Consider the following 70,578-nt stretch of genomic DNA (forward strand, 5'->3'; position numbering starts at 1 on the left):
AAAGCCTTTGTGTGGAGGCTCAGCGATGGGGAACTGCTCTTTGAGTGTGCAGGTGAGCGGGCCTGGGTGAGGTCCTGCCCCTTTGGAGGTCTTAGGGGGCTGGCCTGCAGCGGTTGTGCCTCCAATAGCCATTTATGGACTCCCGTTTTGCCAGCTCTATACTTGGCCTGAGGGCCCCAAAGAATAAAATGGTCTGTTGTGGGCATAGGGGAGGGAGGCACTGATTGGCTGAGGGAGGGAGTCAGGGAAAGGCCTGGGAGGAGGTGACACTAGTGAAGGAGAGTTGGGGCAGGAAGGAGGCTGTGAGTATTTCAGGCAGAGATGTGGAACGGACAGAATGGGGAAGACATAGGCCTGGGCTATACATGGTTGAGTGGGGGGCCAGCAGTGTCTCCCCTGGGGAGACATGGGGATGTTGGCTTCTGGAGCAGCTCTGAGTTTGGACCCATCCTTTTTTCTGAGTTTTTCTGAGTTTGGACCCATCCTTTTTTTTCCCAGCTGGTCCTTTCTGGGGGCCAGATACCTGGGTCCCGTGTCCCCAGCACCAGGTACGCTGATGCTCTCTTCTCTTCCTGCCCACGCTTCTCTGCAGGCCACAAAGACTCTGTGACCTGTGCTGCTTTCAGCCACGACTCTACCCTGGTGGCCACAGGGGACATGAGTGGCCTCTTAAAAGTGTGGCAGGTGGACACCAAGGAGGAGGTCTGGTCCTTTGAAGCAGGAGATCTGGAGGTGAGATCATCAGAGTGGGATTCAACTCTGAGGGCCGGGGGAGGGGTGAGACCCTGGGGGTCCGTGCCACCTTGAGCAGACCAAGCCAGCTCTGAGCCGGTACACCCCCAGAGTACAGCAAGAATGTCTAGGCCCATTCCCTGGGATGTCCCTGCTGACTCAGAAGCGGGGAAAACTTGGCAGACCTCATGGGGCAGACTCCTAGGTGAGATGGGGTGAGGGGCCTCCCTCTTGAGCCTTTGTCTCTGCCCAGTGGATGGAGTGGCACTCTCGGGCACCTGTCCTACTGGCGGGCACGGCTGACGGCAACACCTGGATGTGGAAGGTCCCGAATGGTGACTGCAAGACCTTCCAGGGCCCCAACTGCCCAGCCACCTGTGGCCGAGTCCTCCCTGATGGTGAGAGCAGCTTTCCTGAGTGCAGAGAGGTGGGGACCAGGGTTACGCGTCTCCCTGGCTCCCTCCTGGGCCACCGCCAGCAAACTCTGAGGCCTGCTCTTGGGAGCACTGACCTCCCAGGCCCCAGAGCAGACAGCTCCCCCTTTCCACCTGGGACTGGGTCTTCCCTGGGGCGCTGTGTGTTCCCTCACTTCCTTGCCCCCATCCCTTCCCTCCCCTGCTGATGTGTCTGAGTGTGCTATCTGTTCTTCTCTCCTCATCTCCATCTCTGGCCCTTTAGGGAAGCGAGCTGTGGTCGGCTATGAAGATGGTACCATCCGGGTTTGGGACCTGAAGCAGGGAAACTCTATCCATGTACTAAAAGGTATCTGGGGTGGGGAAGGTGTTAACCTAGGCCTTTGTGGGGCAGGGGCTGAGACCTGGGACAGGATGAAATCCGACTTACTCCTCTGCTTCATCCTAGGGACCGAGGGTCACCAAGGCCCTCTGACCTGTGTTGCCACCAACCAGGACGGCAGCCTGATCCTCACTGGCTCTGTGGACTGCCAGGCCAAGCTGGTCAGTGCCACCACCGGCAAGGTGAGTGGGACCTGGAGCCTGGCTCTGGGGCCTCCGCTTTCCGCGTCTCCTCCCCTTTGTCTCTTATTCTTCACCCAGCCTCCTTGCCCCACTGCCTTTCTTCTCTTAATAGAGGACCATGTTTCCAGGCTCTTCTCTGATCCTCTCCCCTGGCTCATAGGTGGTGGGCGTTTTCAGACCCGAGACCGTGGCCTCCCAGCCCAATCTGGGAGAAGGGGAGGAGAGCGAGTCCAACTCCGTGGAGTCCTTGGGCTTTTGCAGTGTGTGAGTGTGAGCGGGGCCTCAGCCTGACACGAGAGCAGGGGGCTTGGGGGAGGGGGCCTGGGCTGGGGGACCCCGAGTCCAGGTCCCTCCACGAGCTGTCGTGATACTCTCCTCTGCCCAGGATGCCTCTGGCAGCTGTTGGCTACCTGGATGGGACCTTGGCCATCTATGACCTGTCTACGCAGACCCTCAGGCACCAGTGTCAGCACCAGGTACAGGCAGCCTGGAGCCATGGCCACGGCCATGGGAATCCCAGGTCTCTGGGAGCGTCTGCCCCAGACCTGGCTCCTGTCTGGTCCTTCTCTATGGCCCATAGTCCCTCCCTCCTTCCTTGAGAGGTGGGAGCAGATGCCTGTCAGCTCTCCCGCCCCTGACCGCACGCCGCTTCTGCCGTACCCTGCTGCAGTCGGGCATCGTGCAGCTGCTGTGGGAGGCAGGCACCGCCGTGGTTTACACTTGCAGCCTGGATGGCATTGTGCGCCTCTGGGACGCTCGGACCGGCCGCCTGCTTACTGACTACCGGGGCCACACAGCCGAGATCCTGGACTTTGCTCTCAGCAAGTAAGTGAATTGGGCAAGGGCTGGGGTCTCTGTGTGTTTGGAAGGTGGGAATAGCCCATGGGGGTGTCACAGGGTCCTTAGGGTGTAGGGGGCAGCTGGGCCCCAAGGCCTGGGCCTGCCTGTGAGGCAGGAGAGCTGGCAGGCCTGCGGGAGTCATCTTCCGTTGACGGTGCGGCCTCACATCTCATCCCCTGGGCGCAGGGGCTGGGACCCCTTCCCCCATGCGGGCGGCTCTCCTCTGATCCCCTTGCCGGTTGCTGGCTTCAGGCGTGTTCACTGGGTGTGGGTCCGCCCAGCGCCAGGCACTAGGGGTCTGGAGTTGAGGATGAGCTGCAGGAGGTCCCCAGAGGGCCCCTGGGTGGTGGGCCTGGGGTGGCCCCGAGGTCTTCCAGTCCCTCCCAGCTGTGTCTTCTGTCCACAGAGATGCCTCCCTGGTGGTGACCACGTCAGGAGACCACAAAGCAAAAGTATTTTGTGTCCAGAGGCCTGACCGCTAACAGCTGCAGCCTCTGCTTTGTGTCTGGTGTGGAGGGGGCACAGAGATCCCCATCAGCAGAGGCGGTAGGGTAGGAGGGAAGAGGAGGGGACGGGCCTCGGACTCACTTTCCAACCACTTCAAACTGACTTGCCCCCTCTCTGTCCCTTTCTTAAGAGTCCCACCCCTCGGGCCCCTCCTTCCCGCCCTCTCCCTCGTAGTCCTCGCCCAGACCTGGCACGCCCTTCAGAGGGAGGTTCAGACCTCTTTCTCTTTCACTTCCTTTGCTGGTGTGAGCCATGGGGGTGTGTATTTGTATGTGGGGAGTAGGTCTTCGAAGTTCCCGCTCTTTCCCTTCCCAAGTCTCTGGGGGCGGAAAGGAGGAAGAGATATTAGTTAACAGATTTTAAAAATGTAAATAAAATATACTTCCCAGAGACGTGTCTGTGTGGATTTCGTGGTGGCCGGACACGAGGAGGAACCAGTGAGGGGCGTGTTGGGGTGAGGCTCCCTGCCACATCTGCTGGATCTCAAGGTGCCTCAGCTCACCCCCTCAGGCAGCAGCATCCTCACCTACAGCTAGCTGCCTGCCTGTCTGGAACTGGAATCTCCCTGGATCCTCTAGGTTCTTTCCGCAGCTGCTCGCCTGTCCCTCCCTTGCTAAGATGTGGAATGAGATAACCACAGCTGGGAGCCAGGGGAGCTTTATTCAGTCAGGGTGGGGTCGTATAGGGGCAGGGTCTCTGATCCAGAGGTGCGGGGATAAGTGGAGATGGGCTTGGTGGCCAAGATGGACGGATGCTTCTAGTAGGAACGAGCAGGGGCCCCTCCCCTAGTTCAAGTCGAGGTCCATGCTGCTTTGGTTGCTGGTGTGGTAGGCGGGGCTGGGTCCAGGACTGCCCTGGGGTCTTCCCCGCAGCACCTGGAGCCACTTCTGGGCGGCCGCCCTCCAGGGGGCCGTGTAGCGCTGATCACCCAGCCCCATGGCCACGGGCACGGCCGCCGCACTGGCGCTGCCCAGGGAGATGAGGGACAGCAGAGTTCCGGGCCCCAGCGGCGGGCGCTGCTCATAGGCCAGGACGGAGAGGAGCAGGGTGGCCACGTAGGGCCCCCAGCACAGCCCGAAGAGCAACGTGGCTCCAGCCTGTGCCCTGGCCTGCCGCCAGGTGAGGGCGCGGGCCAGGGCCGAGGGCGCGCCGCGGCACACGGCCCGCTCCAGCCGGCGGATGTCCTGCAGCTGACGGCGGGCGGTGGCCAGCACGTGGACCGAGAGAAGGGCGGCAGCGCCCACGGCGGGCAGCAGGACCCCATAGACTTCGAGGTAGAGGTAGGGGGCTGGGAAGACAGCCTGGGAGCTGCAGTTGGCCCCAGGGGCCCAGTGGTTCCAGCCCAGGGCAGGCAGGCTGGCAAAGAGCAGGGGGCCAGCCCAGGTGAGGAGCAGGGCCATCCTGGTGCTCCCGCGGGGCCGCAGAGGCCGCAGCACTGCCATGTAGCGCTCTCCGTGCACCAGCAGGAGGTTGGCAAGCAGGGAGAGGAAGGAGAAATTGGGAGCCAAGTAGAGGAAGAGGCAGGACCAGTAGCCTCGGCGGCTCTGGTTCCATAGGCCTGGCAGCACGGGCAGCGCCAGCCCGGTGAGCAGCCCGGCCAGCAGCAGGCTCAGGAAGAAGCAGCCAGCGGGTGGGCCGCGCAGGCGGTGGTCCCTGGCGATGCCCAGGGCCAGGAACAGGTTGGCAGCGACGATGAGGCTTGCCAGGGCCAGGGAGAGCCCCAGGGCCCCTGCGGGAATGGGGCTGGGCATCTCCCTGGTGCTGTTGGGTGTCATCTTGGGCCTGGGGACGGGGGAGACCTGGAGCAGCAGCGGGCGTGCCTAGACGGAAGATGGGGCTGCAGGTCACTGTCTGCTCGGCAAGGCTGCACATTAATCCAGAGGTCGCAGACCAACAGACTGTGGGCCATATCCTGTTTGCTGATACACATTTTCCCCCCAATGAATTGCCAATTAAAATTTACATAAAAATTCATATTTGGGGCTTAAAAAAAATCAGGTCCTGCCTGTATGATAGCAACCAGCTGGAGTTGAGTTGTGGCTGCCTTCAGACAGCTCCCACAGTCCCCACCCAGCCCCGTCGGCCCATTTCTGTTATCTGTCTGGTCCTCTCTGGGCAGCTGTGTTTATGCCTCTGTTTAGGCTGAAAAGTGGACCCACCCATCCCCAAAGCATTTTGACCATCCCTGCCTCCACCGGGTGAGGCATCTAACAAATTAGCTGACAGGATAGGATAGGGTCTGGCTGGTGTGTAGTGGTCCTCTGGCCAGCCAACAGTTGATGGCCTCCTTCGGGCTGGGGCCAGAGCCGGGACAAGGGACTCGGGGTGGGTGCTAAATGAAGGAGGGCGGTCCTTGTCTTCAGATGCTCGCAGGCTCGTGGGCACCCGTGCATTAAGAGGTGGTAGGTTGCTAAGGATTCGGGGTGCAGGTAGGGGCAGAAGTCACCCTGAGGCAGGGCTCACTGAGTTAGTGATGAGGCCAGGGCAATGGGTGGCAGCAAGGGGTTGCCTGGTCCCTTGCACCTCCCCTCCATCCGCCTTGTCACCAGTTACACCTCAGTGAGCAGCCTCCGGGCAGGACTTCCAGCCCATAAACTTGACGCGTCCCGACCTCTCTAGCAACAGGGCCTTTCCTGGGAACTGGAGGAGGGGAGGAGTTGCTGGGAGGGGGGAGGGTTGGCAGTGAATGTGCAGATGCCGGCGGCAGAGGGCTGAAGCGAGCCCAGAGAGGGAGGAGGAGCCGCTGGGCAGGGCCTGGCCTCTCTGTGGCTCTGACCTGTCCCAGTCCTCCCATGCCCTGTCCCCACTGCCACATCATAGGGATGGGGGACAGGGGAGGGGTCCTGGGCCCTGTGGGAACTCCTGCTTCTGTCAACGGGAGCAGCCGCTGTTGCTAGGATTAAAGTCAAGAGGGAAAGGATTCCTACCTGCCCCCTCCCCCGGGTCAGAGGATTAGAGGGCCCCACGGCCACCCTGAGCGCAGGAGATGTTGCCCCTTCTATCCCCAGCTCCCCTCAGGTCCCCCCAAGCTGCTGCACCCCTTTACCCTCAGCTTCTGTTTCTTCTTCCTCAACCTCCCCCAGTGCCGTCCGCTGGGAACATCTTTGCCTCTCCAGCGGCCCTCCAGTTTCTGTTCCCCTTCATCCCTGCACTGTCAACTTTATTAAACCCCAGGAGACCTCAGAGTCCGTAACTTCAATCCTGGACTCTGGAGTCATGGGCTGGAGCTCCCAGCTCTTCGCTGGAGTGAGTCTCCCACCCTACCTCCAACAGACCAGCGAGAAACGCAGGGTCGGCTGCCGGGGCGACTTCCCAGCAGTCTTATGGGTGTGCTGGCTGTGTGACCTGCACAACCCGGAGGCTCTGGTGGCTCAGGCTGCGTGCAATGGCCTCTGCAAGATCTGGGATCGAGGTCTCCAGGTGTGGCCCCGGGGGCCGGGTGTGGAAGGGGGAGAGGGGGTAGGTACTCACATGGCTGTGAGGGACAGGTGTTGCTCCCCCAGCCTGGGCTTTCCTGAGTGTCAGGGAGTTGTCGCAGCCAGCGCTGCAGGGCTTCTGGCGATGTCTGGTGTCCTGACCGGTGAGGGCATGGTACCTCCACTGTGCGAGGACAGCAGGGCCCCGGCTCTCCACTGCTCTCCCTGGCTCTGCCCTCGCCTGGGTTCCTGGAGGGATGGAGCTGAGGCTGGCGGGGATCAGCCTGGCCCCGCCTCTGGGGGGTGGGACCTGGCACACCCTGAGCTGCAGTACTGGGAGGCCTTCCTCCCCTTTCTCCAGTGCCCCCTCCTTACCCTCCTGTACCAGTGGCCCCCTCTCCAGCCACTGGCCATAGCTTGCCACCAAGGCAGGTCACCCAGCTTGGAGCCCTCTGGCCCGCTACTGCTTAGCTAATCTGAGAAATGCATTCCAGCTAGTGAACAATGATTTAGTCTACCTTCTCCACTTCCCAGCTCATATATTTACATTTTATGAGCCTTAAACCCCTGGAGTGGCCAAGCCAGCTGACAGTGCCAGTCCGCATAGTGGTGTGTGTCTGATGGTGGTGGTGGTGGGGGATGTTTGGAATATGAGAATCTTCACTGCCTGCCCTTCCTATCACCTGGTAGGGAATTTCAGCTTATAAAGCCAGGCTTGCCTTCCAGAATCTGGGGTCATTCCACACTTTTCTCAACTACTTTGTGAGTCAAGTTCTGGGCTATGAGGCACAAATAGCTCTGGGGTTGTGACTTGGGGCAAGCTACCTCTGGGCCTCAATTTTCTCACCTGTAAAATGGAAACAAGGAAAACCACCTGTCACTGTTGTTGTGGGGAATACCATGGGATAACATGTAACTGCATACATCCCAGTACCTGACACCTAATGGGGGAGGGTTCTCAACCAGTGATTCCCTTCCTCCCTCCTCCATGACGACTAAGAGGCATGAGCCAGTGCTGGAATCGAAAGCCTGGGTTTAAATCTCAGAATCCTTTTTGGATCCTATTTTTTGGCTGTTTAAACGAGTAAGTTATTAAAGTTCTCTTACATTAATTTCCTCATCTGCAAAATGGGGCTCATATTGTATTCACCTCTTGTGAGACTATATGAGAAAATGTGTGGGGGACTTTGGCAGTCTAGCAGTTAAGACTCTGCGCTTCCACTGCAGGGGACACAGGTTGGATCCCTCGCCGTTGGGATCCTGCATGCTGCCCGGTGCAGCCAAAAAAAAAAAGCGTGTGATAAGGACTTGGGTCAGTGCTCAGCACAGAAGCACACAATGAAAGGGATTTCTGGCCTTCTCTGCACATCCCTTCCCTCCAGCCACCTGTCCCCTCTGAGAATTCCATTGAGAAAGGCTGATAGAGAGCCTGTGCAAAGCAAGAGGGGAATGACACTTTCATTCCACAGGGAAACACAAGAAACTAGGCAGAGTGAGAGGAAGGGCAAGTTCAAGGCTAGGAAGACCCAATTTCCAGCTTGTGTCAAGTGAGGCTTTGGGGCGAGGGAGACAAGCAGTTACTCTCTCTTGACGCCTGAAGTGGGAGGGAACAGGCTAAAGCTGCAGCGAGAAAGCTGGAGTTTAGACGTTAGAAAACGCTCCTTGTAGATGGAGCAAGGGGTTTTCTGTGCTGTCTCGGTGAGACCTGGGCCTGAAGGGCTGGAGGCCTGAGAGGTCTAGCTCTGCCAACCCTGCACAGCAGTCAGGAGTCCTGGAGAGAAGGACCTCTGTTGGGACAAAAACTGGGAAGAGGAAAGCACCCAGCCTCAAACCCATCCTCAAGGGAGCTGGTGGGTGGGAGGATGCTGCATTCCAGTGGACGCTCTCGGCCCCATGCTATCTGGCGGTGCAGAAGTCAGAGGCTCTGGGAGAGTTCACCCTGGGGCCTTGACAGAAGTGGGAGTGGGGCGTCTCATGTTGGATTGCCAGGAATAAACAGACCTCCTTCTGTTCCCAGCCCTGGCCTCCTCCCTGCAGGATCCAAGATGTCTGTGTTTCTTCTTCGCTACTCTGTCTAAACACTGTGTGGGATGACGTGTAAAGGAGAACAAGTTCGGGAGCCAGAGCCGGGGAGCCTGGGTTCTGTCCTCAGCTCAGCCCTGTTTCCTCCTTATTGGATCACTTAGTTCCTCTCTGTTCCATCAGTCCCTGGGACTGACTCATCCCCAGCCTTCTCTCCTTCGCCCACAAGAGGGCTCTGGTGCAGACAGTTTTCAGATGCTCCATCCAGCGGATCTGTGGGCCCTAGAGTTCCCCACCTCAGTCCCCGTTGTCCTCTCAGGTAGAGCCTGTATCATGGTGTCCAGTCTGGACTGTGGCAGGAGATCCACCTGGGTCTCCTTCGTGCACCCCATTCTCCTGGAAATTTTCCTGTCTGCCCTGGGTGGCTCCCCATAGGCTCCGGCTGATGAGCCCTTGGGAGCCTCTGAAGGGCTCTGGGGACAGTCCTGTGACCAAGTCTGGCCAGGATCCTGGCTTCAGGAAGTCTTTAAAGTCAGCTATATGGGCAGAGGAAACTCTGGTCCTTCCTGTCAGGGCTACGACAGATTCTTCAAGCCTCCCTCGGAGTCACACAAACTGCAGTGCTTTTAGCAATCCCCAGAAGGGGGAAGCATTGAATTCAAAATGGCCCCCAGAGCCGACCCAGGCTTTGGTCTTAGGTCTCTGTAGCTGCTGGGACGAGGGTCCCTCAGGCCTACTGCGAATGAGACTGAAGGGAACTGAAATGGTAACTGTCAGGTATCAGCTCTGGGTAGAAGGGCTGACGCAGCAGCTGGCATTACTTCCTCTTCCTGGCTTCAGCTTCATGTCCTCTGGTTCCACACCTCCACTTCCTGTTACAGTCTTATTTGCTTTTCCATCAAGCTCCTGGTTCTTAGCTTGCCCAGGTCGCACTTTATCCAGACTTGGAGCTTCCCACTAACACCCTTCTCACCCCACGCGGCAGTTTGAGGGCCACCAAACAGTGAAAAATATCACCGTTTTTGGTGAGGACCTGAAAAACCCCAATGCAGAGCGACCTTGGTTTATGCTGGACTTGGCTTCTCAGCAGTCCTGCCACTCTGATCCTCTTAGAGTACAAGAATGTAACTAAGATTTATTAGACGGTGTTATCAATGATAATTATAGGCATTATAAATGCCTACAATGTGATAGGCACTTATCATCTGTTCTCTATGCCTTTTTAAGAGCCCTGTGAAATAGGTGGTGTCATGTCCAAAGATGAGGCCATCGGGGCTCAGGTTAAGAAATTTACCCAGTCACATAGCTACTAAGTGGTGCAACATGGATTCAAACCCAGGTCTGTCTTCAACACTGCTTCCACCTCTCCAGCTTATATCCCAGCTCATCTATACCTCCCAGGTATGGACCTTTAGGGTAAGGCAGCAAATTAGCAGCAATTGAGACTAGATCCCGTTTCTCGTTACCCACATCCTCTCAGCATGCTGACCCTCAGCTTGAGACCTCCCTCCTCCTACAATTCTATGGGCTTTGGCTGAAGTTACAGTGTGCCTTTGTCCACAAAGGGGACGGAGGGTCCTTGAGAAAGAGTTAACTGTGCCCTGGAAACAGATGAAGACAAAGGAGCATGTCTGGAGAGGGGTTTTCACCAGCATGGGTTTTTATGCTGACAAAGTCTTGGAATTAAGACAATTCCTTAGGGTTTATTAAAAAATATTTAATGCCTCTTTTTCTCCTAACTCCATATTTTCTAAGCAACTCTGGTTTTGCCATTTACAGCACTTTTCAGAAGTCTGATCCCCATTATTGGCAAAATACAGTGAGTTCCAACTTACTAAGGAGTTATGTTCTGAAGTCAGCAGGAGAGCAAAAACAACTTCTGGCCAAAATTACCCTTGCAAACCCCTTCAATAGCTCCTGGGGTACAGAACACTTCTATGTCACTGTCTCTCAATAGATCTAATTTAGCCCAGTTTTCCATCCACCAGAAGTAGGTGATGAGGCGCCACATCCCAGGAAAACACTGGGAAGACTCGATGTGGTGAACTCTCTCCACTGAAAGTCATGGTCAGCCCCACCAAGGGGACAGCACTCTCCCGGGCACATATTTGTTGAGGGGATGGGAACGTAACTGATCCTGAGTGAAACGAAGCCAGGATAACGAAATGACCTGTTGCTTTTAAATCTGATCATGACCCACAGTAAAAAGACATTTTTACAATCTAGTCAACATGTCTATAACTAAATCAGTACTTACCCTTAATAGGAGTGACGCATTCTGATTAGTATATATATACTACTCTATTTTTAAAAAACGTTGATGAAGTCACACGTGAAAAAAAATGCACGGAAGACACAACACACACACACACACACACACACAAATGAGTGTATGCAAAACTGGTGAAGTCTGAGCAAGGCTGGGACTGTGTCAGTGTCAACTTCCTGGCTGTGATATTGTACTACAGAATTTCTGTACTATTTCTTACAACTGCAGTGAATGTACAATTATCTCACAATAGTTTAGGAAATAAAAATGTCAGGACATTTCACAATTCATTAACAGTCTCAAACCAGTTTGAAACACACTGAACTTGATGGAGACAAAAGGGAAAGCAAAAAGGTAGAAACCATTAGGGTCACCCTTAGACCATTTCAGGTGCCCCTAAAGTTCTTTTCTTCACCAAGCCAACTTTCTGAACCAATTGTATTTTAGGGATCAGTGGGGACAGCAGGATACCTTGCTAGGCTCTGTCCTGTTTATTAGGTAAGCATCTCCCACAGTGAGTTTTGTGGAATGCCAGGCTATTGGGCTCTTGTGTGAGAAAGAAACTGCCCAGTTGTTTGCATTAGACCCACAATGACCTGCAGAACCACACACACCATGAAACACATTTGGGGAAACGTTATACATTATTCAAGATAAAAGACTTCACCAGAAAACACATTATAAAGTGCCTGTCACTGTCCTGCAAGCTTCTTGGCCACAGCCAAGACTTAGTAACCAAGCTTTACAGTGAGCATGTTTAAGTTTACCCAGAAATGCCAACTAAGAGCTTACCAGTGAGCCATTCTCTCCTCTACAGGGAGGCTGGCAGGGGGTGGGGTGGGGAGGGGCCTCCGGAACCTAAGCTTTTCCAGTGCAGGTTTGCAGGTTCAAGGGCAGTACTGGTGCACCCTTCATCCCTTCTCCTCTCTTGTTTGGACTCACAGTCCAGAAACCCAGTGAATTCTCATGTAAGATAGAAAGATTTTCTTTATTAATGACCCCAACCGTGTTTCTTTAGATACAGGAGTTCTGAACTCAAATACTTAGGAGAAAACAAGTTAAGATTGCATTATCCTGTAACTCATTACCAGTAACATACTGCAAAGCAAAACAGCTTGGAAAAGAGGGGGAGGGGAAGGGGAGTGAGGGAGGGAAGATAAAGAAAAGGAATTAAGTTGATCAAGTGGAATTCGTTTTTTTCCTTTTTTTTAAAATTCTTGGGAACCATGAAGTCCTTGCAAGCACAGCTCGTTTTTGCAGATTATTTTCCAAACGTGTACAAAATGGAACCAAAACGGAGAATCCCTTAAGAACCTGAAGAGGTGCAACATTAAAAGCTACGATTATCCAGTAGCAAGTGTTCCAGCCTTCAGCTGCCAGCCGCTTCCTCTTCCTGTTCCCAAGAGTTAGCGGGATGAAAACGTCTTCCCCCTTCAAAAGCAGAGAGTAAGTGTGAAGGCTGGTTTCTGTTCACCTTTCCGTCCACCTCATGCTCTGGGCTAGGAATGGGGTCCCGGAAGAGACAGCAAACACGAGGTGGTAAGGTTCCTCAGGCAGAGGTATGTAGGAATTCCAGGCACGGGCTAAGGTCCAGCTTTCACAGAAATGTCTCATCATCTCTTCCTCCCTATTGAATACTTTGGGGTACCAAGTAATACCTGTGCTAATAAGCCCACGAGGACAGTAAATGTACCAAGTTAGACAGGAGAATCACCTGCCCACAATTTCTGGATGGCCTAGACCTATTTGCATTTCAGACTGGGCTCAATCCTCTTCCGAGTAAAGCATTCAGGGTCCTCCTACACAGTTTATACCTATTCGGGCTAGCAGACAGCAGTTCCTTAAATCTTTCACCACGGGGGCAGGACGTCCAAAGAAGCAACCTCCAAACTTCCAAGGTTAAAGGTGCTTCGTGCTGTCACGTGGTGACTACACTCAGCCACGGAACACCTGCCTGACTTAAGGTTCCTGAACTGGGGCGTCCTGTTCCACCCAGTTTCTCCCCAGAATAGCCAACTGTGGGAACAGGCTGGTTCCCGAAGATAGGGGTGCGCATTTGGTAAAGCATCCTGGAAGCTAGAGCTGAGAACTACGGGAAACTGAGGCAAAAATACAGGCGCTAAAGCTTTCCTGCCCTGATCGTCTCATCCAACCCCAAATGAAACTAAAATATTTTGTTATCCATTCCCCGGTAAAAAGCTCACGTGTATCCAATTCAGGCAGAGCTCTGCGGGGTGCTGACGGTTGGCTTCTGATCATAGCAGACCCGCCACGCGCCTTCATGCTGCTCTGGGTTCTGAAACCTCACACAGCAGGGCAGGGGTCCCGGCTTCTTCTGCCCACCCTTGGGAACACGATCTGGTTTTCAGGGTGGATGCAGTTGTTTACCTCACCCTTCTCCTTTCTGGGGCCCACCTCTGCCATTGACGTCATAGGACAGAAAAAGGCAAAGCTGTTCCTCGTAAGTTCCAGGAAGGAGGTTTATGGACAGTTTGCTCATTTCACGGATTCATCTCTTCCCAGTCCCCCATCAGGATAGGGAATTGTCCCTGCCCTCTGTCCACTGCACTCGCTTTGCAATGACCCCCCACGACCGCCTGCTGGCTGTGTTAACAGGGCAGGGGAGAAGCCGTGCAGGGAGACACTGGGTGGTGGCTGCCTGGTGGGCCCTTCTCCTGAATGGACAAGGCAGTTACAGGGCTGACGGTGACACAGCAGCTCATGATGCCCAACCTTCCTGTTCGGTGGGCGACAGGCTGGCCAGGTCAGGTTGCCTTCTGCTGGCTCACCTCCTGGCCTCTACTGAACTGCCTGTCTCTTCACTGGGCCCTGAAAGCTGCCTCACACTCAAGGTCACCAAAGTGGTGTGGGTGAGAGAAGCAAGCAGGGAAAGGGGGACCTGTAAACTCCAGGACGGAGGCAAGGCTCTGCAGGGCAGCGAGAGCGTGCGTCCCCCAGGGCACACACCCTGCTGTCTCCCCCCTTGTGAGTTCTGCCTATTTTAGGGTATGCCACGAAGCTGGCATCTGTGGCTATGCCACGGTAGAAGGAATGATACTGCCACGGCACGTGGACACCTCTCTCTAAGCAGAGGATTGAGCTGTGGACTGAACACTCCGCTGGCTCTGGGCAGTGGGCGGAGCTATTATAGAGAAAGGCCTTTGGTACCAATTTCCTAACGAAGAGACAGGCAGCCTCTAAAGCCTAAAGAAGGCAGGGGCGACTTAACCTGTTCTGTATAAATGTCTGAGGTTAAAACCCTCTGCCCAGGCAAGCAAGCGTCAGACGCCTCTCTCACCCTGCTGAATGGCAGCAGGAACTAGCTGGGCAGAAGAGGCCAGGGGGAGGAGCCTGAAGCCCTAGGCACACCATACCTACTGAAGGCTCCCCCCAAGATTACGGGGTGCTGGCAAATGCACTGGCTGTGAGGGTTGTGGGTAGGCTTAGTTCACCTCAAGATTTTTAACTCAGTGGGCACAAAAGACAGCAGATCAGCACTTATTACCCTACCTGGAGAACAGGACTGCCTAAACTTCACCAGAGGGGGACCCAAGATCTGGCACCTGGCACAGACCCAAATCCCCAGGCCTCAGACCACGCTGGCCTCCTGCATGTAGAGCCTCACACCATTTAGGGCTCTCATCACCTCCATCCCTGATAAAGGTAACTTCCTCTCCATGCAAAATTCCTGCCGCGAAGTGGACCAGGAAAAAGAACACTTAGGGGTGGTTCCACACCTATTTACTCAACTAAATGTCCTTAAGCAAATTACTTCATTTCTCCAAGAAGACCCTGAGAAGGACAAGACTGGCCCCTCAACTCAGGCCCAAAGAGAACACAGCTGATGTCAGTAAAAAGGTCCCTCTGTATTTTATCCTAGCTGCCACTCTCCTCGCTTATAAAGATGTAGAAACAAGGAAACCCACTAAGAAGTGAAAACCTGTGTGTCCCATCTTTAGTCTGCTGGGCAGCTACAGGCCCAACCCTGCCTGCCTCACATGCAGCTACTGCCCAGACACACCTGGGCCACCGACACCACTACCTCCTTCTTGGTGAGCTTAGGAGAGGAAGGTGGTCCTTCTGCAGGACGGTGTGACTCACGTGATTGTTTTCATTTCTTTTTTCTCAGCATCTGGGCGTGCACGATTCAGCACCTTGAGGAAGTCAGATGTTTTTGCCCGCATACGTGTGTGAATATAGGCCTGGAGGCAAACACAATGGGTACTGAAGCAGAGTCATCTTCTAGAAAGACAGCTTTGCTCTAATTAGCAGAAATTATCAGGAAGGTCTGGGAATATCCACCCTAGGGTTGACACAGGGCCATGCAAGGAAGCATATATTCACCTCTCTGCTATGGGGAGGGGTGAGTGAGAGATGGAGAAAGGCCATGATTTCTTGAAGCCTCTAGAACCACCTACAAGAGGTCATAGCAAGAGCCTGGAATACAGAGATGACTTTCTACGGCATCAGCTCTGGTGGAGAGAACGACCCAGAGCACAGGACACTGAGGCGCTGCAGCTGCTCTCACTCACCTTTGAGCACTTGATGTGGTAGTGCAGGTAGTCCCGGAACGTGTGGATCAGGTTGATGGTGTTGTCTCGAGCACTGGCGTTGGTGTGGCGAGGGAACAGCACTGGGCGGCGGTGGGGGAGGGGGATAGGCAAGGCGTCAGGGTCTAATAACACCAATGCCAAAGGGCGGGACGACCAGCAGCCTACAGTCAGCTCCATCTCTCCCTCCTTAAGGACCGTCCACTCATTTCATTATGCCTGGGCTTTGTCAGGGTTTCCTGCCAGTGAGTGCAAATGGAGGCGATCATGGTCGAAAACCAGAGCTCCTCAGGGAAAGGGTTTGGCCCTGGCATTCATTCCAGGTCTGGATTCTCTGGCTGTGCACTGTGAAATCTACTCCTTCTGCCACACACCTATGAGCTCCTGCCTCTGCAGCTCAGCAGTCTCTCTGGAGGATGACACTACTGGCTACCTGGGTGGACTGTGGAGCAATCAGGATTAGAGAACAAAGCCTGCCTGTCCTAGGTCCTTGGTGCTGAAGCAGAGTAAGTCTTCAGATAAACTAGATCCACAGAGGGTCATGTAGTCTGTGGTGAAAACCAAACAGCAAGGGAGAAGGATCTGAGCGCTCTTGATGAGGATGGGCAGGAGAAGCTGCTTTGGCTGGGGGCTGAGAAAAGCCCCCCTGCCGCCAACCCCCTGAAGCCCTGTGCAGTCACTCAACCCTGCGCCTGGGCCGACCTGCACACCTCTCCTTCTGGCTCCCTGGAGCCCTCTCTATCTTCTGCACCCACTCTACTCAGTGGTCTCACCATAAGCAAAATCCTCAAGTATAAAGATTTGTTGAAATGAAAAGGAATGCCTCATAAGAAAGGGTGGGACCCCTGTGTCAGCTTGCCCTGAGAGAAAAGAGCACCAGGCCAGGAGATAACAGCATTGCAAAGGTGCTGAGATGCTAATAACTGTAAGTTTACCATCAGTTTAGGTACCATAAAGAGAGATGCTGCCAAATTAAACTGTGGCAGCCTGCGAATTGTGAGCTGTGTGCCAAACTCAGAGAGTAACGTGAAAAAACAATGTACCTTAGATTTAATGAAACCTGGTAAATCAACTCGCTCATCTTTGATAAACTGGTGCACCTTCAGCACTGAGGTGAATTAAAGAAAACTCCAGAAAGGGGGACATTTTAGTGGCATCTGGGGCAGTGGGTGAACAAGCTGCGGTTCTAAACCGTCAGCTATAATGATGAGCCAGCTCACTAGGCTGAAGCAACTGTAACAGGGGAGCATGTGAATTTTTTCAGGGGGAAAGTGGAGTAAGTGAATCATGGCTGGAGCTCTGGTCTAAATCAGCAAAAAACCAAGAAACGCCAAAGGACACAGTATTCCCACCCAGCTGCTTAGCAATGCTTACATGGCCCTAACTCCTCACACTTGGTATCACAGGCTACACTTTTTTCCTTAGGATTTAGGAAAAACAGGGAAAAAAGGAAAATGATTACTGTATAAAAATAGCACTCGACCTGTACTAGCGTCCGTGGCAGGCCTCCTACAGTCATGGCAGCGGCAACAGGAATGATCGATATGCCTGCTTTCACCCCCGCCCCCCTTAACCACTTCAACTGCAGTATGAACCCATCAAGGTGCGCAAACGCGGCAACCCGCCCCGCTCACCGAAGGTAATGTAGCCGATGTTGTCGCCCACGGCGGCATCGGTGTCTTTCAGCTCGAGAGGAGGTTCCCTGTGGCTAAAGAGGACCTGTGGGGCTGTGTGGCTGGCTCTGCGTCCTTCTTTGAACTCCTGCCAGGATGAAGCAAAAAGCAACCAGAAGAGAATCTGGTGTGAGATGAACGGCAACTTACGCTCCAGGGTGTGCCCTATGGGTATGACCTCTGAGCCCTCTGACCAGCAGAGGCTAATAATAACCTACACCTAATGTGAAATATTACAAGTGCTGGCTGCTATCAATGCACTTCAGATTCAGAGGAGAGATCACAAAGTACTTAACAAGCCCGATCCTCAATGAGTGTGGAAAAGCACTGTTAATTCTTTTGCCTTTCTCTTGTTCTGGAAGAACATAGGTGATAAAATTACTTCTGAGACTAAACAGACAGCAAATTGCAAAGCACTGGGAGAACCAGATTACATTCAGGATAATGACTACTGCTTATTAGTCTCTTTTGATTTAATGTGAAAAGAGGTTACATTTTTCAGGAAATTTAAAAAATTTCTGGGTGAATGGAACCCAAGCTTTAGCGTAAGACTTCAAGTTAGGGACTTCCCTGGTGGTGCAGTGGTTGAGAATCCGACTGCCAATGCAGGGGACATGGGTTCAATCCCTGATCCAGGAAGATCCCACATGCCGCGGAGCAACTAAGCCCGTAAGCCGCAACTACAGAAGCCCATGTGCCACAACTACTGAGCCCGAGTGCTGCAACTACTGAAGCCCGGTGCCTAGAGCCCGTGTTCCGCAACAAGAGAACCCACCACAATGAGAAGCCTGCGTACCGCAACGAAGAGTAGTCCCCACACAACCAAAAAAAAAAAGACTTCGAGCTGAAGTCTTAACTCATTTAACCTTTGCACACAAAGCCCTTTATGAGCTGACCAATTTTTCATCCCTCCTCTCACCCCACCTCCACTTCTTCCAGTTTCATGAATACTATACTTTCTCTGGGCTCTGAGCCTTTGCACAAGTCTTGTTTCACTGAGGTAACTTAGACCCTGTTACTGTTTATAATTCATCAATGAGAACTTTAGACCAAATTTAAGCCCTTCTTGGGAGAAGACAACAATGTTAAAGAAGTTGAGCAGTCTTAGTGTTCACTGAGAAAAGGAGACTGTGTGACATGAGAATTGGAAGTCCGACTTTTGACGCTCGCTCTAGAATGGCCGTGGATGAAATCACCACCACCCTGCATAAGAGCTCACCCTTGACAAAATGTATCCACCCTCACCAAACTACAGAAAAATGCCTAAGGAAGTAAAACACCAGGCCATTCCTTCCATGTTCTAATCTCCACATCTCAAGCTTTCCCAATCTATACATTCCTGTGTAAATAGACAAGTGATACAATGAATCCCTGTCTCAACCCAGATCTGCAAGAACAGGACTAGATTTTCCAGTCATGCCAGTAAAACCGCCGATTCAAATTCTCTGAGTGATGGCAGAAGGATGGAACCAAAGGCTTTCCAAGGTCTCTGAGTTTTATGAGTATACTGAAAGCATGTTATATAGCCATTTGGTCTGCAACGCTCTTCTACTGCTGCTCAGATATGACCTCTTCTATAACGTTATCTCCAATAGCCTGGGGGTAGCTGGCTGCTCTCCCCTCAGGGTTCCCATGTCTTTTCTCTACTGTGATACTTTACTATTCATTAATGCATCTGGCTTCCCCACCAGGTTGTGAAAGTTCCTCAAGCCAAGGATCCTGCTTTTATTCATCTCTGTATCTAGTCCTCTGCCCTTCAAAGAGGCTGTCTAGCACATGGCTTGCTGAATGAAAGAAAGCACCTCTACCCTAGCTGACTTCAGTGCCAGTGTCAGGACACTGTAAAGGAGCAGGGACTGTGTTTCCATTTGCAGGTAGGAGAATACGCACTGATCAGCAAGCCTTCAGTAAACGAGGAAGGATAACACCTGAGGAGGTCTAATGCCCAGTCCGGGATCTCGCCTGTTTCACCACCCTGCCTCCTGAGCTCACTGCGTGGCTTCTAAAGGTTGGTGGGAAATAAATTAACATCACTGGGTTAGGTTAGCTCCCCTTTGAATTTTGTTCCCCAAAGGAAAAATACTTGGAGAGGGAGGAAAGGATCCAAGATCATTCAAAATGGAAATTCTTAAAGCAAAGCTTGTGAGATTGCCCTTCTCTAGAAAACACCTTTCATTCTGCAACTGGGTTGGGAGGTTCTCTAAGTTCTGTCAGTTTTCCTCTTTAGCCTCGGGGGAGAAAACAGAACAGATAATAACTGCCCGCCAGTATTTTCTTGTGTTTAGTTAGCTTCCTGAAGGCTCCAGTTCACTGGTACACGTGGCATTCACAACCAGCTGGAGTATTTGTAAGCCTGTGGTGACTTGGCAGCATTTCAACAGTTCTGTATATGGAAAGTGATACATTTCAAACCTTTCAGACTTGGTTAACAATATACATCTGATTTGGGGCTATCCTTTAGGCAATCTCATGTTTCTCCTTGGTTTTCTCTCTTACATAACACTTAAAAGCCAATCAACCCACCAACCAGCAGCTCTCTTTTCCTTAGTGTCTTTGTTACATATGTATCAGCAATACTGCCTCTTTTTTCTCCCTCCAGCTGGGATGTCTTTTGAACATCACAATACTATTTCTTTCCTCCATCAAAGCACAAATGACCACAGGAAGTTTAGAATAAACCCAAACATACACAGAAATTTAGTATATGATAAAGGTAGCATCTTAAAATCAGTAGTGTAAACATGGGCTTTTAAATAATTGCTGCTGGGACCAGTGGGTAGCCACTTAGAAAAAAAGATGTATCCACCTTTCATACCATGTACCAAGAGAAACTCCACACAGGTAATAAGATTTATGTGTAAAATATGAAACTATAAAAACACCAGGAAAATAATACAGGTAAACTTCTTTATAACCTTGCAGTAGGGAAGGAGTTTCTAACTATGACTCAAAATCTGGAAGCCATAAGAGGTTGACCAATTTAACTATGTGAAAATAAAGTTCTGCATGGGGAAAAAGCAAAACAAAACAACAACAAAAACAACTCACAAAGTCTAACGACCAACTGGAAAAAATATTTGCAATTCTTATCACAGAAAAAGGGCTAATCTCCCTAGCATATGAAGAAATTGAGAAGATCAATAACCCAACAGAAAAATGCATAGGGGACATAAAGAGACATTTCACAGGAAAAAAGAAACAAATAGCCTGCAGCATAAAAAAAGATGTTTTGACCTTGTTCATAAGAAAAGTAGATAGCATTTTTAACCTGTCAGATTGGCAGAAATCCAAAAGTTCAACACTTTGGGGAAATGGACACTCTCATGCATTGGTGGTGGGAGGGCAAATGGCACAACTTCTATGGAGAAGAGTTTGGCAATGCCCTCCAAAATTACTCACTTTGAATCAGTGTTCCCAGTTCAGGAAAATATCCTATAGATACAACCCCACATGTATACAGGTAGCAAGGGGCCTCAAAAGGGGCATCTTCACAATTGCCTAAGAGGCAAATTGCTTCTGTCTTGTCTCTGAACATGGAGAAACCAGTGGTTTCCACTTAACTTCTCTTACTTACTGAACTAACTTAAAGATCTAATAATATAAAAAAATCCTAGCTCACCATACTCCAATGTCCAAAAGGGTAACTATTGTTTCTATTGCTTTTCAGGTAATAAGCGTTGAAATGAGGATATCTACCAGATTTTCCCTGGTGCTCAGCTCACACGCCTACAAAGATAATGCCCCAAAGCCGAGCACTGGGACATCCTTATGAGTGGGGAATGCAAACTCCCTGTTTTTTTCCTTACGGCAGCAATAAGCATCCCTCTAAGTCTGCCTGCCAAATGACAAAAGCAGGGACTGTGCTCTGCCCCGGTTGGAGGTGCGTATGCCGGCATGAGAAAACAGAGACCTGCAGCAAGCAGATAGTGACCACAAGGAACTGCAAACAGCCTCCCCAGGTCACAACACTCTGTGCTGGGCATCCACTGTTCTCCCTTCTCCTAGAAATTTAAAACAACTAGGCCCAGGACAATGATCAGATGATTTATTCTGGAGGGGAAAACCAGCCAAATAAGTCCAGCTTTCTATGGTCATTTCAAATAAATTACCTCAGCCTTTGAGTTTGGAGAGGGAGGCAGGGCAGATGGCTTCCTGAGCACTGCCTTCTCACATGGTGCCAGCCCCATCACTCACTGGAGAAACTGTCAGTGCAAAAATGCAGACTTTCTTTTTCCTTTTAGAAGTGCCCTACCACATGTACTTTGAGGGAGAGCTTAAGTTCACATGCAAAAAAGAACACACAAAATTCTCCTAAGGAACAAATCTCCAGTACACTCTCCAAGATCAGATCTGTTTAAAGTATAAAAATAAGTTAAGATGTTGTCTGGGATAAAATGGAACAAGACTGGTAAAAAAACAGCCAAATCTAAATATATAGTTCATAGCTTTTAAAATTAGCTTGTCAGTCTGGATTTAGCCCAATTTCTGAGCTACTGCATTTAATTCCCCTGTCAATTCTGCATAGAAACGCATGAAATGCCTGCCTGAGGCGTACATTTAGGACCTAAGATATACATATCTATATATATATATGTACATACACACACACTTTCGTAAGTTTGAGTACTCTCAAATGCTGCGTCAATATTCCAATTTTTCTGCACAGGGACTACAAAATTAGTTTCTGATTAATTAGCTTAAACACAAAAAGCCATGGGCTTCCCTGGTGGCACAGTGGTTAAGAATCCACCTGCCAATGCAGGGGACGTGGGTTCAATCCCTGGTCCGGGAAGATCCCACATGCCACAGAGCAACTAAACCCATGCGCCACAACTACTGAGCCTGTGCTCCAGAGCCTGCGAGCCACAACTACTGAAGCCCGCACACCTGAGCCCGTGCTCTGCAACAAGAGAAGCCACCACAATGAGAAGCCTGCACACGGTAACAAAGAGTAGCCCCCGTTCGCCGCAACTAGAGAAAGACCGCGCGCAGCAACAAAGACCCAACACAGCCAAAAATAAATACATTTATAAAAACAAAAAAACCCAAAAAGCCACCACAGATGGATCAAACTGAGAATATCCTTTTTGAAGATTTCCCTAGCCACTTAGAATGGCTACACATAAAGTATTCTCACTATATTAAGCACAATTGTCTTTCAACCTAACCTGGCAAAAGAGATTCTGTCCCAGAATTCTTAAACCTCTTCACCCTGCTAAGGAACAGAATGAACCTACAAGTGTTTTGAAATTTAACCACTGTACTAGATTTTGAATGCTGAGCCATCTCAGAAGAAACCAGCCAGGATACCACTTCACCAATGAGCTCTCACATCCTAAAGCCAGCAACTGGTTAGCAGACAGCATGACAAAGCCACAGCGGGTGTGTTGTGTCAGACCTGAGTCCAACCGTACCAGAAATCCAATTTCAAAATGTCCTGCTAAACCCATTACTCTTCTAGTAGATGAGCTTCTTCTGAGGGAGGCACTCCCTCCATGGGGGCCTCGGTCAAACTCAGGCCCCTTCTCGTCACTGTCAGTTCGACAACTCTACCCTATTAATGCATTACCTACTACTTAAGAATTTTCTCTAGATTCCATTCTAAAAAGACTTTATTTGGGACTAAGCCAAGCCAGTAGACCTTGCTAGAAACTTGAGGAAACGTAAGAGGGCAGGAAATGTGACCAAGCTTTAAATTAAAGACCCCACGGCAGGAAGGATGCTTAATATTCAGTCATTTTGTCAGTATGTTTAATATTCAATTCACCCTCTAGTCCAGTCCTGCAAAAGGGCTAAATCCACCAAGAAAAAAAATTCAGTGAGTTTGATGGGGGCTGTTTAATCAAAGGAGCTGCCAGTTCTATGGTCATGGTGTGCTTTGATGACGAGGTGTAAGTCACCAGGCCATGGCTCCCCCCGCAAGATGTCTGCTCCATACCTGCATGAACACCTTTCCAATGACCACATCGTCGTCATCCTTAAACACTGTGCTGAAGACTACTGTGACTCTGTCCTTTTTAGACTCAACATACCTGAGGGAAACAAAACCCATGAGAGTGAGTGCAGAACCAGAACAGGGTTTTGTCAAGAACTTGATCTACAAGTGAAGTAGGAGGGTAAAGTCACGAATCTGTTAATTCATAAAACAAGGTGGCCAACAAAGTCAGTATAATAAATGCATGCCTAAATAAATAAATAAATAAATAAATGCCCTATGTGAGGCAAGAGATGAAAATCACCCAAAGTGGATGTTATTAACTTGTCTACATGCTCCGACATGGAATCCAGAGTTAGTGATTCTCAGAATTCCACTTTAAAGAATGTATTCCTTTATATACTATGAGACTCATAGCATGTAGATGATCCAAGAGTTGCAACAACACAGAACCTACAGTCACCCTCTGCCTCCCGATTATCCAGCTATACTACTGAAGGGGACTCAAAATGATGGTGCCTTCAAGGAGAGCACTGGATTCTCTTTTCATCTTTTGCCAACTTTCAGTATCTGGAGACAAGAAGTGGCCTTTCCCCCTCAACACTTACATCCTGGGTTAAAAAATTTTATGAGAAAGACACTTGGGGGATTCACACAACAGAGTTTAAGGTTTGACTTAGCCGAATGACTTTCAGTAAGCATGCGTGACAGCCACACCAGGCTTCAGGACCAAATTCTATACTCACATGGTCTCATCATCCCTATAATGGATAACTGCCCTGTTCTCTCCTTCCTTGCCCTCTTCTTGGAATTGGAAATATTTCTCAAAGACAGAGGCAAAACAGTTTCGTTTCAACATGCCAGCCTGATGCACGATGGAATCCTTGGATGCAGGCAGATTTTCAAGGTCATATAGCAAAGAGACATTGTATCCTGGAGGGGAAAAAAAAACACCCAACAATTACATTAAAAAAAACTTTACAGGTTCTAATGACATTTTATTTTGTCTCAATGTCTATACTTTTAACCCAGGTAGAAAGCTGTCCATTCCCATTTACTTCAAAGGGCAAATGAGATGAAATAAAAAATCTTAATTCTTGCAGAATTACTGTAAATATATATATAGCTAATTAACAGATAATATGCAAAAATTTGAATCAATATCAAAGATGACTGATTACAAATAAGGAATGGGAGGAAGTCATAATCCTGGAAACTTCATTAGAAATTTAATGTTCCAGACACAGCTGTGAAGGGGGCTGAAGATGCTATCAAGCTATAATATGAGTTACATATTTTCCTCATGAGGTTTAACATGCCAAGTGCCAACACGGCCAGCAGTTGGGTTGCTTTTTGATAATAAAATATACCCGCTTACATGCTATCACAAACCCTGAGGATGGAGGTAGGGAAAAAAACCTAAAAAGGGTTCATATACCTCCCCAATAGATTTGTGTACCCTGTAAAATTTTCAAGGTGTTTTAAAATATTTGACTTCATTTGATCTCCATAAGAATTCTTTGGGGACTTCCCTGGTGGTGCAGTGGTTAAGAATCCGCCTGCCAATGCAGGGGACACGGGTTCGAGTCCTGGTCCGGGAAGATCTCACATGCCGCAGAGCAACTAAGCCTGTGCGCCACAACTGAGACTGCGCTCTACAGACCGCAAGGCAAAACTACTGAGCCTGCGTGTCGCAACTATTGAAGCCCGCGCGTCTAGAGCCCGTGCTCCACAAGAGAAGCCACTGCAATGAGAAGCTCTCACACTGCAACGAAGAGTAGCCCCCTCTCACCACAACTAGAGAAAGCCCGCGTGCAGCAACGAAGACCCAACGCAGCCAAAAATAAATACATAAAATTAAAAAAAAAAAAGAATTCTTCGAAATAGGTAGGCCAGAATATGGTTATTCTCATTTTAGAGGGAAAAAGAGGTTCAAAGAAGCAAAGTGCCAGGCCAAATGCAGCATGATATAAAGGTGGAGGCAACTCTTTCTTGAGCTGAACAAAAACTGGGTCCAAATCCTGGCGTTGACACTTCTGGCCTTGGACAAATTGCCTAACTTCTACAATTCCTGCATCTGTTAAAAAAAAAGGGTGGTGAGTTGGGGGAGACTGCTGGGAGAATTAAAAGAACACACAGTATTTAAAGTGCCTGTAACATAGCAGGTCATCAATAAACGGGGCAGAACAGAGACTGAAGTCTGAGTGTACTGACCACTACACTATTTTGCCTCCTTTATAGCGTGTCCAGCACAAATTCCAACAAGGCTGGGATGCTTTATTTTATAATCTAGCCAAATAATACCTGCCCAAAAATCTATAGATGATTCTGCAAGAGTATCTGTACATCACCGAGGATCATTTCATATTCTAGACAACTGATCGCGATAATTTTGCCAGAACTGTATAGATTTCACATTTCCAAGTATCTTAGACCTTTATACTTTGTTACTATTTAATTTTTTCCCAAAAGCATTCCTGGGGTCTGTGTTTTTTGTTGGATCTATCCTCACTGAGAGCACTGGCTGGCTATCTAAATCTCTGTTCTAGACAGTGCTTAGCACATTTTTGGCACTCCAATATTAAATAATACCAATCACCATTCCATTTTGGATACCTGAAAACCAGATAAATAGACCACAAGATTAGATTAAAAAAGAAAATATTTAAACTTGAGGTTTGCTATTTTTAAGAAGCCAAATAAAACAAACGAAATAAAACTATAACTGAAGCCAGACTTAAGTACGGCTTCTGACATGATGAACAGAACATACTGAAGAAAAGTAAAAATCTAGTATGCCCTGCTGAGTTTTCCAAACTTGCCTAGATAAATCCATAGAAAAAGAGGAAGAGACATGCTACCTTCACATCTTTTTATACTTTGCACTTGTCTGAACACAAGGTCTGCAATTTGGTAGCGTGTGCTTTAGCACAGAAAGCGGAAGAGAAGGCCCAGAGACAGAAACATAAGCTCTCTGAGTTATACTCTGCTTGTTCTGATAGATTTTAGGATCTGAGCGGTGACAAGCACATCTGAGAGTTCCTTTATGCTTTTTCTGCTATAGTTCTTTTTTTTCCTTTCTTTCTGAAATTCCTTGATTCCTCTTAAAGCCTACAGTGTTATTTATCTTTTGGCTTTTATTTCTGAGATACGTTTGGACCATCAATTTGGGGATTAACACATTTCAGTATTCTTTAGGAGTGCAAAGCTCTCATCCATAAATACTCCTAGTAGCAAGTTACATTCCAAAGGCGCTTTTTCTTTATTAGATATTTTGTTTCCAAAGCAGCATATAAGAGTCACAGGTAGGTATTCTAATGGGAATGGTGAGATGGTGTCATGTTGTTGTTGTTGTTTTGCGGTACGCGGGCCTCTCACTGTTGTGGCCTCTCCCGTTGCGGAGCACAGGCTCCGGACGCACAGGCTCAGCGGCCACGGCTCACGGGCCTAGCTGCTCCGCGGCATGTGGGATCTTCCCGGACCGGGGCACGAACCCGTGCCGTGTCCCCTGCATCGGCAGGTGGACTCTCAACCACTGCGCCACCAGGGAAGCCCTGTTGTTGTTTTTAAAGTAACTTGTTAAAAGAGACAGACACACCTTCCTTTTTAGAAGGATTTGTTAGTCAAGGTACCACAGTCACAGGATTTGAGTAACAAATATTATGTTCAAACAGTCTTACAACTTGGTCCTGACTATGCGGCCCCGGCTAGACACCTCAGAATTTGAAACTACCACTTAATCATAGGGATAAAAATACTGTTTATTTTTTTCTACTTTAAACTTCCTTTAAAGCTGTGTAACATAGCTGTTCTAATCAAGGATGGCCATGGTGTTTCCAATACCTCTGGCCATGAAGGAGGCAGAGATCACTGATCAGAACAGATGAAAGGGGCTGAAATTTTTGTTACTTGAAAATGTGAGAATAGTTGTGAATATTGCTTTTCCTTCTCCAAATGTACAGTGTACAAACGTTACTAGGGGCTGGGAGGGAGACTCAATGTTTGCTTAGTCTTCTCAAAAGGCATTTTAATCATCATGGGCAAACAAAGGTGGCCCTCTGGCTGAAACATTAAGCGAGAGTCATTAGGCCTTAGCCAGTAAATGTTAAAAATGGCATACGTCAATTCTCTGTGTGACTATAACAATAATGTGTACCATTACTGGACAATGCAAACCCCTTAAAAGCTATTTTTATGGAAAGAGTTGAAGTGGGAACTGAACTAATGCAAAAATATTTGTAAGATGAATTAACATTTAAACGAAATCCTTTGGCTAAAAAAAGCATAGCACAAAAAAGGACAGGTCTCTTTCTATGTCATCCCACAGCTGCTCACATTACTACATACCTGATTCTGGATTTACCAAAAAACTCCCGTACACTCTCTTTAATAACTAGAAAACACAAAAACAAATAGGTTAATTCAAAGTCCATGATAATTTCATTATTTTCAAAGCACTGTGCTGGCTAAGCTTTTCCTAAGCCAGCGTTCTTCCTAAGTTTCAAATGGCGAATGAGAAACTGGATAGAGGGGGAAGCAGATTTATCTGAGTTACCAAGCAAATCACTCACAGAACTGCAATTAACTCCAAATGGTTGGTCTAGGATCTGTGTTTCAATCAAGGTTCACCCTTTACTCTTTTAGGACTCAGTCACACCTGTTACATGACGAGATACAACCAGAACTGTCGGGAACTGATTCCAGTTAGCTTGCTTATCTTGTATGCTTTAAAATTATTTAGCTCACCATCATCTTTTTTACAAGACAAAAAGCAATGGATAACTGAATCTTAGCCAGTTATTTATGCGGTGGGTCCACAGAAGCTTGTACTCTCTAAATGTCTTTTTCTCAAAACCAACAAACAGCTGGCTACTTCCCAGCTTTTTGGAGTAAATGATAAAACAAGAGCCCCTTTTACACCTTCTTATTTTTTCTCTGCCGGTATGACTGCTCTCCCTGGTAGAAACTGCTCCTAGGCTGACATGGTTTAAGAAACAAACTTTTTATTCGGGAAGGAACAGTTCTGACTTAAACGTTATATGGGACATATTAAGCGGAAGAAAGGCAGTTATTTGAAGAGAGAAAAAAAAATATTAAAGTCACTAGAATTTAATAACCTCTCAGTATTTAGTAGTCTTTATATGTTTAAGAGGCAAAACACAGACAGGGCTTATTACTATGTCTCCTTAAAACCTTACACTTAGGGAGGCAAGGTGTCATCACTATTTTACAGGAAGGTAGAACTGAGGCCAATATATTAACCCTCAGTAGTATAACAGGCTGTAGGGTTTTGTCTCTAGGCATCCAATTTCTAACTCTATGCCACCACAAACACACTAATGATTCTCTTGCATTTTCTGGGCTATCAAAAAAAGAGGTACTGAATCCAAGACAAGTTACCAAGTTAAAAATGAACAAGGGTACAAACTTGTTTTAATTGTAAGAGTGGCATGTGTGTTTTAAAGGATCCCACTAGCCAGCGAAACGCACTGCGAACACAGGCAGCACTAGAGTGGAGGTCCATGTGAGCAGGGCCTCTGTCTCGTTCACTCCTGTGGTCTCATTGCCCATCTCTGACATCCGGGGCCTCATAATAGATCTGAGCAAATGTCGATGCTTTTCTTCTAACCTTATTTTCAATGTACTCTCTAGGTTATTTAAAACAAACACAACAAACAAACCAGGAGCAAACCATTTATTTCACGTCCCATTTAAAAAAATTATCACATGGTAGGTTCTTTCCCCCCATTCTTAAATATTCTTTAGTATTCCACATATCAATCATTATCCTATAGCTGGAAGAAATTCTCAACATGCAAAACTTGGATACTAGGGTGGACCTCACTGCATGAATCAGTGACCACACTTTTTGTATAAAGGTAAAAGATAAGTAATGTCACATGTAGTTCCTATTTGGTGACCATACAGCCACTGTAAGGTATCTCTTTTACAGAAGAGGAACTAAAGGGAGAAGTTCAAGGTCATAGAGTCTGTTGACCTTCAGGTGTCCCATATACCACTTCTCCTTAACTGTCTGGGGGAAAAATAAAGTAACACACATATCCCATTAACAATTTTAACTAGCTACAATTCTGTACTGTGTGTACTTGGAGGAAGGGAAAATCAAATGTGGGAGAAACCACAGCACCTAAGATTTAGTTTAATTCCAAGTTACCAAATTAATACTCTGAGATCTAAGAGGTTTTTAGAGCCAAAATTACACCACATTCAACTCCTTTGCGCCCTCCTCTTGGCAAAACCAGCCAGCGCTTCCCTGCTGACTTCACTTGCACTTTTAACCATGATTCACTTTTCAATTTGTGCCCCCTCTTTAACAGGCCACCAGAAGTTCAGACCTTCCCACCCCAGCAGCTGAGGCTTTCTGCTTTGAAAAAGGGCCTGTGACAAAGTAACAAGCTTCCTGTGGTTATCCCAGGCTGGTCACTGTTTAACCAACCCAGGGAGCCATTTACTGTGCACTCTGCCCCAACACTGCCAATGTTACGTACTCCACCCACTTGAGTGGGTGGGGCTGTTTCTTTGACCCTTGTGGTACCTACGAGAATAGCAAAGTGTTCTGGAGTTCTACCATAAGGAAAGCACAGATTGGAAAGGAGATTTAAGAAATCTAGCTTAACACTTTCTCTCCCTCCCAAGGATTGTTCTTATTGCACCTATATCTTTAAAGAGAGAGGACTATCTAGGGAGAATGATCACACAATTTTTTAGTTGTTTGTTCAAATGTTCAGCAGTTCTTTCCAGGTAGTTGTCTTCTACTTCATCTAATGCCCGGCCAGCTCAACGCCATTTGTTTCCCCTTGCTCTTCATCTGGTAAAGAGTCAGCCAGTGTCACTTATATAATTAATAATCTTTCAAATGCTTTAAAAGACTAGGTCTTTCTCCTGAAGCTCTTCCTTTTCGGGTAAAATAACCCTGAATACAAATTCTCTAAACCATCCTTCTTCCCTTGAATTTATGAGGCAAATCAGAAAAGGTTTTAGCTCTACCCTTGAACTTACAGGGCAAACCAATCACATATGAAGAAGGAAGGGAAGTGACGGTGTACGGCTCTTGGTATTCTTCATGGTTAACATCAATTTTAATTTTTATTGTTAAGATTTTGATTATACTCTTTTGCAAACAGCCTTTTTCATTACATAAATTTTAAAGAAGTCAAAAGCTACTACTCTTAATCAGAAAGAAAATATATCTGATTTCATTCACCAGACTGTATCTTCATTCACCAGATTAAGGAGAACCTACTTTGTTAAAACTAAAAGATATTTGAAAACTGATTCAGGAACTGAGTCATACTTCCTGCTTTGAGACCCAACCACAACGTGCACACACTGGTGTAACAGCATTTTCTTTCTTCCATAAATGGCTCTCCCCAGAGCAAACATAGTTCAACAGGAACCAAACCCATTGAAAGAAGCCAGTGAATAAAGCATGGCCATCAGAGTTTCAAAATGCATGGACACCCTTTCTTATTTCCCCTAAGGTAGTCATAAAGAAGAGCAGATACTTAAAGAGGCCAGCTCTAAAGAGCATTAAATTTAAAAATTGAAAGGGCAGATTTGTGCCTAAATTTCCAAAATAAGAAATTAAGATTGTAAACTTGAAACAGGTCAGAGGTTATATACCTACTTCACAATGTAACAGAAATAGAACAGAACCCATCTCAGTCTTGTGATAGTTATTTTTGTATTGGTCAAGGAAAAGTATTCTTTGCTCCATTTTTTGAGAACTAAAGCTGTTTTTGATTTCATTGGTTAGAGAACATCTTTATTTCTTCAGAGTAAAAAGCAGGCAAGCAAAGAACCAAAACTCTTTCTGGGAAACACCATTCTTTACGACTATGGGAAACAGAGTCAAGAGCCCCTGGTTAGGTGAGCAAGCCAACCAGAGTGGCCCGTGCCAGTAGGGATGACTCAGTGCCGTGGATCTTCTAGGAGTGGCAAGCTACCAAGAAAAGGTGAGAAGGAAAAAAGAGTCCCAAGGAAAAGTGATGTGGAACTTACCTCATCAGCACCATGTGCCTGAAGTTCCTTGTAGAATTTCAAAGAAATACTGACCATTACTTTTGTTTTGTCTCCATTAGGATTTGAAATATGATAGAGGACTCCATCAAAATCTGCAAGGAAAAGCAAATAAGGTTGCTTAAGTTGGGAATAGGGAATAATATCTCAAAGTACCTGCCTACATGTTGCAGGCCACAAGGAAGTCTCCCTTACAAGTAGGCATATAAGTAAAACTGCATTTATTTTAAATCCATGTGGAAAGTCAGCAGAAACACTGAGATAGAATTAGAGAGTACCTATCTCTTTGCTCTTTTCTAAAATTACAAAGCTATTTTTACTTTAATCACAGCTTGGTGCTGAAAGAATTTGAAAAAACATCTTTATTGTGATGTATTTTAAACATGTATAAAATATAATTTATAACAAACCCCTATTCTCATCATGGCTTCAACAATTATCAACATATGGCCAATCTTGTTTCACTCAGACACACCCCTTCCCAATGATTTATTCTGAAGCAAATTGCATACGTCACTTCATCCATAAATATTTCAGAATACACCTCTAAAAGGTAAAGAAGACAGTTGAAAAGAAAAGAAAATAACCCCAATTCCACTGTCATGCCTAAATTAAAAAAAAAATTTATTAATATCAAATATCCAGTCAAGCACTGAAATATTGTCTCAAGAATTTAAAAAAAAAATATTGTTGTCTTACTTATGTAAAACGTTCAAAGAAGAGAATGAATAATATTAAGCCATTCTTGATTAGGCCTGATAGCTTAGCTGACTTTTTTTTTTTGTCTTTTAGCCTATTACCTTTTTAAAAATTTGGACCAAGCTGTTAGTCTCCAAAAACTGAGTGACAGTGGTGATGTTAGTGAGGTTTTTTCAATATAGAATCCCTGTGCACAGATAATCATCATAGTACCAAGTTGAAGGAATCAAATGGAGCCACATTTAAATAAGTCTAATTTGAATTTCAGAATGTGCTGTGTTGGGACGTTGTGGCCACCTTTGCCACGCATGTTCTGTTGATTCTGTCAATAAAGAAGACTTCAGCTTCAAAAAAAAAATTTTTTTTGTCTTATTTGAATTAGGATCCAAACAAGCCCACACACTGCATTTGGTTATCCCTTAAGTTTCTGTACTCCACAGGCCTCCCCTCTCTTGTAGTTCCTGAAACCAGGTGCTGAGTGTAATTACTTTAGGGAGATCTGGCATTGCTAGTTAGTATGAGGGGAAGGGGATGGTGCCTGGCCTCCAAGTCACAGCACTTCAGAGCTGCAAAAAGTGTTCCAAGATCATCTAGCCAAGTACCCTCATTTCTACAGAGCATAACTATCCAACTCCTCAAAGTTCACACAGCAAGTGAGTAGTATCAATACCTAATTCTTTCTAGGAAAAGAAAGCAGCAACATCTCTCTCTGACTTGTGGAACAGGTCTCTAGCACTTTTGTAATTCCCCACTCCTCTAGTGCTAGGCAAACTAAGATGATGGTTAAAGATAATAACAAAATATTTCCAAATTTAAAAAACCTTAGTTTGTACCACAAAATTAAACCCAAACTTCTAAGATATCAGCAGGTAACTTTATATAGCTCACTAAATCCATGGAATAATCATCTAAAATAAAGACCCCCCCCCCCTCCACACACAAAGACAATCAAGATAGTAGCCCTAAAAAGCTTATTTTAGGAAGAATTTTATTTTCTATTTTTTATATTGTGCCTTCTTCTTAGTAGGTGAGATAAAGGCACTTACCTGCAAATGTTACTTCTACAGCTTCTGGTTTGTTTCTGCAAAACAAAACAAGTCCTTTAGTTAAGATAACTATATTGCTGGGACTTCCCTGGTGGTCCAGTGGTTAAGACGCCACACTTCCAATGCAGGGGGCACGAGTTCGATCCCTGGTCAGGGAACTAACATTCTGCGTGCCGCATGGTACAGCCAAAAAACAATATAACTATATTGCTGTTTGCCTTCAGGGGGACTTGCAAAAGGCTCCTGAGCTTTATTTAAGATCGGACCATCCTGTAAAAATCTTATACTTACCATTGATCCAGGTACACAATTCATTTTCTTATGCATCTAAACCTCTGTAGTTATCAGGGTGGAGGACTGAAAAAAGGAAGCAGGACAGATAAAGCTTTTGTTTTGCAGCTGGAATCTCTGCTGTGGTTGTGCTCACCTTCAATTCTCAACTCCTTAAGACCATGATAGACGTTTGTATATGTGACCCACAAAATGCCCTCTTTTGGTCAATCCCTCCCCCACGGAACATACTCAGTAGAGGTAGCACACTCAGCAGGAAAACTGCTAAACAGAGCATAGAATGGTTTAAATTTACTTAAAGTGAAAGGATGATTTCAGGCTATAAACGATACAGTTCTATTCCATTTCGAAGACAATCTGTCTTCCTACACATCTTTCCCTCTCCCTTACATGAGCGAAGTTCTCACCACTCTCCTTAGTGAAGCCCTCTTTGGTTCCACCCTAGTTTTTTTGGTTTTGTTTTTAAATTCCAGTGTGTACGTCCATAAAGTGTAGCACAAAATAACACTGCGAAATCACTGAGAACAGTTAAGACACCTGTTTTCCAACTTCAGCCTTTTCTCCAGGACCATGTTTTCAGACAAATTAACACTACACACCTTCTTTTTCTTGCCTATTCATCTATGAAATGGGAGAACACAAATGATCCTACCTACCTCTCACAACTGCTAAAGATAAAACAAGAGAACAGACACAGAAGAACTTATCCTGGAAGGCAAAGACAGTCTAACACCTTCTGGGCGATTCCCAGATGAGCCTGGAACATGGACTTCTATGTGATAAATGCTGCTGAGTTATTACCTAGAAAGCATGACATATATCCTAGCTATAAACAATAAGTCAATTAACCTCCAGTGAAAAGCTACTTCACATGCTTTCCTCACTTTTCCTCAAAGCCCAATGGTAGGAATCGAATGAAGACTCTACAGTTTTATCAGCTAACACCCTAAAACTCAAATGATTCCACTTTGTTTTATGGGCCAGCAGACAAGATATACACATTTTCATATTTATTCTTGCCTAGCTTGCTCAAGACCTCACGATCAAGTGCGTATCTCTTTTACTATCTCCGCTCCCTCACCTGTAAAAGGAACAAAGACTGAGTTACCCTCCAGAGTTGCTGGGAAATAATGGAATAGATAACGTGGTTTATGACTGTTAAAAAGCTGCAGCAGAGCTAAACAATGCCTTTCAAGGAAACTGGCCTCTCCTAAGCATATGTTAGCCCTGCTGTAAAATCAGCCTATACAAATAACATACAAAGTTCCACTCTGCTTCTTCAAAGCCATCCATCCATATGTGACTTAGATAAAGTATTTTGGGTGTCTGAGAATCGAAGCATCAAGTGGGTTTATGGACAAGCAGTGAGTTCGGAATATGATGAAAAGAACTGTATAAAAATTTAAGTTGTTTCTGATCTTTCATTTGAAATTGTAGCCTGGAGACTAAGGCAATGACTGGCCAACCACCATTTTTCTCTTCTAGAAAACAGGAGCCAAGGAAGAAGTAGACACGTTAATCTACGGCCCGCTTGAGTGAAATATTAAGAGGCTGCACAACGGGAGGAAGCACTGAAGCACATTTTCCAGAGGAAGGCTGGCTGTGCCAAAGAGGCAGGGTGGAGGCTTATAAAAGGCCACATTGTATCACTTAGTAGGCGGCTGGTTTTGTTTTTTTGTTTGTTTTTTTTTAACCTTTAGGCTTTAATTCAGCCAAGGAAGGACTGAGTTCCTCACTTTCTCACTTCATCAACAGACCGAGAAAAATCAAGTATAGATAAAAAACCTTAGAGTTCCAACATTTTGACTCAGAAATTCTGCATTTCTCTAAGCCGTAAAGTTCCCTGAGCACAGCTCCCCACTGGGAGAAGTCTCTAAGATCTATACTACGTGGTTTGCTGCTTGACTTGGGAATATTTGTCAAATCACTGCCATTAATATTTTAGCTTACTATTTATGGCTGCATAAAGGTTGTAGAGGAGAGAGGCAGGCTGCTGAGGAGAGCACTGGGCCAAAGGAGTCCTCCTGAGGCATCAGCTGGGAGTCAGAGGTCTGAGAACTCTGTGCCCCAACATGGAGACTGCACAGAGCGGGAAATACACCAGGACAGGGCCATGACTCAATTCCAAGACCAGGTGTTTCTTATTTACTTTTGTGGTTTAAAATCATGGAGCTAGAAGGGAGTAAGATTGGTCTGGGAGAAAGTGTACCATTTAATAGGCCAAAAGGGTAAATCGTTATTTTCTGTTCCACTGTCTGCTAAAGTTTCAGATGCTGCGGGTGAGTTTAATCACAGAAAAAGCATGTCTTTCAGAGTTGACTCTTCACCTCAAGTTCTGTCCCTTACTGGCTATGTAACCACAGGCAATGTTACTCAAACGTCTGCGAGCCTAAAATTCCTTTTCTAGAAAACGGAGATTAAAAGCATCTACCACACAAGGTTGTTGTGAAGACTAACCGAGATGCTATGTGGACAGCAAAGTTTCCCAATCAGGGTCTTGTGACTAAGTTATAGATATGCTGAGATAATGATCCCCACAGCCCTTAGGGCAGCCCAGAGGCAGGATCTCTAGGCTAGACCATTTACCCAGATGTGCCACAGGTATGGTCATGTTCTGTGTGTGACATACCAGGAGTCACTGGAGAAGGGTGCCTGTACAATGCTTAATATATACGTCTACCCCCTCTCCAAGAGCCCCAGTTTTGTCAACTGTATTATTGGAACTGCTGTCACCCAGGCACACTCTGAAATGGAACAAAACCACGTTAAAGCTTATAGTAAAGTGCCTGGTTCATAGAAGGTGATCAATGAATTAGTTTTTCTTCTAGGTAGAATCAGAGATCAGACTTTGGAGTCATGGTTGAGAGAGGTTTTGGGAGTGTGGTTAACTCCCAGTATCAGGAATTGGTCAGCACAACAAGGAGAAACAGAACCATATTACTGTCAGACTGTTGTAATGTCTGGAATCCTAGAATAAAGCCCCCTGGATAAGCCCTCAGGGTTACTGACTGGACAGTACAAGACACTAAAACATATTCAATTCATTCAGATGGGTTTCAAGAGCCATTCTTAAAATCCTTTAGAAAAAAATTTCCTTTTATCCTTTTTCTAAGGAAGCTTCTAGAATTTCACTAATCAGTCAATAAAGAACTCCTGGCAACTGTTATTGTCCAATCCTCTTTCTTCACTAAGGGTTTTGGAGTTTTTACTCCCGAATGCATCCAGTTCCCCGTTGTGCATTTGTGTCCCTCTTCTAGTTATCCCTTCCATAAGCTGAATTAGAGGAATTATTGAATTCTGCTCATCATCTCACCATAAAGTTTTTGATTACTCTCCTTTAAGTCCTCTCTAAGGCTCCCATCCTCCTTTTTGAGCAAAGCCTAGAAAAATGGATCATGTTAGGTAAGAAGTGGGTGGTCCTACTCTCTGTTAAGCCACGTCTCAAAATAAGAACAAAGAGGGTCTAAAAGCTCATTCACACAATGTCAGAAAAGTGATAAACTGCTAAAGAAACTAAGAACCATTCTATCTGGCTTCATCCATTGCTTCAAGGAAACACTTATTAAGCTGACTATACACACAGTGAGAATGCTGGGAAAACAAAGATGATGAAACCACAGGCCCTGCCCCTAAGGAGTCACAGGTTTGGTACACACGTAGGGAGTGCAGCTCTGGGGCTTTATGCCCAAAGTGGTCCCAAGGCAGCCAGAGGGTGGGCAGCAGTGTTTAACTACAGTGACCTGTAAAAAGACCAACTAGATCGTCTCAGCAAGTCAGCCACTACATCCAATTTCTTCTAAATGCTTAAACAATGTCCTAATTCCAAATCACTTCAAACCAGTATGTCTCTCTGAGGACATATGCAGCATATCTGGGATGAGAACAAGGTATCAGCAAGATTTAATTTATTCCTTTCTCAAATTTCTCCTCCCACAGTCCTCGCCCACCCCAACTGGCACAGCCTGCTTACTGAGCTTCACTCCCCCTTATAGAACCACAGCTCCCCACAATATGCACAGCTGTGGCAAGGAGCCAGCATGCACTTAAAATCAACAGCAATTTGCATCTGACAGCATTTCCTCAATTTTGGACTCTAGCTAAGCCGACAAGCCTAGTTTCTGAGGCTGTAAAGGTTCTTGGTGTGTATATACTAACAAAAGAATTAAATTAATTTGCCAGATTACTTCTGCTTTAATTGGGGGCCTGGGTAATACTTCCTAAATGATTAAAAAAAACAAAAACAAAATGCTGTTGACAAGACCTGCACATGAGGTTATCTGCAGTGTTCAAAATAGCTTCTTAATCAGTCAGTCTCTTAGCTTGGAGGCTGTTGGGAAGACAATTTACCAATAACTATCATTCTGTGAGGATACAGAAATCATTCCAATAAGCCACCTTCCCAATAGGGCGGTAGAAAAAAAAAAAAACGGTAAATCGTTTGGAATGAATCTTAGGCTTTGTCAGAACTGCCTCCAAATTAAAAGGGTGTCGTGACCAAATGTATTCTTTTTTTTTTTTTTTTAGTTTATTTATTTTTGGCTGTGTTGGGTCTTCGCTGCTGCACGTGGGCTTTCTCTAATTGCAGCGAGCGGGGGCTACTCTTTGTTGCGGTGCGCGGGCTTCTCACTGTGGTGGCTTCGCTTGCTGTGGAGCACAGGCTCTAGGCACGTGGGCTTCAGTAGTTGTGGCACGCAGGCTCAGTAGTTGTGGCACACGGGCTTAGTTGCTCCGCGGCATGTGGGATCTTCCTGGACCAGGGCTTGAACTCACGTTCCCTGCATTGGCAGGTGGATTCTTAACCACTGTGCCACCAGGGAAGTCCCCAAATGTATTCTTAAACAATTCAGATGACAGAATTGCTTTATTTGAAGGAAATTTAGACTTTCAGTAGGATGTCACAGGCAAGAAGACCCAGCAGGATGATATGAGAGGCATCACTCTCTTCTGTTTCATACTGTACAACACCCTTCAGTGCTCACAGTCCACAGGTAAGGAGGCTGGGCAATGGTTCGAGGCTGCAATTTACTCTCGCATGGGTACATTATGAGAGGCCCATAGAGAAGGACCTGTCATAAATCCATTACCATGCTCTGAGAGGCGTTTAAAATAAGATCAACTTCAAAAGTAAAATTACTCTAATAGTATTCTAAAGTATATACGACAGAACTATTTTTAAGACTATCTATCTCATGCTTATGTTCTTAGTAGCTGGAACAGTGCTACATTTCCAAATGCAGGCTTTCTGCAATAATGGAAATGTTCTACATCTCTGCTACCCAAATACCGCTGCTCCTAGCCACATGTGGCAACTCAACCCTAGAACTGTGGCTAGTGTGACTGAGAAACTTAATTTTAATTCACTTTAATTAATTTTTATTTAAACTTAAACTAGCCACATGTTGTTACTGGCTATCATTATTGGACATCGTGGAGATGGAAGATTCACTCTGGGGAAGGCTGCTCAGAACCTAATTTCCCCAACTGGTTTGTTGAGAAGTGTAAAGCAGGGTGGAGCTGACCTCTCCCAGCATGTTCCCACAAGGGCCAAGCCTTTCAAATCCCCAGGGTTTCTCCTCAGCACTACTGCCTTTCTTTAATCTTTCTCTGATCTCCACCCCAACACGTGTCACCCCTTTGGTCCTCTGTAACTTTGCCAATGCTCTCAGAAAGGTCCCCCTTTCCTGTTCCTGCCTGGTGCTGAGCACTGGGAGAAGCCTACCAACGTTTATGATTATCACACTAGTCACCCTTCTCTGGAAGCTCTGGCTAGGCATGCACCTTGATAAATTCTTAACTACTCTACTGCTGCCTCACCTTACTGGTATGCCTGGAAATTCACACTCCGTCTAGAAACAGGCTTCTGCTAGGTGTTACATTTGCAATCCCAGGAAAGCCCTACCTCCTAGGCTGAATATCATAGTCTCTTTTCAAAGGTTTTCAAAGTGCTTTACAGCAGAATACGTTTTGAGCCCATTTACTTAAAGACACACCTCAAAGGGAAGAAGAGCCAGAAGAAAAGACAAAGCTTGCTGCCCTGCCCCAATATTCAACATCGCTACAACATATACTTTGTAAAAAAAAGTCCCAGAAGTTCTAACTCATGCCTTCCAGACTTGAGTGCCTACTTTACTCCCACTGAAATGGTTAGTAGCTCTTTTTAAGAGTAATGTTCTAAAAGCAGAAGAGCTGAAGCTCTGAGTTATGGGCTACATTTCAGAATCACAAGTTATTAACAAACAAGTAGTTGTGAAGGTACTCCTACACCACAAGGCATGCTTCTACTTGAAATGCACAGGCATTTATCTTGTAGATCAGCTTATAACCACCCAGGTCTCATTTTTTGCTAGTCTAAACTTGAGAATTCACTTGAGATCAGCTGTGAAAATGCAGAAGTTAATTTAACTTCCTCCTATGTGCTACACTGCTCAAAAAAGGACAGAGCAATCACCCAAAATAAGCCACTGAGCTGATTCCTTTGAACATTTAAAATGCAAAGCAACTGGTAAGTGAGGCTGAAGACACGAAGCAAGTTAGTCTAAAATATAAGCAACTGCAGTCCCTGGCAGGAAACAGTAGCTACTGCTCACTGTAAGTGTTACTTCAAGAAACGTTGTGCTTTGCTTTACAGATAAAATCTGTGGCCTTATAAAAGAGATAGACAATATATTCAATTTAAGCAGTGGGTTATAAGTATTTTTTTTAATGCCTCCAAGCCACAAGTTCATTATGTCCACTTAGAATTTCCCCTCCACCAATCCTCTTCCATCCGTGGCTCTCCAAGCACTTGCTCTTTTTATTAGTTCCCAGTTCACCAGAAACGGTTTGCACTTATTTCCTCAACTGTGTAAGCAAGATGTGAAGCCCCATCCTCACAGATGGGGAAATGAGGCAAAGGGACTGGCCACAAGCCACCAGAAATTAGAAGCTAAAACCAACTCCTTGGTTTAAATATATTACAAAAGCAAAGCAGCTTTGGGGGAAGAGGTTGTCTTCTACTGATTCTTGTGTTTGACAGAGAAGGGTGCCTTTGAAACATGTCCTAAAGCCCACTTTTAAAAAAGCCAATGGCTAAAAACAGGTTTCATCTAAGAACTTAACAGACTCTGGAGGCTTTTAACTGTGTATCTAGGCCAGAATTACTGCAGAAGAAATCACAGACCAGGGGTATGGTATAAGAATTTAAAAGATAAACAACCAGATAGAGGACAGCGGGTGAGGAAAGGATTATTAGAACCTCAGAAGAGCGATAAGAAAGGGCTGTGGATGTGGGGGACGACTAACTTTGTTTGAGAAATGTAACAAAATGGCCAGTGTCTCTCACAGCTGGGTTCAGGGAAGGTAAACTAGAGAGATCATCGGGTTTTCCGGCTGCAAGGCTGGGCCTGCCTTCAGTCTTCCCTCCCGCTCCCTTAGACGAGGTGGGGGGTGGGGAGCGAGAAGATTGGTGGTGATCTGGGCCTGCATCTTCTTTCCTCCTCCAGTCCTGGGAATTCCTGAAAACTCCTTCCAACCCAATCCCAAATGGGCTCTCTCCGGGTTCTGAACAATGACGGGGAATACAGAGGGAAGTGGTCCCCTGCTCGCTCCAGCGGGCAATGGGATCCTCCAGCGAGAGTTCTGGCCCAAGCTACCCTCACGTCCCACAGGTCTCCTGCACTTTGGCACGCGCTCTCCTGTCCACTCACTGCTTCCGCATCCCTCCTCTGAGCCTCTCCCCACGCATCTCTGCCCCTCACCCCACCGCGCCCAATCACCGCCCACGTCTACACCGCCTGGGCAGTCCCCACACCCTGCCAGGTCTCCCACCTCCCTCCTCCATGTCTGGGGGGGCTGAACGATTAGCAGGGGTCAACTCTGCCTCCCCCGCCACCCACCAGCCCCCGGCCCCCAGCGCGCGCTCACCCGGCGGCCGCGTTCTCGAACTTGAGCGCGAGCGTCTCCTCGATGATGCGGTTGTTCACCTCCAGCAGGATCATGGCGGCGGCTGCCCCGGGCAGGGGAAGGAGAAACAAGGGCGGGTGAGGGTGGGTAAAGGAGGAAAGGACGGAGGGAGCGGCCCTGCTGCCCCCTGAGGAGGGGAGCTGGGTGGGGTAGGAGGTTAGGGGAGAAGGGGAAAGGGATCGGGGTGGGGGTAAGGGAACGCGCGCGCGCTGGCCCGCGCACGCACTCACTGTGGAGACACCTACCCACCCACCCGACCGACCTGGCCCCCGAAGCCTGAACCCGCCTGCCAAGCCGCCGCCGCCGCCGCTGCCGCCTCACTGACGAGCCCGGTCCCCGCCCAGCCCCCGGCTCTAGCCGGCCACTTCCGCTCTCACACCCACTTCCGCTCGCTGCCCGGACGCGCGGCCCCGCGGGGCCATTTCCGCTCCGACCCCTCGTGCACGCGCACGCAGGCGCGCCGGGCGGGGGCGGAGGCCGCGCATGCGCATGTGCGGTGCCGCTAGTTCCAACTCCACTTTCCCGTAGACGCTACAACTGGCTGTGGTTAGTGTGTTTCCTACCCTGCTGTCCTTCCCCGAGGCCTGCCTCACTGTCCGCCGTCTCCCTCCCGCACTCCCCAAAGGTTTACTTCCACTCTTCCCGTCTTGTACTTTCAGAGACCCTACAAGAAGCTCGCCCTTGTCATCTCCCAGCCGGCTTCTTTGCTCTCAGTTTGTTTGCTGTCGGTGTGACCCTTCCTCATGCCACACTAATGGCTGTCCGGCGGCACCATCGTGCATTCATTTCTTCCACAGATGTTTAACGGGCTCCTGCTCTGCGCTGGGGATACAGTGGCGCGTGAAACAGATGAGGTCCCCCCCTCGTGGAGCTCATAGTCTGGTAAAGGAAACGGACCACAAACTCAATTTATGTAACTACAGAGTGTTAAAAGGGCAAGGAAGGAAAGGAATGAGAAGTCACCGAAGTGCATAAGCCTACCTGGTTTCCTGTCATGCCTCCATTTCTCTGCCGGGAGCTGCCTCCAAGGTGCCCCGAACATGATTTTCTCTGCCTCTGAAACCCTTACCTTCCAGTACCTCTGCCAGAGACATACTTTTTTTACTCAACTTCATGTGGGAAATGAACTCATTTTTGTGCTGCGTCTGTACCTTCTGCCTGTGTGCCTTGTTTTGTATTTTTCCTTCTCCAGGGAGGATCTGACAAACTTGAGTTATTTTTACATGTATTGATTTATTTTATGCTAAGTGCTCCCAGGAAAGCGGGGGATGGGGAATGCAGAAAATGAGCAAAAAACTAGCTCTTGTCATCGAGGCCCAGAGAGCCCTTCAAAACGGATTTATTTACCGGCCATGGATAAACTTCGAGACATTGCGGATACCCCCAAATAATATGCTAATATTTTGACGTTGTTTATTGAACTAAAATAATACGCATACATAGTTTAAAATATATATACATATACTAGAAGGCTTGTAATGAAGAAAGCAGTTCTCTGGCCTACTCTTTAGAGGCAATAGCCTCAACTCCTTTAGATACTCATCCAGATTAGATCCATATATCTAAATAAATGTGTATACTACTAATTCTTGATTTGTTAATTTTAAGGGTTATTTGTTGACTTCCTGCCGTGATAGATAAGAACATGAATGAGTCTATCACTTCTGTTCTCCACCTCCACATTTATATAACTATTTTTAGTTAAACCAATAATCAGCATATAAATTATGTTTGCGAATACTGTTTACTAATGAGCCAATAAAGGTAGTACAACCATGCCTTCTAGCTTATACAGCCCTCCATTTTTCTTAGAGTTAATTATTGCCTTTTTTTCCCCACTTGTCAATTTTCTATATTATCTACAGTTGGCTGCCCCCACCCCTGCAAGTGCTCCAAGACTCTGTCCAAAACTCTAGCAATATTTTCCATATACTCAAATGCATAAATTCCATTTTTTTCTCTAGAGTCTTTGTCCCAGAGCCTCCTTCCTCTTGTTTCAATCTGGGCTGACTGATCTCTAGACTTGCTATACAGTTGTCATTCTGGGATTTTCCTTCGTTGCTGTCATGGGCTGGTTTTGCCCATTTCATGGATCCCATGCCTTCTTCTTTCTTAATTTACTTCTTTGTTTTGCTAAAGCACCTCCTTTAGTAACCTTGTAAGGAAGAGAGATAGGGGATATGTTGTTGGGATCTTTGCATATTTTAAAATGTCTTAATTTTATTCTAATACTTGATTTGTAATTGAATTTATAGTTGGGCTGGTTATTGAATTCAAGTTTGAAAATAATTTTCCATCATAATTTTGAGGGTATTATTCATTTTCTTTTACCTTCCAGGGTTGCTATTGTAAAAAGTCTGATTCCTGTTCATATTCCTGATCCTTCGTATGTTACATCTTCTCTATCTCCATCTCTGGAAGCATTAGGATTTTCTCTTTAGGCTGTTGGTTGGAAATTTTATAATGATGTGCTTTGCTGTGACTCTTAATTGTTTTGTACTGAGCACTCATTCAGAGTGGAAACTCATGTACTTCAGTTTTGGAGGAAATTTTCTTTGATTATTTACTTGATAATTTCTTCTCCTCCACTTTTTTTTGTTCTCCTTCTGGAATGTTATTTAGAAGTTAGATTTCTGGATTGATCCTTTCATTTTTTTCTTCTATTTTTTGTTTCTTTGGGTTTGTTTGTTTTATTTTTAATTGTGGTAAATGTACATAACATAAAATTTCTCATCTTAACCTTTTTTTTTTTTTTTTTTTTTTTTTTTGCGGTACACGGGCCACTCGCTGTTGTGGCCTCTCCCGTTGCGGAGCACAGGCTCCGGACGCGCAGGCTCAGCGGCCATGGCTCATGGGCCCAGCCGTTTCGCGGCATGTGGGATCTTCCCGGACCGGGGCACGAACCCGTGTCCCCTGCATCAGCAGGCGGACTCTCAACCACTGCGCCACCAGGGAAGCCCATCTTAACCATTTTTAAGTGTACAGTTCAGTAGTGTTAAGTTTATTGACATTGTAATGCAACCAATCTCAAAAACTCTTTTCATCTTGCAAAACTGAAACTCTGTACCCATTGTTTGTTTGTTTTTGTTCTATTTTTCTGCGATATTTCCGTGTCATTATCTTCAACCATTTTAAATTTCAGTTTTCTTATTTTTAATTCCCAAGACCTTTTTTCCCCAACTCCCCTTCCCATATTCTATCCTTGTTTTATTGACAGGAATATCTTCTATCTTTCTGAGGCTATTATATGTTTTATGGACAGGAATATCTTCTTTCTGAGGATACTATAGTGTGTTTGTTTTTAGTTTTTCTCTAAAAACTAAACTGCTCTTTGCTCTGTTTCTTTCTTTTCTTTTCTCATCTCTCTCATTTATGTTAATGGCCATCCTCAAAAGTCTGGTTACTTTAGCAGCCTGTTCGTATTTAGGGATGAGACTCCAAAAAGCTGAGTGGAGGCTGAAGTGTGTGGGCAAGATGTGTTGACAAGCACCTTACTACTTAAAAGGGACTGGCAGCATTGGCTTCCTCTGGAAGCTTTTTGGAAACACAGAATCTCAGGTCCCACCATAAACTACAGATTTAGAATCTGCCTCTGAGCAAGATCCCTAGGTGATTCAAATGCATATTATGTAGTGAGAAGCACTGGATTAATGGACTTCACTCTAAGGTGCGCTGATGATGTGCCAGATTTCATAGAGGGCCCTCATATGTCAATATTGGTCTTTTCTCCAGAGAAGGATCCTCTAGTTGCTTTGGGCTTATAAACTTGGCTATGAGTGTTCCCAGAGTCTTAAGAATGCTTTTAAAGTTCCAGCCCACTTCCACTTAATGCCATTATAATCCCTGTGCCTCCCCACTGCCTTCCGCTGGGTTTGAGTGTATAGAAAATGAATCTCTGTTGGTGGAGATGGAGGAAGGGGTGGAAATGGGATGGGCCAGTGGGGAAATGGGATACAGATTTTCAACCAATCTTCCGATTTCTTCATCTTGCTTTTGTTTTTTTAAACTTCTGACTGATTGAACAAATATCTTTGTCCCACCACCCAGCTTCCTTGAATCTTAACATTTTATAATTAAACTTGCTTCACAGCTTTTGCTTTTTTCTCTTTTTTTTTCAGAGGTTTTTAAAAAAGAAATACAGTTGAAACTTCCTGTGAACCCCACCCAATTCTATTCCTTTTTCTCCTTCCTCCCCCTCCTCTTCAAAGGTAACCATCACCTTGCATTTGGTGTTTATCCTTCCCACACATGTTTTTACACTTTTACTACATATGCATGTATCCATAAACAATGTGTAGCAAATTTGCATGATTTTAAGCTTTTTGTCGATAAGTGTCATACTGTACATCTCCTTTTGAAACTTGTTTCTTTTAGTCAGCAATATGTTTTTGAGATTTACCCATGATTACGTGAACCTCTTTTAACTGTGATATAGCATTCCAATGTACGATTATATGTTATGATTACCAAGGTATTTATCCATTCTCCTGTTGAAGGACACTAAAGTTCTTCCCAGTATTTTTTCTCTTACAAGCAGTGCTGTTTGGAACATTCTTGCACACATTTCCTGTGTACAGGTGTGAAGGTTTCTTTAGAGTATAGCCCTAGGATTGTAACTGTTGAGATGTGGATTATGGACACCTTTAACTTTTCCAGATATTGCCAAATTGCTCTCCAAAATAGCTGTACCAATTTATACTTCCACTTGCAATGTATGAAGGTTCTCATTGCTCCTTGTCCTTACTGGCACTTGGCATTGTCAGACTTTAAGTGGATGGATATTAAAACACATCTGATTGTTTTTAAAACAAGAATTAGCCAGGTAAATAAAGAGAGGTAGAGCTGGAGAGGGGAAGTGCCAAGAGATGGACAGCTGGAAACACAGTAATAGCTAACATTCAGGTGGAAGATTTATTCTGTGCTAGGTGCTGTTTTAAGAACTTTACATGTATCTCTTTGAATTCCTGTGACAGCTCTAAGAAGTAGGAGCTACTATTAATTCATTTTATAGATGATGAAACTGAGATGCTGATAGGCTAAAGAATGTATCCAAAGTAATATATGTGGCTGGTCATTGAACTGGGATTTAGACTCCAGATGTCATGTTTTGACATGCAATATTGGTATCCAACAGGATAGTTGACATGACATGCAATACTGGTATCCAGTACTGAACTGGATAGTTCTGCATTTTAGTTTCAAGTATGATAAAATCAAAGTATAAAAAACTGGACCTGACACTTCATTTAAATAAAGACAACAGCTTCTTGATTGAACCTTCATCCTGCTGAACCCTGATGGCCAAAGTAGGGAAAGCGACTGTTCTAAAACAGCCTGAAATTTGCTGCTTTCAGTCGTAAAGACAGAGGATGGAGGTCATTTTGGGGTTGGGGGGCTGGAATAAATTGAAACTTGATTTTTGTCCATTTAGGATGTCAGTTGTAATCCCCAGGGTAACCACTAAGATAATAGCTAAAAAAATGTATAGAAAAGGAAATGAAGAAGGGATCAAAACTGTACACTAGAAAAATCAGTCGAAAGTAGGGTGTATTCAAGGAAATAAAGAAAAAAGTTTAAGATACAAAGAAAACAAATAGCACAATGGTAGAAGTAAGTCCTTTATTATCAGTGATCATTTTAAACGTAAACGGATAAGGTCAATTTATTAAAAGATGGAGATTAGCAGAATGTACAAAAATCTGTGATCCAGCTATATGCTGCTTACAAGAAACTTTAGAAGCAAAGACACAAATAGGTTGAAATGATTGGAAAAATATATTCTATGCAAATAGTAGCTACAAGAGAGCTGGGGTGGCTATACTAGCATCAGACAAAATAGATTTTAAGTTAAAAGTTGTTACAAGAGACAGAAGAATGCTGTATATTGATAAAAGGATCAATTTATTGAGAAAATACAGTAATTATAAACATATACACCCAAAATATAAGAATCAAATACTGACAGAATTAAAGAGAGAAATAGATAATGCTACAATAACAGTTGGAGTTGGCCTCAATATCTCACTTTAAATAATGGCTTGAATATCTAGACAGAAGATCAATAAGGAAATAGAGGACTTGAAGAACATTATAAATCAAGTAAACTGAACATACATGTACAGAACATCCCATCCAACAACAGCAGAAATACATTCTCCTCAAGTGTACGTGGAACATTCTCCAGGATAGACCATACGTTAGGCCATAAAAAAATCTCAGTGAATTTTAAAAGATCAAAATTGTACAAAATATTTTCTTCAACGACTGGAGAATGAAACTAGAAATCAGTAACAGAAGAAAACTGAAAAATTAACAAATGCATGGAAATTGAGCAACACATTCTTTAACAACCAGTACATTAAAGAAGAAATTACTAGGGAAATTAGAAAATACTTTGACATGGATGAAAATGAAAACATAATATACCAAAACTTATGGGATGCAGTGAAAGCAGTGCTCAGAGGGATATTTACAGATCAACACCCTAACTTTATACCTTAAGAAACTAGGAAAAGAAGAGCAAACTAAACCCAAAGCTAGCAAAGGAAGGAAATGATAAAGTTTAGAGCATATATAAATTAAATGGAGAATAGAAAAACAATAGAGACAACCAATAAAACCAAAAGAAAAGTTCTTTTTAAAAAAGATCCAACAAAATTGACAAACTTTTAGCTCAACTAAGAGAAAAAAAGAGAAGATGCAAGTAACTAAAATCAGAAATAAAAATGAAGATCTAACAGAAAAGGATTATAAGAGAATATTATAAACAATTGTATGCCAACAAATTAGATAATCTAGATGAAATGAACAAATTTTTTAGAAATGCACAAATTACCAAAACTCACTCAAGAAGAAATAGCAAATACCAACAGACTTCTAACAAGTAAAGATATTGAATCAATAATCAAAAACCTCACAAGAGGGGCTTCCCTGGTGGTGCAGTGGTTGAGTCCGCCTGCCGATGCAGGGGACACGGGTTCGTGCCCCGGTCTGGGAAGATCCCACATGCCACGGAGCGGCTGGGCCCGTGAGCCATGGCCGCTGAGCCTGCGTGTCCGGAGCCTGTGCTCCTCAACTGGAGAGGCCACAACAGTGAGAGGCCCGCGTACAGCAAATACAAACAAACAAACAAAAAAACCTCACAAGAAAGAAATGTCCAGGACCAGGTGGCTTCACTAGTGAATTCTGATAAACATGTAAAGAATAATTAATACTGACTCTATCCAAACTCTTCCAAGAAACAGAAGAGGAAGGAAAACTTCCTAACACATTCTATGAGGCCAGCATTACCTTGATAGCAAAGCTAGACAAAGATACCACAAGAAAAGCAAATTACAGACCAGTATCTTTTATGAGTATAGATACAAAAATCTTCAACAAAATGCTAGCAAGCCAAACCCAAGAGCACGTTAAAAGGATTGTATACCACAACCAAGTGGAATTTATTCCAAGAATGCAGGGTGGTTCAAAATAAGACAATCAATCAATGCGATACAGAACATTAAGAGAATGAAGGAAAAGAATAAAGAACATCTCAATAGATGCAGGAAAGGCATTTGACAAAATACAGCACCTTTTAATGATAAAAATACTCAGAAAACTAGGAATAAAAGGGAATTTCCTTAACACAATAATGGACATTTATGAAAAAACCCACAACTAACATCATACACAGTTATGAAAGACTAAAAGCTTTCCCCCTCAGATCAGGAACAAGACAAAGATATCTGCTTTCACCATTGCTATTTAGCATTGTACCAGAAGTCCTAGCAGAGCAATTAGGCAATAAAAATAAAGAAAAGACATCCACACTGGAACACAAGAATTAAACTATCTCTATTTGTGCTTTGGTTTTGTTTTGTTTTTGGCTGCACTGTGCGGCATGTGGGATCTTAGTTCCCAGACCAGGGATTAAACCTGTGCTCCCTGCAGTGGAAGTGCAAAGTCCCAGCCACTGGACCACCAGGGAATTCCCTAAACTATCTCTATTTGTGGATGACATGATTCTATATAAAGAAGATCCCATAGAATACACACACACACACACACACACACACACGCGCGCGCACACGCACACACACACACACCAGCTAGAGCTAATAAGTGAATTCAGCAAAATTTTAGGGAACAATATCAATACACAGAAATCAGTTGCATTTCTATACATCAGCAGTAAACAATCTGAAAAGGAAATTAAGAAAACTTTATTTCCAATAGCATCTAAAAGAATAAATTACCTGGGAATAAGAATAGCCAAGGAGGTGAAAGACTTGTACACTAAAAACTACAAAACATTGCTAAAAGAAATTAAGACCTGAATCAGTGGAAAGACATCCCATGTTCATGAATTGAAACACCTAATATTGTTAAGCTGGCAATATTCTCGAAAGCAACCTACAGATTCAATGCAATCCCTAACAAAATTCCAGTAGCCTTTTTGCATAAATGGAGAAGCCGATCTTCAAATTTATAGGGAACTGCAAGGGCCTCTAAATAGCCAAAACAATGTTTTTAAAAAAGCAAAACAAAATCAGAGACTCACACTTCCTGGTTTCAAAACTTACTACAAAATGGGACTTCCCTGGTGGTACACTGGTTAAGACTCCATGCTTCCACTGCAGGGGGCATGGGTTTGATCCCTGGTTGCAGAACTAAAATTCCACATACCATGCAGCATGGTAAGAAAAAAAGAAAAGAAAAGAAAGAAAAAACTTACTACAGAGCTACAGCAATCAAAACAGTGTGACACTGCCATAAAGGCAGACATATGTAGACCAGTGGCATAGAATTGAGAGTTCAGCAATAAACCCAACACTTATGGCCAACTGACTTTTGACAAGGGTGCCAAGGCCATTCAATGGGGGAAAGAAGAGTCTCTCTTTAACAGATTGTACTGGGACAACTGGATAACCTCATGCAAAAGAAGGAAGTTGTACCCTTACCTCACTCCTTATACAAAAATTAATTTAAACTGGATCAACAACCTAAATATAAATGCCAAAACTATAAAACTATTAGAAGAAAACATAGGGGTAGAATCTTTAGAACCTCAGATTTGTCAATGGATTCTTAGACTTGACACTAAAAGCAGAAGCAACAAGAGGAAAAAATAAATTGTTCTTCATCAAAATTAAAAACGTGATAGACACATACAAGCTGTACCTCTAAACCTGAGGTGAGTCAGCCAAGAGCTCTCATTAGGTATAGTCAGCTGAAAGTCTAAATATGAATAATGCTATTGGTTGTGCTATTTACAGAAAATTAGAGATTTATTTAAATTTTAAGTGGTTTCATGTGCCTCCCAAGAAGTTATCTGCTTTAGAAAAATCACATGTATTGAGCCTCTCATTTTGGCATAAAAAGAGAGACACACCACTTTTATTAATAGTTTCTCCCATTTCTGCTGAATAAATGTTGAATTGAAGGAACGCCAAAGCATTCGCTTGCCTGGGATGCTTTCATGTCTTGGCCCTGTGCTAATAGGAAGGACAGATGTGACAGGGGAGATCAGGAGGCTATTCTATTTGTCTGGGTAGGAGATGATGACAGTTTGCTCTGGGTGGAGTAGTGGAGATGGAGAGAATTGGATGTTTTTGAGAGTTATTTCAGTGAAGGAATCAAAAAGTTCTGGTGATAGATTGAATAGGTGCTGCCTTAATTATCTATACTGAGTAACAAATTATCAGAAACTTAGCGACCTAAAATAACATCCATTTATTAGCTCACAGTTTCTATAGGTCAGAAGTCCAGGCATAGCTTGACTGAGTCCTCTGCTCAGGATCTCATCAGACTTCAATCCAAGTACTGACTGGGGCTGTGAATCAGAGATTCAACTGGGAAAAGATCCACTTCCAAGCTCCCCCAGATTGTTGGCAGAATTCATCTCTTTGCAGCTGTAGCACTGAGCTCCCCATTTTCTTTCTGGCTGTCAGAGGGCCCCCCACACTTCCTTGACAAATATGACAGCTTAATTCTTTAAAGCCAACAAGGATGTCTCTCTCACTTCAGCCTGCAGGATGGAGTCTTATAATAATGGGAGTCCTATAATTATGGGATTGACATCCTGTCACCCTCGCAATATAAGACAACCTGAACAAGAGGCTGACGTTCATCACCTTGGCCATATTCTACTGATTAGAAACATGTCACAGGTTCTGCCTTAAGGAGAAGGGATTATACAAAGGCATAACTCAGTAGAGGTGGGTTATCACTTTAGAGTGTGTCCCCCACAGGTAGGATAAGGGAAAGCAAAGTGTCAGCTCTAATATTCAGATTTCTGCCTTGAGCAGGTGGGTGGAAATTGTGCTATTTATTGAGATGAGAGCATGGGGGAGCATGTTGGTTGAGGGCAGATCTTGGGCTTAGTTGTTGACCTGTCAAGTTAAAATGCTCAAGGGCATGAAGGACGCCTATTCTGTTCTTCACTCTTTATCCAGTACCTAGTGTAGTTCCTGCCTAATAGTAGGTGCTCAATAGAATGAATGAATGGATGAACGAATGAGTCTGTGAGACATCCAAGTGGAGACAGTGATAAGCCAATATCTCTTGGAGGTCACTGGTGTTTGTACAATGATTAACACACTGCCTTGGATGAGACTGCCTAGGAAAGAGGGTAGAGGGAGGAGGGCAAGGGTCTCAGGATTGAGTGCTGGGGCCCCCAGTACTGAGAGGTCAGCCTGGAGAGGAAACACTGCCAAAGGATACCAAGAAAGGATGGGCACAAGAGTGTGGTGTCAAAGCCTCCTGAGAAGCCAAGACAGTACCGAGAGGTGTCCATGGGGAGAACTGGTTTTGGCGGAGTGGTGGAGCTAAGGAGTGGACAGGAGGTAAGGAAAGGGAGGGCAAGCCAACAAGTCTTTCTAGAAGTCTGGCTGTAGGGGAGGAGAGATTGAATGATAACTGGAGAGAGATGTCATCCACTATAGAGATCAGCCAGGTTCTGATGTTGAGAGAGGGCAGCTCAAGGCAGGTGCTGGGGCTAGACCAGCTTTCTTGGTCAGAGTGGTAGAGAACAACTTCTCTGCTGATCTCATGGTCTTGCTTTTATACTACTTTCTTTATCACGTTTTTTATTGTAGTCAAGCTAACACATTTCTTTAAGAATGTTAAGGATGGAAAATACACTCAAGAGGTCTCTTTCCTTCCCCCTTTTTTCCTCCTCTTCCCTCCTTTCGTCCTGCTCCCAAATCATTCTGTCCAGAATGTGTTTCCTTCCCTTCCTCCCTCCCTCCCTCCCTTCCCCCCTTCCTTCCTCCCTTCCTTCTTTCCTTCCTTCCTTCCTTCCTTCCCTCCATTGATATGGAAGACACTTGAGCAGTTTTCATTGAGGACTAGTAGGCTGCAAAAGAGAAGAAGTTGAAGGTAAAGCAAAGATGGTAATTAATAGTGTGAGGCTTCTGAGAGAACGGTGGGGAGATGGATGGTAGGGCACGAACTGGCTTCGTGGTGGCTGAGGGACGCAACTCCTCTGTGGCACAAGCAAGGAGGAAGGCGTGCGGTGGGCCCAGTGAAAGTATTGGTTTGGTGTCAGGAAGTAGAGGGAGGTTTCCAGGGCTTAGGTCCAAGTGCCTTTTGTGTCCACCTCCATCCGCAAGACACAACTTTTCATGTAATAAACAATATTTGTTGAATAAAAGAATACGTGCAGAAATCCCTTAAAGGACAGCGTAAATAGCATTTGTCTTCCTTGATTTTTCAAAATGAAATACTGATTGACTTTAGTTATCCTACAGATAATACATGCTCCTTATAAGAAATGTAAATAATATAGAAAATTTCCCTTGAAATTCTCCCCCACAGAGATAACACCTGTAAATGGTGAGCATCTACCTTACCAGTGGGTTATACATTAAACAAAAGAGGATCACCTCATACGTGGAATTGGGTGAGCTGTTTTTCTCACTTTAACGTTGTATCCTTTGTGTCAATACATAAACGCTGTCCTTATCTTTCATAACACCTGCTTGCTATCCACCTCTGAGTCTCATACATTTATTTAACAAAAACTCTTTGATAATCATGTAGGTTGTTGCTAATTTTTCAGTACAGCTTTGCACACCTGCACCATTATTTTATTAAAATAAATTTAGAGGAGGGCAGCACATATGCACATTTCAAATTTTGATACCCATCTCCAAATTGCCCTCCAAAGGACTGTGCCAATTTAAGCTTCCATCAACAGGATGTCAGGTTGCCTGTTTCCACACACTCTTGCCAACAACCAGCTATTAGAAATCTTTTTAATCCTGTCCATCTAAGTGAAAAATGAATCTCGTTTTAATTTGCTTGGATGTAGTTATTAGTGAGGTTTGACATCTTGAATATGAATTTTGGCCATTAACAAGTCTTCTTTTATGGAGTGCTTCTTTGTGCCTTTTCTATTTGGCTTGTAATTTTCTTAGTTATTTCTAAATAATCCATAGTTTAATAATACCACTCTTTCTCCAGCATGTTGCAAATATTTTTTTCCATTTTGTTATTCGTCTTTTAGCTATGCTGTTGATTTGCCTTGCTATACAGAGATTTTTTCATTTTCACATCAATTTTCTCAATTTTTTAAAAAAATGGTTTTTGTCACTGGCATAGTACTAAGAAAGCTGATTGTCTCATCAAAATTATTGAAAAATTCTTCTGTTTTCTCTATTAGTTTGTCATTTATCATTTTTTAGTTAAACTTTTATCTGTTTCTGCTTATTTTTAATGACAAGAGCAATATATGAGTACATCCTAGTCGCTTCCTTAGAAGTGATCACTGCTATTCGATCAAGGTCTGTGCTTTCAAACTCTTATATGTTCATATGAAGATACACACACATATTCAATATAAATGGCATCATTCTATATGTGTTATTTATAACTTGTTTTTTCATTGAACAGTGTTTAAATATTTCCTTGTCAGTACCTATGGATTGATTTCTTTCCTTTCTAACTGCTGAATGATAGTTTATTGTATGAATGTACCATAAATTGTGGTTTTTATAAAATATTTGTCTGCAACTCACCTGAATTTGTGTGTGTGTTGTGTAGAGTGAGAGATATAACTTAATTTTTCCCAATAATTTTCCAACTATCTTAATACCATGTGTTGAATAACCCATCTTTCCTCTACTGACTTGAAATGTTACTTTATAGTTGAGTGAACACTAGATTGACAATGTTGGGAGATGGGCATAGCAAAGTGCTCAGGAGAATATGAAGGCTTTCCTCTTCTGCTGTACCGGCTGTACTAGCTGGCCTGGCATTCTTGTTTCTCCCCTGGCCATGTAGCTTGCTCTGAACAGACATGAAGGGCTGACCAATATTCCCTAGTTGTTTTATACCCATGTACAGAGAAATCTTAGCTTTGAAATGGGGCCATTTCTCCTTCTTCTCCTTCACCACCATCATCATCATCCTGTATAAGGTGGTGGTAGACCTGCCAACTATTTCCGTCTCCCCTGAGTTACTTGAGGTGTGTACAGCCTTATGCACCATGTGACTCAGGGGAAGACCCTCATCTATAACATTCCCTCCTGGAAATCTGGAACAGGAATATCTAGTCATCTGGCTTTGCTTTCGCAAAGTGCTCCACTGGTAAAAACGAGATGATTTGGGGTGGTCCATAGTGAATCTGTTTTAATTTAATTTAATTATAATTTAAAAATTATTATTCTTTTTTACTTACATTGTAAAGGATACAAATGGACAGCCAGATGAACAGGCAAGGTCTAGAAGTGTCCTGAGAGCAGGATCTTCCCTGTGGAGATGGGATGTACCACCCTCGTGGCCAGCAAATGTACTCAGCAATCCAGAAACTGTTTTAATTTTAATCGTTACATTTATTTATTTATTTTATTCTAATGGGTATTAAAAAAAATGACACACACGAGAGCACAAGGCTTAAAATAGGTATTTAATTTAACACAAGTGAATAAATATAAAGAACACTGTGTTTGAGTGGACGTGGCAAAATGCTACAGAAGGTTTGAGGATGATTGAAGTTTGGAAAATCCCAAATTAGATGGCAGTATTATCAGTCAAGAGTGCCCTCAGGGGAATTCCCTGGTGGTCCAGTGGTTAGGACTCTGGGCTTTCACTGCCGAGGGTAAGGTTCGATCCTTGGGTGGGGAACTAAGATCCCACAAGCTGTGCGGTGGCCAAAAAAAAAAAAAAAAGGAGTGCCCTCAGATGCAAGTAACAAAAACCTAACTCATGGTGGCTTAAAAGCATGGAGGTGAGGTTTTAAAAAGAAGTTGGTTTTTGTCTTTGTTTTTTGGGTTTTGTTATTTTACACATAATTTCCACTTGGACAATGTTGGTTCAGGGGCTCGATGATGTCTGAGGGTGAAAGACCTCTCTGTGATTCTTTTGGTCTTTTCCTCATGGTCCCATGATGGCTGCTGCTGCTCTGGCTATCACAACCAAAAGGAAGAAAAAGGAAGAGGTGGCACAAAGCAGTGCCTTGCCTTTTGTCAGGAAAAGCAAGAGCTTTCCCAGAGTTCCCAGCAGTCTTCTCCTTAAGCCTCATTTGCCAGAACCGTATAAATGGCCACTGCCATTTGAACTTCCACTGCCAAAGTGGACTGTAGATTGTTGTAATTGGCTTAGACCATCCTCATCAAACCAAGGTCCTCTTAGTGAGGAAGGAACGGGAACGGGTTGTGGGTAGACAACTGCAGTGTCTGCCATGTGGGGATGTGTGGACCTGCAGAGAGAAGCAGACATGGGATACCATCTGCCCCAAAGAGATGCTACTGTGGAACGAATGTCAGGCTCTCAGCTCCAATCCCTAAATGACCAACTGTACTTCATTTCCTGTTCTTGCAAGTTGGCAAGATTGCCTGTTGTATCATTTCCATAAACCATCTTTGACTTGAGCTAGTGAGAGTGGGTTTTTATTCATTATAGCCCCAAGCAGTTTTTTTTTAATTTTACTGAAGTATAGTTAATTTACAATGTTGTGTTAGTTTCAAGTGTACAGCAAACTGACTCAGTTTTATATATATATATATATATAGTTTTCTTTTCTATTATAGGTTATTACAAGATATTGAATATAGTTCCCCATGCTCCAAGCAGAGTTTTTGACATGTGTTAAAGTGTGTTTTCTCGTTTGTTCTTTACAGCAGTTACTAGAATCCTTATTTTACACAAGAGGAAAAAGAAGCTCTGAGGTTAACTTGCTCAACTTCATGTGACTTTAACAGGTTTTCTGACAACTAATATATTCTTTATGCCATCTCTGTATTTTTTAGAGGACCATCTTTAAAGGCGAAGTGTTTATTCCTTAAATAGCATCAAGAGGACAAAGGAATAAGTACGTGAGAGAGGGAGTTTCCTTGGGGGCTGGTCAATGTCACCCATCAGCTCTGTCCCTGGCTTAAATCAAAAGGCAGAAGGCAGCCTAACTCTGTCACGCATCTGGGTTTCAGAGACCTAGGGAATGTTTAGTTTTCTGCTTGTCTATTTCCAAACTTCATGCATGTAATTTATTGTCCTGATTACAATTTAACGTGGTTAGAGGATGTGAGACATCCAAGTTACAGATCTGTGTGAGAAGCACAAGAGAAATCAAATGCATTTGGGAGCTGTGGTCTTCCTCCCTTCTCACACCAGAGTCGCTCCGTGGGTGACCTCAACCAGCCGTGATTTTAACCACCACCGAGACAGTGCTGACTCTCAAGATCTTGATTCATCCTGGTCCGGTGGAAATCATTACCTCCTCTCCCTAAACTTGATGTTTTTCTTGCATTCCCTATCTTGGCAAATGGTAGAGCCATCTACACAGTCATGCCAGGACGTCATCTCCCCCACATGCAAACCCTTGCCACATTATGTAGATTCTTTCCTCTAAATCACGCTGTAATACGCCCCTTCTTTCCTTCCCCGAATGCTTCAGTTCAGCCCTTCATTCCCTTTCAGAGGATGGTGGCTGCCATCTCCTGGATTTGGTGATTTCCAAGTTCGTTGGAAAACCTGGGGCACTTGCTAATCATCTAGATTCCCAGGCCCTTCTCCTAGACTCTGAGTCAATAGGCCCGGGGTAGGGCCCTGGAATCTGTATGCTTAACAAGCGTCCCAGGGAATTTTTCCAAGCAATGGGCAGCACTGATACCTCACTGGTCTCCCTGCCTCAGGTCTCTCCCTTGTCAATCTAGCCCTGCTCTGCTGCAGAAGTATCTTCCTAAAATGTACCAGAGGCTTTTTTTTTGTGCTGCACAAAACTCAGCCTCTGTAACTTTATAAACAGGGTGTGATTTAGTCACTACCTCCCTCTCCAGTCTCATTTCCTGCCTTCCCTGGACTTTAATAATACAAATTGTTCATCAGATTTGAGGATCCCATTGCCTTTTCACTGCTCAATGCCTTTGCCTATGTTGTTCTTTCTGCCTGGACAGTCCACCTTCCCCAGGTCTACCTGGAAAACTCTTATCCATCCTGCAAGATCCAACTCAAGTGTTCCCTCTTCCCTGAAGCTTTCCTTGCCACCTTTGGAGCTTGAGCATATGTTTATTATTGCAGCTGCCTCACTGAAGTCTCTGTGGCAGAGTCTCTGCTTAGCCCACAGGTACAGGTAGTATTTGTAGTTGTTGCAGGTGCTCGTTACACAGCTACTGAATAGATAGCTTTTTCTCTGTGAGAGGAAATTTAGTGAAAGCAAATAGGGCAATTTCCCAGAAAATAGTATTCCCACTCTTTCCCCTGTGAGTCTAAACTCTATAGAGTTTCTTACTGTGAAAAGCAGTCCTTATTCTATCTGTTTACATTTGCAAATTCAATACGTTAAACTGTGTAATAACAGTCAACATTTACCTGGTGCCCATTGTGTGCTAGAAATTTTGCATTCACCACTTCACTTATCCTACAGATGAAAAAACTGAGGCTCACAGGTGAATTAATTTGCCCAGGATCACAAAATTGGTAAGTGCCAGGATTGGTACAATGCTCTTCTGCCTCTTTCAGAGATTTATATAATAACCACTAGGATATGCCATATGTGTTTAGGATAAAACATCCCTGTATTGAGGGGTGCAGGTAATGTAAGTGAGTGAAGCAGTGTGGGCATGAGGCAATAAGGAGGGGTGTGGAGTGTGGCAAACCGGAGGGTGTACACGCTGCTTCAAGGAGGTAGCCAAGCCTTAGTGCCAGCTGATCTGTCTCCCCAGCATTTTTGTGAAAAATTTCTAACATGTAGCAAAGCTGAAAGAATTTTACAGTGTATGCCTATCTACCTAGTACCTAGATTCTACTATGAACATTTTACTTGCTTTATCTCATATCTATCCATTTATTCATTAATCAATTTTATTTTTTTCTACTGTAAATATTTCAAAGTAAATTGCACGCACATCTCCCTATATACACCAGTATGTACATTAACTAGAGATCAATATTTGTTTTTAGTTTTAGATATAAAATTTATGTACAGTGAAATGCACAGAACTTCAGTGTATATTCACTAAGTTTTGACAAATAACGTGCTCTTGTCATCTAAATTTCCATTGAGAAATATCCCCCAATCTAGAAAACATCACCATCATTCCCAAAATAGCCTCACGTTCCTCCTAAGTTTGTCTCTGCTTCCATCCCCCTAAAGTAGCAACTGTTTTGATTATTTTTCTTTCATAAATTAGTGTTGCCTGTTCTAGAACTTTATAAAAGCAGAATCATACAGTATATACTCTTTTGTGTAAGACTTCTTTCACTCAGCATAAAGTTTTAAAGATACATCCATGTTGTTGAGTGTATCAGCAGCTCTTTCCTTTCTGTTGCTGAGAAGTATTCCATTGTACTTGACTTATGAACATACCACAGTTTGTTTATCCATCTTCCTATGCATGGACACCTGGGCTGTTTCTAGTTTTTGGCTATTATGAATAAAGCTATTAATATTTTTGCACAGATATGTTTGTGGGCATGTATTTCCACTTCTCTGGGTATATTCTTAGGAGTGGAATTTCTGGGTCATAGAGGAGGAGTATGTTTACTTTTATAAAAAAACTGCCAGACCTTTTACCAAAGTGGTTGCACCATTTTACATTCCCATCAACAATGTATGAGAATTCCAGTTGCTCCACATCCTCACCAGCACTTGATTTAAACATTTAAACATTTTCATTTAAACATTTTTTTGAGTCATTCTGGTGATTACATAGTGGTATTTCCATTGTGGTTATAATCTGCATTTCCCTGATGGCCAATGATGTTGAACACTTTTCATGTATATATTACTCATTTGTATATTGTCTTTTGTGAAGTATCTGTTCCAATCTTTTGCCCATTTTGGGGAGAGTTGCTTGTGTTTTATTATTTTTGGAATTCTTTGTATATCCTCGATGCCAGTCACATACATGTTTTGCAATTATTTTCTCCCAGCTTGTGGCTTGTTTAATACTTTTTACAATGGTGTCTCTTTTGATGAACATAAACTTAAAATTTTGACAAAGTCTCATTCACCAAAAAAATTTTAAAGGTTATTGCTTTCTTTGATTTGTAAAAAATAGTTTGCTTACGCCCAAGTCATGATATTCATCTACATTTTTCTCTAAAAGCTTTGCAGTTTTAGCTTTTACATCTAGACCTAGGATTCATCTCAACATAATATTTGTGTATAATGTAGGGGTCAAAGTTCATATTTTTCCATATCTAGTTATTCCACCACCATTTTATGGATGAAATTTTCCTTTCCCCACTTGATTGCTTTGACACTTTTGTTGAAAATCAAGTGATGGTGTGAGTGTGGTTCTCCTTCTAGGATCTCCTTTATGTACCAACTTTAGCTGATTTTTGCCATGGGCTCAGTATTGTCCCATCTTCCAAATTTTAGAAGAGAGGATAGAAATCCAGATTTCTTTTAATGTGAAAAAGTTTAAATTTTAATAGGTTGAAAATCAATTCTAATTTAAATGAACAAATAAAGAAACCAAACCTGTGTAGCCAAGGAAACTCATCTGCAGGCTGATCGGGTCTGTGGCATGGAGACTAGGAGAGGTAATTTCAGCAGGAAGCTGGTTATACTATCTATGTTCAAGTATAAATCAAGGGCCTTATTTCGTTTTTTCTTTGAGGTTGAAGAATATATTTTGAATAAATCAAGGAAGTATAAGTTTGTGCGACTATTATTTCACTAAGATAATTAGTTATCTATTATTATAATACTTAAAGTTTAAATATAGAAATATGTTATTACGGAATTTGTATATCAACATACTCATTTAATTTTCTGAAAATTTTCCTTCAAATATGTTAAAAAAAATTTTTTTTTAAATTGAAGTATAGTTGATTTAAGGGCCTTATTTTAAGGGAAAGAAAGTGGGAATGTTGCCAGGGAAAGTAGATGGGTTTCCATAGTCCAGGAGAGTCTATGAGAATTCACTGCCAGGGCGAGTTTAAAACCCAGAGCCTGAAACAACAAGGTCCTACTGTATAGCACAGAGAACCATATTCAGTATCCTATGATAAACCATAATGGAAAAGAATATTATGTATAACTGAGTCAGTTGCTGTACAGCAGAAATTAACAGAACATTGTAAACAATAAACATTGTACTTCAATTAAAAAAAAGTCAAAAAAAAAAAAAAAAGCCCCAGGGCCTGAGGTTTCTTTGGTGCCTAGGAGAGTGGGGAAGGACAGCAGTGGAGCTATTTGGAATTGCATCTAGCAACAATACAGAGAGAGGGCCTAGTGGGAGACAAGAGAGTCCAGGACACCCTTGGTTGCAATGGAGGGGAGAGTGTAAGCAGCTAGACAGACCAGTGATGGGAGAGGGACAAGGACCAAGAGAGTCCAGGGTGAGCTGACTTGGAGTTAAGGGTCTGGAGTGATGGGGACTAAGAGAAGTGACAGGCCTCTAGGCCCAGGCCCAGGAAGATGCTTCCTGGAGTTGGCTGAGGCCTCTTCGGCTCACTGGGTGGAAGGTGAGACAGCAGCCAGAAGACATACAAGTGAGGATGCCAGAGCTTCAAGGATAGCTCCCAGCAGCACGACATACTTCCCATCCCCATGGTTAAGTTACTGGCTTTTAACATGTTAAGATTATATTTCACACTTAAAACTTAGAACGGGAACCATGTCACATGTTTCAAAAATAAAAAAAAATTAAAAGCTATTGATGAAGTCTTCTTCATCAATACCTGCTTTCCATCTGCCCAGTTCCCATCTCCAACCCCTCCACCCCCAGGTAAACGTTTGTGCTGTTTATTTGTATTGCAACCAAGGATGCTACTTTGGCTGCCCCGTCTGTCAGACAAAATGTTGATTATGCTGATTGAGCCACACAGAGTAGAGCTTAGTGCAGCTGGCAGCATGTAAGAGAACATGAGCAAGTCTGCATTAAAGACAGAAGTTTGGGGCTTCCCTGGTGGTGCAGTGGTTGAGAGTCCATCTGCTGATGCAGGGGACACGGGTTCGTGCCCCGGTCTGGGAAGATCCCACATGCCGCAGAGCGGCTAGGCCCGTGAGCCATGGCCGCTGAGCCTGCGCGTCCGGAGCCTGTGCTCTGCAACGGGAGAGGCCACAACAGTGAGAGGCCCTCATACCACAAAAAAAAAACAAAAAATTCTTGTTTTTTGGAAGAAAATCCAAGATGGCTGTAACGGAGATCAATCACTTCCTGTGATTACATTTTAGTAGAATTAGAAAAAAGTAACAAAAGTTGGAGTAAACCAGGTCTTTCCCCAGACACTGAATCTGCCAGGGCCATCAAAATTCATGTGTTGAAGTCCTAACCTCCAATGTGATGGTATTTTGTGGTGCTGGTGGGGTCTTTGGGACGCAACTAGGTTTAGATGAAGTCATGAGGGTGAGGGCTCCCCTCCCCGCCTCAAGTGATGGGATTAGTCTCCTTATAAGAGGAGGAAGAGGCCAGAGCTCTTTCTTTTTCTGCACAGAAGGTGGTGGTCTGCAAGCCAGGAAGAGAGCTCTCACCAAGAACCCTACCAGGACTTTGTCTCACAAACTGTGAGAAATAAATATCTGTTGTTTAAGCCACTGAGTCCACAGTATTTTGTGATGGCAGCCCCAGCTGACTAAGACAATTTTGGAATTTTGGAGAACCAAAAAGTGAGCTATGAAAAGATTTTCAGTTGTCTGAAATAATACCTTTTAATTGCTTTGCCAAGTGTGTCCAAACGTGCTGTGTTTAAAAGTGTGGGTTCACACAAAGAGGCTGAGAACCGCTGGTCTGGAGGAAGGGTCTGCGGAGGAAGGGGGATGGCCACAGGGACAGCTATTCATGAAGCCTGTGACAAGTTTGTGAGATACGACCTAACGGGTGGTAAACTTCACCTGCTCATCTCAAGCCGCGCTCACGCTCTGGCAATTGCTAAACTCTCATCTGGGAGGACGTTAAGGGGAGAATGAATGTATGCGAAAAGGTTTGCAGACCTTAAAAGGTGGTGTTACGTTCTAGACATTGGCTGCCTAATCCAACTTCTAGCGGGTAGAGGGTAGTTCCACGTGGATTATTTCACTGCCCGCCCCTTCCCTCGCCTGCCTGCCGGCCCCCTCGCCGTGTTTGGTTTGAATTGAAGGTAATGCTGCCCTCTTCTGGATTTATCTTGAAACTACAGTTCCTGGCCACCAGTAGTAGATTTTTTTTCCCCCACTCTTGCTAGATCTCAGGTGCTGTCAGCATCGCTAGGGGTCTCATGCTGTCCAAAGCCATGGTGGGGTCCACTTTCCCTCCAGGGTAATTTCCCAGAGGCCAGATGCGAGATAAACAGAAGGCAAGCCACTCGTGGGTCTCCCAGTGTCTAGAAATATAATCCATCTTTCTTCCCTTTTCTTTCGTCAACAACTTTTTATGGCACCCTAATTGCCAAGCTGTCTCATAGGCACTTGAGATACAGTGATAAAAATAGGTAAGGATCACTGCCCCCGTGACGCTTATGTTCTAGAGAGGAGACAGACAATAAACAACAGAGCCTATAGTAAACAAGTAGATTATATAGTATGTTAGAAAGTGTTAAGTGCTGTGGGGGAGGAACGTGCAAAATAAAGCGGGGTTAGGGACACCCAGAAATGGTGATGCAACTGTAAATAGGTGGACAGGCTGGGCCCCATTGAGAAGGTAGCATCTGAGCAAACACTTGGAGGAGGCGAGGGAATTACCCGCAGGAGCATCTACAGAAGGACATTACCAGAAGCATGAACTGCAGAGGCAATGCCCTAAGTCAGGAGCAAAGCCAGCAGGCCAATGTGGCTGGAGCAGAGCTCTAAGGGAAAAAAGAGGATACGATTAGAGAGTACTATGGACTGAATTGTGTCCCTTACCCCTAAATTCATATGTTGAAGCCCTAACATCCACTACATCAAAATGGACCTTATTAAGAATCCGCCTGCCAATGCAGGGGACACAGGTTCGAGCCCTGGTCTGGGAAGATCCCACATGCCGCGGAGCAGCTAAACCCGTGCGCCACAACTACTGAAGCCTGTGCGCCTAGAGCCCATGCTCGGCAACAAGAGAAGCCACCACAGTGAGAAGCCCATGCAACGAAGGGTAGCCCGGCTCGCTGCAACTAGAGAGAGCCCGTGCACAGCAACGAAGACCCAACATAACCAAAAATAAAAAAAGAAAATAAATAAATTTTAAATTTAAAAAAAATGGGACCTTATTTGGAAATAGGGTCCTTGCAGATTAATTAATTAAGATGAGGTCATCAGAGGGGGCCCTAATCCAACATAATTGTTGTCCTATAAAAAGGGGAAATTTGGACACAAACACATGCACACAAGGAGAACAGCATGTGAAGATGAAGGCAGAGACTGTAGCGATGTTCCCACAATAAAGAAACGCCAGAGCTTGTTAGCAAACCACCAGAAGCTCGGGAACAGGCCTGGAACAGATTCTCCCTCGCAGCCCTTGGAAGGAACCAATCCTATTGACACCCTGATCTTGGGCTTCCAGCTTCCAGAACTGTGAGAAAATACTTTTCTGTTGTTTAAGCCACCCGGTTTGTGGCCCAGAGTGCAGGGGGTGGAGGAGTGATGGAGAAAGCCTTAAAGGCTATTTAAGGACTTTCACTTTTATCAAATTCACTTTTTTTCATGATTAAGTGGGCTATATCACCCCCAATGCAAGCATTACTCAATGTTAGAAAACCATAATATAATTCATACGCTAATATATCTAAGAAGAAGAAAAAAACCCCATATGACTATCTTGATAGGCCTTTGACAAAATTCAGTACCTATTCCTGATTTAAAAAATAAAGCTCTGGGACTTCCCTGATGGTGCAGTGGTTAAGAATCTGCCTGCCAATGCAGGGGACATGGGTTCGAGCCCTGGTCCGGGAAGATCCCACATGCCACGGAGCAGCTAAGCCCATGCACCACAACTACTGAGCCCACGTGCCACAACTACTGAAGCCCACATGCCATAATTCCTGAAGCTCACGCACCTAGAGCCTGTGCTCCACAGCAAGAGAAGCCACCACAATAAGCCTGCACACTGTAACAAAGAGTAGCCCCCGCTCGCCGCAACTAGAGAAAAGCCCGCAGCAGCAATGAAGACCCAATGCGGCCAGAGAAAACACAAAAATTAAAAAAAAAAAAGTCATTAAAACATAATAGGTAACAACGTTAATAGCAAGTATTAACTAAACTCCAGATTTTATCTGGATTTTCCATTATCTCCTTTTTCTGTACCAAGATCCAATCCAGGGTTCCCCATGGCATTCAGTTGGCATGGCTTCCCAATCTCCTTGGTCTGTGATAGTTTTGCTTAGTCTTACCTTGCTTTTCATGACCTTGACAGAGTTGAGGAGTGCTGGCCAGGTATTGTGTAGAATATGCCCCAATCTGGGCATGTCTGATGTTTTCCTCATGATTAGACGGGGTGATGGGTTTTTGGAGAGACTATCAATGGAGGTGAGGTGCCCTTCTCTTCACATCGTCTCGAGGGTACGTGAGACCCACACAGCATCCCTGGTAGCATCAGCCTTCCTCACTTGGTGAATGAAGGCAGTGTTTGTCTGGTTTCTCCACTGTGCAGTTACTTAAAAGGCACTTAAGAAAATGAAAGCAGTAAAATTCATCCTTTGGAGACATTGGAGGGTAGTAAGAAGGCATGACATGATCTGACTTAAAACAAACAGATTACTCTGGCTGGTGTGACGAGAACAGACTGTAGGAGAGAAGGGGCAGACGCAGGGGAGACTGGGCGGTCACCTTAGCGATTTAGGTGAGAAGGGATGGTGGCAGGGGCCAGGGCAATAGCAGTAGAGGAGATGAGAAAGTAGGAGTTGGAATTTATTTTGGTAGAGGTAGCAGAATTTTCTGGTAGATTGAATGTTGGGTGTAAGAGATAAAGACGTGTCAATGATGAGTCCACGAATTCTGGCCTGAGCTGTTGGAAGGATGGAGTTGCCATCACCTGAACTCAGGTAAAAAGTCCCATCTGCCGTTTATCTCTTCTCCACTCCTTCAATATTTCACCCACCTAAGAAATATTTATTTGGTGTCTGGGCTGGTTGTATAATTTGCAGGACCCAATGTAAAGTGATAATGCAGGGTCCCTTGTTCAAAAAGCAGGAAAAAGCTTGTTTCTTTCTTCCATGGTCTTTCTCTCAAGGGGACAGACTGGGGAATTCCCCGGTGGTCCAGTGGTTAGGACTCCACGCTTCCACTGCAGGGGGTCTGGGTTTGATCCCTGGTCGGGGAACTAAGATCCCACAAGCTGCATGGTATGCCCCCCTCCAAAGAAAAGGAGCACAGAGTGTTTTTTATTTTCTATCTAATGTTGCACTCCCTGAGGCTTGGGGTATTTGGGGGTGGGGGGAGAGGGAGGCTGAGCCCCTTGTCCCAGGGAGGCAACAAGAGGTGGGACTGCACTAGAGCAGAGCTCTAAGCCCCTGTGCGTGTTCCATTGCCCCATCAGACCTCAATTACAAAACACAAATTCCAAGATAAAATCATAATTTTGTCTGGCCACAGAGCATTACACCCCAAGCGCAGGGCTCTTCCGAGGATGGGACCCTGTACTACTGCACAATCACACGCCCACTCCCTGTTCGGCATCTACTAGTATGTGTCACACACTTTGCTGGGCACTACGGATGCAAAATAGAATCCTTTACAGAGGGGCAAGGAGGAAAGGACGAGGTGCTTTATTCATCACTGCTTTGTGTCAGAGTCTTGCCTATTCCCAGTTTGGTGGGAGAAAGAGTCCTAGAAATGAGTGTATTCCAGTCTGAAAAGTACAATAGTAGAGAACGGGGTGGGTGGTACTGGGCCCCGAGGTGAAGGAGACTGTAGCGGACTGAAGGGTTGAGGAGTTAGGAGGAGGCTGAGTCTTGGACATCTGGTCACCAACCTCGCTGGACAGCCAAATCTGAGGGAGAAGGAAGATGACCATCAGAGTGTTATTTATTTACTTTTGAATGAAAATGGCTGAATACATTTTTTTTTCTGATTGCAAAATTAATGCTCATTTTAGAAATTGGGCCACATCAAAGGATATAAGCAAGAAAGCAAATATCCATAATCCCAACACCCAAAGATAACCACTGTTGACATTTTGACTCTTATTTTCTGCCTGTGCACATACATCCATACATTTAGTACAAAATGTTATCATCCTGTACATTCTGCTTCTATTATAGATACCTTTCCACAGCACTAAGAGTAGCTATACACTATTGTGTTTAATAGAAACATAGTGCTCCATTTTACAGATCTACTATAATTTGTATAAAAAAGTTTTTTGAAGGGCATTGAAATATTTCCAAATTTTATTATTATAAGCAACCCCGAGATAAACTTTATGCTCCCGCTTCCTCCCTGTTCCTACTTCTTTCTTTCTTTCCTTCCCTCACGTAAGTGGGATTGCAGGGTCAGAGGGTTTGCATTGTTTAGTGAGTCTGATACGTATTCACCCAACAGGACTGTATATAGACAGTTAAAAGTCATGGAACATTTATTATCTGCTGGATACTATACTAAGCACTTTAATTTACTCAACGATCCTCATACCAACCCTATGAGCTGGCTCCTGCTTTCAGTCTCATTTTACAGAGGAGAAAACTGAGGACAGAGTGGGTATCTAGCTTCCCAATGCACACAGCTGGCCAGAGACAGAGCTGGGATTTGCACCGAGGTGATTTGGTTCTAGAGCCTGTGATCTTACCCCATTTCATCATCACATAGCTCCATGAGGCAAGTATCCCCATTAAAAAAAAGAATTGATTTATCTGGTTGGTTGCACCAGGTCTTAGTTGCAGCAGGGGGGCTCCATACTTGTGGCATGCGAACTCTTAGTTGTGGCATTTGGGATCTAGTTTCCTGACCAGGGATCAAACTCGGGCCCCCTCCATTGGGAGCACGGAGTCTTATTCACTGTGCTACCAGGGAAGTCCCAAGTATCCCCATTTTTATGGTTAAGGATTTTTTTTTTTTTTGCGGTACGCGGGCCTCTCACTGCCGTGGCCTTTCCCGTTGTGGAACACAGGCTCCGGATGCGCAGGCTCAGCGGCCATGGCTCATGGGCCCAGCCGCTCCACGGCATGTGGGATCTTCCCGGACTGGGGCACGAACCCGTGTCCCCTGCATTGGCAGGCGGACTCTCAACCACTGCGCCACCAGGGAAGCCCATATAAGGATATTTTGATACATGCTAAGAAACGTGTCCAAGGTCAAAAACTGTTAAAGGAAAGCCGACGTTTGAATCGTGGTCTGTCTTCCTCCAAAGCAGGGGTTTCTGGGTCCCTCGTGAGGATTTCTGAGTTCATTCAGGAGAGTGTCCTCAGCTGGGGTCTCACCTGCTCACTCTCCAAGGTTCCTCTCTGGCTTCCACCAGAGGCTGGCAACCAGGGCTGGGAGGTCTGCACCCCCAGGACACACCCCTGTCAAGTCCTGCCGTTACCTGACTGTCTGCCTGGACCCAGTGTCACACTGACATTCCTTCCCCTCTCCTCTCATCCTAGATCACCGTCGGGTTCCAGAACTCTCTCAGCTGGTCACAGTTTTGGTTGCGTGTACCAGACAACTCCATTTGAACTGGGCTTAACAACAAAGACAATTTATTGCTTCATGTAACTGAAAAGTACACAGAGAAGAAGACCTCTGGGCATGGTATGTTCAGGGCCCTGGCTCTGTTTTTCTGTGATTATCTCTGATCTGTCCTCCTCCACGTGTTAGTTTTTGTCTCTGGATTGGTTTGCCATTTATGGTAGCAAAATGATTTGCAGCAGCAACAAGACTACATACTTGCTTTTCCACAGTCATTAAACAACCATCCTGAACTTGGCTCTGAGTGGGATCATCTTAGGTCACATACTTGCCCTTGAACCTGTCACTATGGCAACGGGGACCATCACCGGGGAGAGGGGTGAACCTTCTCCTCCACCTCCCGTGCCTCTACTTTGGTCCCCAGGTCCAAGTGGATTATTCTGCAGGGATGAGAAGAGATGCTGATGCTGGCATCAAAGCTGACAAAGGGACGAAATAGATATCCTTACAGCTATATTGTGCTGTTCACATGGTCTTGCATAGAAGCTGCCATTTCTAAAAGAGAATGGCAAGAACAGGCCTCTGCATTTTGCCAGAGGACTGGCATTTGGGCTGCACATGTCACAACAATCTTGGTGGCACTGGATGTTCTGCACAGAATGGAAAAATGCTCTCCCATTAGGAACATTATAGATCCATTTAAGAGGGAGCCGTTATAAGTGGAAAGTGACGTACGGAAGATACGTTGGGTGGGCGAACTTGCTGGAACATTTTCAAGTGGGTAAAATTTTATTCCAAGCACATCTGTATGTGCCTTTCCCCCTCCTTCAGTGAAATGCTCTTTCCCACCATGAAGGGAAAGATTCTTTTCAACTTTTGTCCTCCAGATCGTCTTCCCACTGGAGACCTAAGTTAGCACTATTGCCACTCCCATGCTCATCCAGAGGGGGTGCTTCCCTTTTACTCCTCGGGTTTGAGGGAGTACCAGACCCTTCCCTAGGACCCCAGTGATTAGTTGAAATAGACTCGAACGCTGAACCAACTTGACTGAGGGCCTGGGAAAGCAGAAGGGAATTTTACACGAAGAGGAGCTTAAAACCAGGTATTAGATCAGGCTGCTCTCTCCCTGGTCTTTCTCAATGGGTCTCTTCCTTGCAAAGACTTCCGTGTCCAGTGACTGCTGCCCCCTCGTGGCAAATACTCTCTCAGCTTGCATTGAGTGTGTATAGGCTTTTGCAGTACACAACTTGGGCAGTCTGTTTTCTCCTGTGTTCCCTAACTTCTGCTCCAGGAGCTACCTTTTCCTTAGATGATTAATAGGAGTAATGTCTGCTCCCTCAAGGGACTACGCCATCTTCATGTTCTTTCTAGTCTAAGCATCAGATCACAACTGGTCAACACTTGTAAAAGCAAAGTGTGGGTAACCCCAGGGCAATTGTCTCCTTACACTTCCTGCTATTACTCATAAAGGATAAGAGAACCCGGGAGGAGAGCATGACTTAGTTTAAGAAATATGGGGCTTCCCTGGCGGCGCAGTGGTTGAGAGTCCGCCTGCCGATGCAGGGGACACGGGTTCGTGTCCCAGTCCGGGAAGATCCCACATGCTGCGGAGCGGCTGGGCCCGTGAGCCATGGCCGCTGAGCCTGCGCGTCCGGAGCAATGGGAGAGGCCACAACAGTGAGAGGCCCGCGTACCGCACACACACACACACACAAAAGCCTCAAATGGATGTGTAATTCAGTGAGTCCTGGCTGACTGTGGCTTAGGGGCCCCCCAGTATGACACTAGTTGCCTTAAGAAATACAATGAAATTCTCAAAATCAGTTCTGAAAATAAAGGACCTAAATTAAAAAAAAAGAAAAAAAAAGAAATATGCTTGCCCGTGGCAGAATTGTAGGTACCAGTGCCATGATAAATTCAGCACTTAGGGTAGGGGCAGGATTTACGCCTGCATAGGTTAGCACCAGCTCTAAACAGTAGAGCATGGTTTGGAAAGGACGGGCAGACCAGCTCGGCTGTATGGAAGCTCAGCTTTCAGGCACACCTTACATAGACTGCGTGGCTTCAAGTGATAGACACCCTGAATCATGGTGGGGATCCACGATGCATGAATCAAAGGAGATATGACTGACGTCATTTATTCTACAACCATTGAGTGAGCACTTACTGTTTCCTGGCAGAAAATTGGAGAGGGTCTCTGGCAGCCCACGGTCTAGTGGGACAGGCTGACTTGTAAACACATCATTACAGAATGATAGGCTTCATGTTATAGTGGAGAAGTGACTAAAGTACCAGAGGTAAAGCTAAGGGACAGACATTAGCTGCTGCGAGCAGCTGAGGCAGGTTCCCAGAGATGCCATCCATCATTACTGAGAATCGGGAGAATGACATGACCCCCACTCCTCCATTCACCGACTGCCTCAGCTCCGATGGTCTCCCTGGGGTCCAGCCAGATTTCCAGGAGTGGCCCCCAGCCTCAGGGCCATTCTAATCAACAATCGTGAGCTGGCAGTGGTTGTACCATGGAGCGACTGGCGGTGGAGGGGGTTTAGTTCTCCCTCCAAAGCTCCACCAACAAAGATTTTGCTTCAGCAAATGTTTCACAATTTTAAAAGATATTTGAAAACTGTTGAAAACTGTTTAGGGCGTGATTTCATGGACCAACAAGCTTTCTCCACCAAAGCTTGCCAAAGAAGTCTAGAGTTTAAGTAATT

General features: G+C 45.0%; 3 protein-coding genes and 1 non-coding gene across 6 annotated transcripts in view; 1 reads left to right on the forward strand and 3 right to left on the reverse strand.

Moving 5' to 3' along the window:
* AAMP (angio associated migratory cell protein) overlaps positions 1-3,448 on the forward strand; it is a 5,073-nt gene extending 1,625 nt beyond the window's left edge. For both annotated transcript variants that reach the window (XM_030850090.3, XM_030850159.3), the window contains exons 3-11: positions 1-52; positions 593-732; positions 986-1,130; positions 1,411-1,494; positions 1,594-1,709; positions 1,870-1,973; positions 2,095-2,185; positions 2,380-2,534; positions 2,956-3,448. The exon at positions 1-52 is cut by the window's left edge and continues 68 nt beyond it. In XM_030850090.3, coding sequence (XP_030705950.1) covers positions 1-52; positions 593-732; positions 986-1,130; positions 1,411-1,494; positions 1,594-1,709; positions 1,870-1,973; positions 2,095-2,185; positions 2,380-2,534; positions 2,956-3,031 — 963 coding nt within the window. In that variant the 3' untranslated portion in view covers positions 3,032-3,448. The remainder of the gene's footprint in view (positions 53-592; positions 733-985; positions 1,131-1,410; positions 1,495-1,593; positions 1,710-1,869; positions 1,974-2,094; positions 2,186-2,379; positions 2,535-2,955) is intronic.
* A 393-nt stretch (positions 3,449-3,841) lies between these two features.
* GPBAR1 (G protein-coupled bile acid receptor 1) lies at positions 3,842-6,683 on the reverse strand. Its single transcript, XM_030850587.2, has 2 exons — positions 6,528-6,683; positions 3,842-4,876 (listed from the first exon to the last, which is right to left on the reverse strand). The coding sequence occupies exon 2, from the start codon at positions 4,829-4,831 to the stop codon at positions 3,842-3,844; it is 990 nt and encodes a 329-aa protein (XP_030706447.1). The 5' UTR covers positions 4,832-4,876; positions 6,528-6,683.
* Positions 6,684-11,732: 5,049 nt separating this feature from the next.
* Positions 11,733-41,327, reverse strand: ARPC2 (actin related protein 2/3 complex subunit 2). 2 transcript variants are annotated; one of them, XM_030851084.2, is made up of 11 exons: positions 41,201-41,327; positions 40,900-40,981; positions 32,707-32,741; positions 30,944-31,056; positions 27,269-27,314; positions 23,668-23,854; positions 22,925-23,018; positions 16,948-17,074; positions 15,296-15,396; positions 14,865-14,965; positions 11,733-12,194 (listed from the first exon to the last, which is right to left on the reverse strand). In XM_030851084.2, the coding sequence occupies exons 2-11, from the start codon at positions 40,971-40,973 to the stop codon at positions 12,170-12,172; spliced, it is 903 nt and encodes a 300-aa protein (XP_030706944.1). In that variant the 5' UTR covers positions 40,974-40,981; positions 41,201-41,327; the 3' UTR covers positions 11,733-12,169. The 2 variants fall into 2 exon arrangements, with proteins under 2 accessions (XP_030706944.1, XP_060157848.1); XM_060301865.2 differs by having other exon boundaries at positions 41,184-41,204.
* On the reverse strand, positions 37,950-38,086 carry LOC115853009 (small nucleolar RNA SNORA42/SNORA80 family). Its single transcript, XR_004039357.1, has one exon. It is a non-coding gene; the product is annotated as a small nucleolar RNA SNORA42/SNORA80 family (small nucleolar RNA).
* Positions 41,328-70,578: the final 29,251 nt, after the last annotated feature.

The sequence above is a fragment of the Globicephala melas genome, chromosome 7, assembly GCF_963455315.2.
Source record: "Globicephala melas chromosome 7, mGloMel1.2, whole genome shotgun sequence".
Classification (NCBI taxonomy): domain Eukaryota; kingdom Metazoa; phylum Chordata; class Mammalia; order Artiodactyla; family Delphinidae; genus Globicephala; species Globicephala melas.

Bases quoted from the DNA above. Each gene is read 5' to 3' on its own strand.
- GPBAR1 (XM_030850587.2), bottom strand. From the start codon at position 4,831: ATGACACCCAACAGCACCAGGGAGATGCCCAGCCCCATTCCCGCAGGG.
- ARPC2 (XM_030851084.2), bottom strand. From the start codon at position 40,973: ATGATCCTGCTGGAGGTGAACAACCGCATCATCGAGGAGACGCTCGCG. The intron at 31,057-32,706 runs GTAAGTGCCTTT...TTTTCCTTGCAG, and splicing joins TGTAGAAGTAACATTTGCAG to ATTTTGATGGAGTCCTCTAT. The intron at 27,315-30,943 runs GTAAGTTCCACA...TGTGTTTTCTAG, and splicing joins AGGCACATGGTGCTGATGAG to TTATTAAAGAGAGTGTACGG.